General features: G+C 37.5%; 2 protein-coding genes and 1 pseudogene across 4 annotated transcripts; 2 read left to right on the forward strand and 1 right to left on the reverse strand.

Moving 5' to 3' along the window:
- The first annotated feature begins 8,626 nt into the window (after window positions 1-8,626).
- Window positions 8,627-9,539, forward strand: LOC116467910 (olfactory receptor 10J3-like; annotated as a pseudogene).
- A 5,506-nt stretch (window positions 9,540-15,045) lies between these two features.
- FCER1A (Fc epsilon receptor Ia) lies at window positions 15,046-39,214 on the reverse strand. 3 transcript variants are annotated; one of them, XM_032154043.2, is made up of 7 exons: window positions 38,892-39,214; window positions 32,567-32,604; window positions 20,824-20,937; window positions 20,366-20,386; window positions 19,066-19,320; window positions 17,006-17,263; window positions 15,046-15,500 (listed from the first exon to the last, which is right to left on the reverse strand). In XM_032154043.2, the coding sequence occupies exons 3-7, from the start codon at window positions 20,885-20,887 to the stop codon at window positions 15,316-15,318; spliced, it is 783 nt and encodes a 260-aa protein (XP_032009934.1). In that variant the 5' UTR covers window positions 20,888-20,937; window positions 32,567-32,604; window positions 38,892-39,214; the 3' UTR covers window positions 15,046-15,315. The 3 variants fall into 3 exon arrangements, with proteins under 3 accessions (XP_032009934.1, XP_058295825.1, XP_058295826.1); XM_058439842.1 differs by lacking the exons at window positions 32,567-32,604; window positions 38,892-39,214 and having other exon boundaries at window positions 19,066-19,221; window positions 20,824-20,907; XM_058439843.1 differs by lacking the exons at window positions 19,066-19,320; window positions 32,567-32,604; window positions 38,892-39,214 and having other exon boundaries at window positions 20,824-20,907.
- A 3,630-nt stretch (window positions 39,215-42,844) lies between these two features.
- On the forward strand, window positions 42,845-43,777 carry LOC116469236 (olfactory receptor 10J1-like). Its single transcript, XM_032154044.1, has one exon. It carries the CDS (start codon window positions 42,845-42,847, stop codon window positions 43,775-43,777), a length of 933 nt encoding a protein of 310 aa, XP_032009935.1.
- The last annotated feature ends 28,312 nt before the right edge of the window (window positions 43,778-72,089 follow it).

Raw genomic sequence — 72,089 nt, forward strand, 5'->3', positions numbered from 1 at the left:
CACAGTTCTGCTCACACTCAAATAAAGGGAATACATGGGTGTGACTCATTATGGGTCGCCTTAGAATGTGTCTGCCACAGTCATATTTATCTTAAATTTGTATCTTGTAACTTTAATATGATTATTTTATGGGTTGGTTTGTATTGAGTTTTTTTTTTTTTTTTTTTTAATTTGTGGAGTCTTAGATTGTTGGTTTTTTATCCTGGTATGTCTGGTGCATTTTTATTACATCTTGGTCACTCTCTATCAGAAATCCTCACACTTTCCTGAAAAGGGCCAAGTAATAAATAATTTAGGGTTTGTGGATCATACATAAATCCCTGTTCCAACTATTAAATTCTGCTATAGTAGCACAAAAGAAGCCATAGATTATACATAAGTGAATGAGTGGGGTTGTGGTTCAAAAAATTTCAGGTTTTCTTTGTGTGCTTACTGATATTTGAATTTTACATAGTTTTCACGTCACAAAGTATTTTTTAAATTTGTTTTAAATTATTTAAAATTGTAAAAACTAGCATACTCCTTGGAGGCTATGCAAAAACATGTAGTGGCCTGATGGGCTGTAGTTTTTCTACTCCAGTACTATATGAAAAAATTATAAAGACAAATTGGTACTCTAGATTATATTATCTTCCTCTAGAGAATATTTTATTTTGCTTCTTGACAGGTAATTAGACTAGGGCAAGATCATATTAATCTAACTGGAAATTAAATTAATTTGAAGTTTTAGTCTTTGTGAAGGGTTCATTTATTTCCACTTTACCCTTTCACAGAGAGTATAACCCTTAAGCATATGGAAATTTCCAGATACCCTGCTCAGTTTATTAGTTCTTTTGACCAAAGACTACAAACAACAAATAACAGTTCCTCAAGGAAACTGCAAAGAAGTGAGGGTCAAGCTAACATTCCTGCATATTCTTTCTTTCTAGAATCTTGGTTCCTCAATTATTCACTGACTTAGTAGCTATATCCATATAGTATGGTCACTATAGCATCATTCTAGAGGTGTAGGAAAACTAATTCTATCCTTCAATTTTGTGTATGAATAGTAGCAGGGTGAAAGGAATCCTGGTAAGGAGTCACTTATTCCAGTTCCCTCACTTGTTTTCAGTTACTTCATTTGTAAAATAGGGATAATAGTGTGGATGTATATGTCCACTTTATCATGTTATTGTGAGGTAACATAAAACAAGGTGATGGATGCAGAGTAGGAGGCAAAATCATCATCAGCAGCATCACCACTACCACGTTAATATATCATCACTCATAGATGAACACACCAAGGCCCAGATACATGTCAGTCTAAATACTCAACAAGTTAGTCACAACTATGGAACTAAAACCTGGGTAAACCAAATCACTAAGCTAATGCTTTTTTCACCATTACCAAGATGTCTTTTTAGGTTGCTACCATTAGCAGTACCACTACTGAACAAAAATTCAAATTAAGCTCAATATTACCAATATAGCCCAGCTTATGAGGCTGGATTTCCTTTGTTTAAGTGCTAGTGTCTTACAGGAAATTATGTAACATCTCTGTGTCTGTTTTCTCAAAAAAAAAAAAAAAAAACAGTACAATTGTGCTATCTTGTAGGTTCATTGTTAGGATTAACTAAATGAGTTAATATGTGTGCATTGCATAGTTTAGTACCTAGCATATAATAAAGAGCATGTAATAGGTATTTTTTTTAGAAGTAGCAGCTCTAGGTTCACTGAGAAAACAAAAGGTGGATGACAAAGAGTCTCTATATCTAAGGAGCTGACAATTAGCAATCTAAGACCAATGCAAAGAAATAATTAGTTAAAAATCTGTGACAATTTTTTCAAGTGTTTTTCGGCTGCATAAATGTCTTCTTTTGAGAAGTGTCTGTTCATATCCTTTGCCCACTTTTTGATGGGGTTGTTTGTTTTTTTCTTGTAAATTTGTCACTGGCCATCAGAGAAATGCAAATCAAAACCACAATGAGATATTATCTCACGCCAGTTAGAATGGCGATCATTAAAAAGTCAGGAAACAACAGGTGCTGGAGAGGATGTGGAGAAATAGGAACACTTTTACACTGTTGGTGGGACTGTAAACTAGTTCAACCATTGTGGAAGTCAGTGTGGCGATTCCTCAGGGATCTAGAACTAGAAATACCATTTGACCCAGCCATCCCATTACTGGGTACATACCCAAAGGATTATAAATCATGCGGCTATAAAGACACATGCACACATATGTTTATTGCAGCACTATTCACAAAGCAAAGACTTGGAACCAACCTAAATGTCCAACAACGATAGACTGGATTAAGAAAATGTGGCACATATACACCATGGAATACTATGCAGCCATAACAGATGATGCGTTCATGTCCATTGTAGGGACATGGATGAAACTGGAAGCCACCATTCTCAGCAAACTATCGCAATGACAAAAAACCAAACACCGCATGTTCTCACTCATAGGTGGGAACTGAACAATGAGAACAGATGGACACAGGAAGGGGAACATCACACACCAGGGACAGTTGTGGGGTGAGGGGAGGGGGGAGGGGTAGCATTAGGAGATATACCTAATGCTAAATGATGAGTTAATGGATGCAGCACACCAACATGGCGCATGTATACATGTGTAACAAACCTGCACATTGTGCACATGTACCCTAAAACTTAAAGTATAATACAAATAAAATTAAAAAAAAAATCTGTGACAATTGAGTGCCAACTTTTACATATCTTTCAACTACAGACACTTATTCCCATCTATTTGGGCTATGGATAATGAAATGGATTTAATATGCAGAAGGTTCCCTGGCAAGGCTGAGAGGCCTTGGGGCAAACTGAGCTGAGGGCTCCAAAATAAATACAGGGTGTGTGGCAAGAAGTGCAGAGACGAGAAAGATCAGTTTAAAAGTGAGAAGACAACTCACAGAATGGGAGAAAACATTTGTAAATGAAATATTTGTAAATCTTATCTCTGATCAGGATTTAGTATCCATAATATATTTAAACAACTCATAAAAGAATAAAAAGACAGCTGCATTTTAAAATGGGCAAATAATCTGAACAGACATTTCTCCAAAGCAGATATACAAATGGCCAATAAGAACATAAACAGATGCTCAACATCATTAGTCATTAGGGAAATAAATCAAAACCACAGTGAGATACCACTTCACACCCACTGGGTTGGCTATAATTAAAAAAAAAAAGAAACACCGGAAAATAAATGTTAGCAAGTATGTCGAGAAATTAGAACACCCATAACATTGCTGGTGGGAAGGCAAAATCCTCAGCCACTTTAGGGAACAGTCTGGCAGTTCCTTAAAAGATCAAAAAAAAAAAAGTATGAAAGCTCAGACAATAGAATTCATGAACAGTGTTGATGATTCTTTCCAGATACTTTAAACTGCTCCAAGTGTCAGAGTATCTGAAGGTCAGCCCTCTGCATGAGGACTCCATGCATAAACCCTGCTTGATAATTGTTGCTTCTATTCTCTCATGTATGAAGGGTTACTCCATAAGGCCTTAAGCTTCCCTCCCTTGGCACCAAAGAAATGGACAGAAAATCTGACATGGATTTCAGCAGGACTATTACCCACACTAATAAGGGAAATAAGCCTTTTCATCCCAGAGATTGTCCCTAATAGCCAAGCCAACTCTGTTCTCCAAAGTGTTATTCTCAGCATTAGAAAATGAGCTGCCTTAGTAATGAGGCCTCCAGATGCTCTGCTGTCTGGATTGTGTCTTCTGCCATTATCACTTGGGAGTAGTAAGTGTTGTTTTGGAGACAGAGACATCTAACACTGGGGACAGACAATTTGTACCTTATTAAAAAACACCTAATCCAAAGTTAATGCTTTGTGACCCAAAGATGAAATCCTTCCAGTGGATGGGCTTGTGAGAATCTAGGGAAACTTAGTGTGACTTCACTTCTGGTGTCGGACACAGGAAGACTGAGATAGGCATTATTTCCTTCCACTCTAAATAGTTCCTTTAGTTATCACATTCTTGGTGCTATCTAAAGATTATCCAGCAAAGCGGGAAAAACTATAACTCTGCTCAGTATGACATTAGTGACCCTCTGTTAAGGAAATTCATAGACTCTTCAGTAAAATAGCATAATTCCATAAAGTGATCGTTAGTTAAATAACCAATGTGTTTTAAATAATCTTAGAAAAGGCATTGACAAAAATCTGGGAAACATTGTATAACTATCAGTAATAAAAAAAATCCATAATCTATGATTGCAGGCAGTCAAATTTCCAGAGTGGTGAGTATAATTCAGGTATAAGCACAACTCTCTAGAAGACTCAAGAAATAGGCTAAGTGGTGAGTTTCACTTCCTTAACGGCTGGGATGGGGAATGTTTATGATAGTGTATACTGTTATTGCATAGCCAGTGATAGCCTATGGAAGAAGGGGGAACACGGGCTCTAATAAGAAAGAATGTGATTTCTAAGAAGTTGGAATCGTAGACTAATAGACTAGAGAAGAGGGCCATAAAGTACTTGGAAGGGTGTAATTGGAGCCCGTACCAAAGGCTGTCCAAGAATCTAAGCTCCATGAGAAAAAAGACCAATTGGGTCATCTTTATTTTCCTAGCACTAGCATAGTACTTATACTTTGTGACTTCCCAACACATTGAACTCTTGAAGAAGTTGTTTTGCTCAGTAAAAATCAAGCACGATTTTAGTTTAAGCAAATTGAAATGCAAAGGAGACTTTTTGTTTTAGATTTCAAAGGTTGCTTTATTAATATATAATTCTGTATATTTATGTGGTGCATGTGATTTTTTGATATATTAATACAATGTGTAATGATAAAATCCAAGTAATTAGAATATCCATCACCTCAAACATTTATTATTTCTTTGTGTTGGGAGCACTTCCATTCTTCTCTTTTAGAAATTTTGAAATATAAAATAAATTCTAGTTACCTCCCGTACTATTGAGCGCCAGAATGGATTCCTTGTAACTATGTTTGTACCTTTTAACCAACCTCTCTTCATCCACAACCTCACCATTTCCAGCCTCTAGTAACCACCATTCTCCTCTCTACCTCCATGTGATCAACTTTTTAAGCTCTCACATATAAGTGAGAACATATGATACTTTTATTTCTGTGCCTGGCTTATTTCGTTTTAAAAAATTCTACATAATAGTTGTACATATTTACAGGGTAACATGTGATGTTTGGGTACATGCATAGAATGAAAATGCACAGGAGATTTTTAAAAATTCAGGAAACAAGAGGATAAGTAAGTTTTCTTCTCCAGGGAAAAATTGTAAACAGTACACTCATCTAGGATTGGGCCAGGAACAGGCGTGTTTCTCATTTTTTTTAATTTATTTGAAAGCAAGGAAAGGCAATACAAACCACAAAGTCAAAGACATTACCTGAATTTTGAGGTTTCTATCTGTACCCTCTCTACTTTTTTATCTCTCGTTTTTCCTCCTCACCTATGTTTCCTAGACTTTAGATGAGTAATCCTATCCTTGCCTACATTTTAAATTTCCACATTCCACTCTGCATCCCTTTACTGATTATTCTCTTAGATGGAGATGGGATAGCATTTTTGGGGGAGTGTTAGCAGTTTAAATAACTATCTGGAAGAGAGGGAGACAAATATTCGAGGCCACAGACCTGAATAAGATCTTCTGGTTAATAAAATACAAATACACTATGAAAATAATGTGAATTAATTTTAACGTATGCAAGTGTAAAGGAAATTGTGATTTTTATAACTATGGGCTCCACGCTATCAATTCAATTATAACCCAGGCAAGGGATCTAGATGTCATTGCAGATTGTTTCTAGATATATTAGTTGGATAATCTACTATGACCAGAGGGAGAAGTAAAATACTGAGCATCTTCAGGAAAGGGATTAGAGGATTAGAGGCAAAACTGAAAATTATATTCAACTTAATCCACACCTGTGTTAGTATAATACATGCAGCAGTGCATGGATTTGGTCAATGCATTTCAAGAAAGATTTTGAAAGAGCATAAAAAATTCCATTTGAGCAACTGGAAGGGAAATTATAATACTTACAAAGTTAAGGTTAAGATAATCACATACTTGTTTACAAATCCAGAAATATTAGATTGAAGCCCCTCCACCCCTGCCCCTGATCCTCTTAGAAATTTAAACTTGCTAATTTGGGGAAAATGAAAAAGAAATAACTGTAACTTCTAATAACACTAGTATTTATTGAGGGTTTCCTATTTGTCAAATGCTAGGTCAAACTCTTCAAACAAATAAGCCATTTAATTTTCATGGCAACTCTATGAAATATTAACAAATTCAACTTACAAATGAGTTAAATATTATGGTTAAGATTACAGAGGACCTATTGAGGAATTTATGAAGGAGAGCTCCATGAACAGGTTTTTGAAGAAAGTGTAATGGCAACATCCAGCAGGAAGACTTAGACTAAGATCAACCAAAGGAGACAGGTTAGTTAGGAGGCCTTGTGGTGATCATAGAGGATGGTCATGGCAGTCAGTAGTTGGGCATTGGTAGAAAGCATGAAGTGGAGGAGACAGGAAGAGAGAATTTCAGGAGGCACTGTCTTTGTGTGGAAAAGGGAAGGGTGGTAATTAGGACAGTCCTTAGCTTTCTAAATGGAGATAATGGTTAAACATGGTGAGTATTATCAGGAGTAGATGCGGGTATAAGGAGCAAGGTTAATCTGCGCCAGTACAACCTCTCATGCTGGGTCTACTTGAGGTAAGACAAAAGGAAGGTGGATCAGCTTATTTGTAAACCCAACATAACTTGGATTATGCATAATTGAAGTAAAAAAATAGGATGATTCATTGTTCTCTGATTAAATGAATATTATCTTTGCTCTCATACTAGAAAAACCTATTCCCTACTTAAAGAGTCACCCACAGATTCATTTTGCCATCTTTTCTACCTTTGATTAGAATTCGAGGAGACAATCTAAATATTGCAATGCCATATCAAACCATTTTTTATGATCCTAGGTGATATTTATTGCAAGGTTTCTAGAAAAAGTCATCAGTAGAAGTGTTCCCTTTTCTACTCTTTGATGGTCACTGAGGATTTTAGATGCAGGGCTTACATAAGTGAAGACCAGGACCTTGGGGTGAAGATCACTCCACTGGGGAGGAGAAGCATTCTCAGGACTCTCACAGGGCATTTGGCCTTGGAAACTGCTGACAGTGTGAAAAGGATATCAATCAGTCTCACATCTTCTATTCTTCACTATTCCTCACTGGATCCTTGGGAAGTAATTCAGGAGTGTATTGAGTAGGAACTCTAGAGCTGGGCACATTTGATGTATCACCTGCTTCTTCCTTGATCTAGGCCCACTCCTTCAATGGCCAGGTAGTTGTTTCTTTCTTTCTTTAAACAGCTTTATTGAAGTACAATGGAGATATAATACACTACATATATTTAATGTGTACAATTTAATGAGTTTGGCTATATACATACAACTGTGAAACCATCATCATAATTAAGGTAACAAACATATCTATCACCTTTAAACACTTCCTTGTGTCCCTTTGCTTTTTGTTTTGTTTTGTGGTAAGGCACTTAATATGAGATATACCATCTTAAAAAATTTTAAGTGCATATTATAATATTGTTTACTATAAGAATTATGCTGTACAGCAGCTCTCTAGAACTAATTATCTTGCATAATTGAAACTTTACATGAATTGAACAACAACTCCCCACTTCCCCTTTCTTGTTCCCCAGTAATCACGATTCTATTTCCTGCTTCTATGACTTTGACTATTTTAAATACCTCATATAAGTGGAAACATGCAATATTTGTCCTCCTGTGACTGGCTTATACCATTTAGCAAAATGTCCTCCAGGCTCATCCCTGTTGTCGTAAAGGGCAGGATTTCCTTTTTGTTTTAAGGCTTAATAACATTACATTCTATGTAAATAGCACATTTTCTTTATTCATTCATCTACCAGTGGACCCCTGGGTTGTTTCCACAATTTGGCTATTGTGAATGGTGCTGTAATGAACATGGGAATGCAAATATCTCTTCTAGATTTTGATTTTAATTCAGGTATATGAAAATATGTTCAGTGTCACTAATCATCAGGGAAATGCAAATCATAACCACAATGTGATATCACCTCATACCAGTTAGGTGGCTAGTATTTATTTTTTTAATCTATAATCAAAAGATAACAAGTGTTGGAGAGGATGTTGAGAAATTGGAACCCTTGTGCACTGTGGGTGGGAATGTAAAATGATGTAGCCACTGTGGAAAACAGTATGGATACTCCTCTGACCTCCATATGATCCAGCAAGCACAACTCTGGATCGTATACCTCTGGGTATATAATAATAATTAAAAAAAAAAAGAACCAGGGAGTTGTTTCTACAGATCTCTTTCAGTTTGTTAGCACCTTCTGATCACTATCTCTGCTCTGAATCCCAGGGTCCCAGGGTAGCATTCTATGCTTCCAAAGAAGAGGGTGGGGACAGGTGATTATTCTGAGCAAGTAGACAACAGGCCTAGGGCATTGCTCAGAGGATGGACATGTTTTTACTGAAAGCCTTGGTCCAGCCTACACTGTTTCATGATTAACTCATCATATGTTTCTTTCCTTTGCCCAGCTCTTTCAAACCTAGACCCACCTTGATGCCAAAGCCAAATTCCACTTTTGTGACTGAGTTCCTCTTTGAAGGTTTCTCCAGCTTCAGGTGGCAGCACAAACTTGTCTTCTTTGTTGTCTTTCTAACTTTGTTCCTGCTGACTCTCTCTGGCAATGTAATTATCGTGACCATTATTTGCCTGGACCATCATCTCTACACCCCCATGTACTTCTTCCTAAACATGCTATCCATCTCTGAGACCTGCTACACTGTGGCCATCATTCCCCATATGCTTTCTGGTCTCTTGAATCCTCGCCAGCCCATTGCCACCCAAAGCTGTGCCACTAAGCTCTTCTTCTATCTCACCTTTGGCATCAACAACTGCTTCCTGCTCATGGTCATGGGATAAGACTGCTATGAGGCCATCTGCAACCCCCTAAGGTATTCAGTTTTCATGGGTAAGAGGGCCTGTCTCCAATTGGCCTCTGGGTCACTGGGGATTGGCCTTGGCATGGCCATTGTCCAAGTGACATCTGTTTTTGGCCTGTCATTCTGTGATGTGAGACCCCTGCTGAAGCTGGCCTGCACAGACACCACTGTCAATGAGATAATCAACTTTGTTGTCAATGTCTGTGTCCTTGTTCTATGGGCCTGGTCTTTATCTCCTATGTCCTCATCATCTCCACCATTCTTAAGATTTCCTCAGCTGAAGGTCAGAAGAAGGCTTTTGCCACTTGCGTCTCCCACCTCACAGAGGTCATCATCCACTATGGCTGTGCCTCCATCATCTACCTGAAGCCTAAGTCCCAGAGTTCCCTGGGACAGGACAGACTCATCTCAGTGACCTACACTACACTGTCATCACTCCCCTACTGAACCCTGTTGTGTACAGCCTGAGGAACAAGAAGGTGAAAGATGCTCTGCACAGAGCTGTGGGGCAAAAGCCCCTGCCTCCTTAATGAAGAGAGGTTGTGAAGGCTTTTCCTTTGAGTTTATAAATGTGTATGAATTTTTAATGCTCTTTCAATAATGCCCTTATGTATGGGATCAAGAAGACTAGACTAAATTGAACTGAGTGCTAAAACTAGAGGTTTCTGTGTGAGATTGTTGTGATCTTCTATGCCCTGCTCCAGAACAGTTAGAAAATAGCTTAGCATACACTTATGAATGTAGGAAAAAAAATGCATGCCTGGATTATGCACTCACATACACATGCACACAGCTACACATACCCTGAGAATATTTTGAGTTATACAACTCAATTAAAACAGAAAGTCTGGCCAGGTGCAGTGGCTCACGTCTGTAATCCCAGCACTTTGGGAGGCCAAGGTGGGCAGATCACGAGGTCAAGAGTTCAAGATAAGCTTGACCAATGTGGTGAAACTCCATCTCTACTAAAAATGCAAAAATTAGCTAGGCATGGTGGCATGCACCTTTAATCCTAGCTACTCAGGAGGCTGAGTCAGGAGAATCGCGTGAACCTGGGAGGCAGAGATTGCAGTGAGCCGAGATTGCACCACTGCACTCCAGCCTGGGCGGCAGAGCCAGACTGGGTCTCAAAAAAAAGAAAAAACCCCAAAAAACATAAAGTCCAGTAGGGTTCTAAAAAGCTAATGAGCAAAATGTTTGGAAACCACCTCAGAAAGATTTTCTAGTTGACTGTTAAGGGTGTCAGAATAATTTGTGCCACATTTTAAGCAAATAAGTTAGAAGATACACACACACATATGCATTTCTGTGGATGTTGCAGGCTTTCTTGTAAAAGAAAAAAAAAAGCTAGAGGCAGACCTTCCAAGTTGATGGAACTGCTCTAACTGACCTAGGAGTAAAGAGTGCAGATGTAGGAAAGAGCAAAGAAGCATCAGCTACAGAGAACACAGACGTGAACTGTCCATATTCCTGAGATGCCCGGATCAGAAAACTCAGATTGAAAAGAAGAACATGCTGAAAAGGTTAACACTTTTCATACATTCAACACAAGAGTAAAAAGGATGGAGGTTGAAAGGATCAGTAAAAGTATAGTTCCTTTTGCCAGGTTGACATAAAACTCTCTGAAATAGTGTTATAAACATAAGCACTTTAACTACAACTTCTGAAAAGAATTACTAATGGACAGAAATCTGATGCATGACTTAAAAATTTTCCAGTGAGCTCCTAAGCCTGCAGGGGTGAATTTTCAGAAGTTTCTTCTTCTATACTTCCAACTTTAAACCTGAGTTTAAACAGCATTTTATGCCTGAGCATCACGGAAGGTGAAAATATGTGTTCTGGTGCAAGGAAGGATATTCTCTCTCTCATCTTTCCACTGCACTCTGGCCTTCTATACTGAGGAACAAGCATACCCTGAGTTTCAAATACAGTCCTACAGTATCCAGAATCCATCCAATCCAATGGGGTGAACCTGTAGAGGCAAGATATCACTTCTGATAGTGTGGTAAAGTCTGCTGGATGCTGAAAATGGGACAATTCATTGGAAATAAATTATTTAAGTCAAGTTAACATGCCTTTCTTTGCCAAAAATTGTCATGTGAAGTCTGACTGGGGATAAAAGATATCTTTGTTTTAGTGTCCAGATTTCTAGAAATGATATAGTTCATTTCTGTGAGGTTGATCAAGAGACAATTAAATTTTGCTTAAAAGTTCTGCTTAATCTAATTAGAAGCCATTGGGTAAAGATCTGCTGGTCAATGTCACACTGTCTTCTATTTGAAGTTGTATTTGGTGAATGCTGCAGCACATCACCCGGATTGCACTCCTTCAGGACCCACACAAGCATTCCTCCAGCTGCTGAGAGTACCTTGGGCTAATGGCTCTCAGTTGAGTTCCTCTTCAAGAATTGTCCTTGTTAAACAGCTGGTTCTTCCAAGGTCATGCTCCCTACCCAGGGATATACTACCTCCAGTGGTTTGTCTATTTAGGGTATTGCTTCACCTTAAGATAAGTAGGAAAGGCTCTCCCAGCTCCAGAGGGAGGTTGACTACATCACATTTCAACTTTTTTGTTTTTGCCCAATATTGCTTTCTTCACTTCTTCACAAGTGTACATGCTGAGAGCTAATAAACTTGCTGTGTTCAAATCTCTGTCTCAGTGTCTGTTTTCTGGGGACCTCAACCTGCAACATTTTAGGATCTCATTTCTAAAATAGCCATTAATATAAGTGGAGAAGTCAAACTTTCAGCCCTGATATATTCTACTAAATGCAGATCAGTGGCTCTTATATTTTAATTTAAAATAATTTTATTCTATTTATTCAACTATATTTACTGTGATTCAATTTGGTTGGCAGCAGTGCAGTATTATCTTCTTGGAAACTGGTTAAAAAATTAAAATCTGAACTTTTCTCAGAATCCATAGGAAGTCATTCTTTTCTTTTCAAAAGATTATCTGTGAGCAGTTTCCATTTCATCACAGCCTGATGCTACTACCTTGCAGAGAGATTGCTGACCATTATCAATGATATTTGAAAATTGGAAATAACAGGAAACACTGAAAGTGGACTTATGTCATTTAATTTTCAAGGAGGGGAAGAGTGTCATTGTCATAAGTGAAATATAGAAGTGAATTGTTGTGGTGAGCACATTGATAGAGTAAAAGGTTTGTGGTGGGAATGTTGTAGCGACTGATGAAGTTCCAGATAAAGACATGGACTTGGTAAGTAGCTGTCCAGAGCTGGGCAGATCAGCCATGGCAGGAAGACAGCCCGACTCTCTGAGATTATCTAGAGTCCTAGGCTGGCAGGTGCCTCTGCCATCCTCAGCATAAAACTTCCATCTCCAGGTTGTCACCATTTCCCATTTAATGAGAAGAGGGAAAGATCAGAGTCTTTCTTCAAGTACTCAACTCATCAACATACTGACAAGGTGTGCCATTTGTCTGAGTCTCCACTCTGAAGGTGGTCACAGGAGTATGTCTTCCATTGGCCACCAGTGGGGAGTTACTGACTTGCTTTTCAGGAATTGGCCCCTAACTATTGGGAATTCATAATGACTTTTTGTCTGCCAATTTGAAACAGCAATTCATGGGAGAGCAAATTTTGCTCTATGAACTGGCCTTGACCAATTTGGTAAGAGACAAGAGGTGATAGAGGGGATGACAAGGGTGAATCTAGAGTGAATTATTTCTATTCCAATCATCTTTATAATACATGTACTCCATCTCTGGCATAGTAAAAAGTGTTTCATGTGTAAAGCCACCTTTATAAATGCCATATTTTAGGGGTCCACAAAATACTCAAGCCCTGACCCTGTGTTCCACATTCCCTCTGGACCAAGAAATGTATGACTATTGAGAAGAACATGGGTAGAAATAAATGAGTAGAAACCCAGACAGATCTGGCACAAATGTGGAATTTAGATACTGTACATGGAAGAGCACAGTGAAAGAAGAGACCAACGTTGGGAGGATGAAGGAAAATTTTACACTGGAGCTTCTTGGAGAATGCATTCTGAGCCTTAGTGCCTGGATAATTACTACATATGAACTTAAAGTAATAAATAACAAAATATCTGGGCTCCAAGGGACCTTAGAGACCACCTCCACCAGACTCCCAGTTTTAACAAAGAAAAAATAGAATCTCAGAGGCTGGCAAGTAACTTGGCCCAATCACAGCTAGTTAGCAGCTTGAATATCCAGATCTGTGTTCTATCCATAGTCCCCTCAATCTTGCAGTGAGGGTAAAGGGGAGATAAAAGTGAAATGTGATACTCAAGAACCTAGAAAATCTCTCAGAAAATTTATCTCAAGCTGATCAAGCCCGGACTTTCTATCCATATCAAATCTCTCAGTTTTGAACTCTGAATCACTGGCCTCAATCTCTTGTCTGAAATAAGGGGGTAAATTGCTGTTTAGCCTGATGCCTGAAATGCTGATGTGCTGTGAAGAGCACTGGGGAGAAAGGTGTGGTTAATGTGGTGGAAAGCCTGGTCCCAAGGCTGAAACATAAGATAGACCTTGGGGAGGTGGCAGAGGAAGCATCCTGAAGCAACACCAGGGAGTCTCCTAGGGAAACTTTGCCTGGCCTGTGGCTGCAAGAGAAATCTTTTCACCATTGGACAGACTTATTCACTACATGAAGCTAAGTGACAAGGGTGTTCACTGGGAATCTGGCCTTTTCTTGCCTCTTTTAAATGATTTTTTTTTTTAAGTAGAGGAGAGCGTGAAGAAAGGTAATACCAGATCCCTATCCAAAGTTAAAAAAAAAGAGGAAAAAAATGTTTCAGTAATTTCCCTGTTCTTTGTGGCCCAGAAACATTCCTTGGAAAAAATGGGACTTGTGGGTCTTATGGATATTTAAAAGTTTTCTCCCCAGCCACACTTCCTCATACTATTAATTGTTCTAAGGCACAGGTAAGCTACAGGCACCCTGATCTTTCACTGATTTCCATGAATCCACAGCCAGCACCAGCAATATGTTGCCCGCCTTCCTTAGTGCTTTCTCTAAGCCCTGAGTATAAATATTTTGGTGGGCAGGGTCATGGGGATAGGGGGTAGTGGTGGCAAAGACTGGGTCTCATGTAGGTGCTAAAAGTTCCTAGATTTGTATAAATGTTTGCAATTTACAAAGAACTTTCAAATACAGCCTCTTATTTGATTCTCAGAAGAACTCTAAGAGGTAGACAGGATGACTATTATCTTTTTTTTTTTCACAAATGAAATACTAAAGCCCATGGAGGTATAAGAAGATTTTCCCAGATCACAAATCTAGAAAGTAGAAGAGTCAGGATTTGAATTGATGTCTTTTTCTTTATGGTTTAGTCTCTTTCTAATGGATGGGTTTATTATAGGCAGAAACTTGGTCAGGTGCAGTGGCTCACACCTGTAATCCCACACTTTGTGAGGCTGAGGTGGGAGGATCACTTGAGGCCAAGAGTTTGAGACCAGCCTGGGCAAAATAGCAAGATCCCATCTCTACAAAAAATTAAAAAATAAATCATAGGTCAAAACTTAATCCCATTTACTCCATGAGAGAAGAATGAGCCTCCAATGAATATGATGAAGACATAAAATGAAAGGGAAAATAAACCAAAACTGTCTAGTTCTTTTGCCCAAGATCTAATTCAGTCCTGGACTGTTTTCAGAGCTGAGGGCTTTGGTTATTATTATTTGCCGGAATTTCTCCAAAATGCTTGGTTCAGGTGCTGTATAAAGATATAAGTTCAAGATATAAATTTGGGAGGGGCAAAACAATCACAGAGGAATCCTGGACTGTACTTCATCCTGAGAGTCCTATGTCTTGAGACTGTCCCTGATTCTGCCAAGATCTGAAAGTTCATATATAGTAAGCTGAAGAAGAAGCATAAAAATGATCCACCTCACTGGCATCCTCCTATGTCTTTTCATTCCTAGATCACACTTACAATAGTCAAGGGAGGACATTTCCAATCTAGAACTTCATGGTCCTTGCCTTTAGTAGAAAACAAACAAACAAACTGGCAAGCCTTGAATACTCAGAAGCATTCTGTTACATGGTTTTATATTTATTTTATTGAAATTGAACGTCTCTTTTACAAATGCTAATAAATGAATCTATTCATTCTCTCATTTATTCAACCAATGTTAATTGAGCACTTACTATTACATGCCACTTAACCAGTTTCACTCAGTTTAATGAAGTATTTCTATAAATCCTTGAGCACAGACGCTTCTATGTATATTACAAGCTGTGTTTGACAATTGAGTAGCAATTGCTGATGCCAGAAAAAAATTAATGTTGCAAATATTTCTTGAGTAATTATATCAGTTGCTTTTGGGGTTTGGCTTAGGATGTGGGTTCAGAAGTTTGAAGCCTTTCCTGGTTCTCTTAATCTTCAAGAGAAATGTGACCTGCTGTTGAGTCGAGATAAATAATCCTGTGTCCACAGCAAACAGAATCACCACCAACAATGGGATAAAAAATTGTAGCCAGTACTTCTCATGCCGAGCTGTAGTGGAACACAGATGCAATGAGAAACATAATTCATATTGGGAACTGAAGAATGAGGTTCAGAAGTTCATCTTCCTTAAGAGAAAGACCAAGCTTTGTCCTTCATTTTTAGCATGATGTGGCATCCAGAAGCATAGAGAAAACACTCAGATTAACACTAGGTTGTGTTGCTCTGTTGGTGCTCCCTGGAGCCACAGGGAGTCCTAAGCATTTCCTCATAACTCCAGTAGCCAGTGTGCCGTGCCCAGTGGAGAAGATCATAGGAAAGATAAACCCCTTCTTGGAAATGACAAGACCAGAATTCACATATAATTAAGGGGTGGAAAGGAGACAAAGTGAGGACAGGGGTCATCAATGCCTATTACTCAATTAATCAATTATTATTTCTTACGTGTCTGTTAGGCAAAATGAAGAAATTGCACTAGTTAAATTGCCTTCCAATTCTATTATTTTGTGGTTCTGTTAGTCTGTTTATAAACTGTACTGATTTTTGTGATTATTCTCAAATTATAGAGCCTCAGAATATTACATCCAGAAATCATTTAAAGATCACCTAGACAAGTGATTCTCAATATTGCCTACCCATTACCATTATGTGAAAGACCTGTGAAAAATACATATACCCAGGCTGCACTCCAAACCAATTAAATCAGAATCTCAAGAAATGAGACATGAGCATCAATATTTTTTAAGTTATCAAATGATTCTAATGGAGTCTAGACCAAATATTCTGTTTTACAGATGAAGATACTGGAAGCCTAGAGACAAGTACATAGCACTTTGGTCTCAAATTAGTTAACAGAGAACTGCTAGGACTTAATTATGTATTTTGACCTCATGCTTTTTTAGACATTATTATGTACAAAGTGTGTGAAGGAAAAGTCTAATTTTCTCCTTCAAAAGTGAATACTTCACAGGCTCCCTCTCTCATACAGAGTTTGGAGGAAGCAGTTTTTCTTACAGGCCATAGAGGCAGTCCACCTGCCTACCCTCTCTGTATCAAGTCCATTCCCTCCTCCCTCAATACACAGGCACACAGCTTACTGACTTGCTGGTGTCCTTTCCCAGCCCTCCTAAGCTGGAATGGGCTCCTCAAGCTCTTTACATCATTTTTTCATTCAACTTTGAAACTTTTTCTCAATTTGATAAATGTAAGTGTTCTCCCCAGGAGCAATAGATGACTTTGAGATCAAAATAGTAATCACAATCTGTTATGCTTGGGTAGTGCTTAACAGTTTACAAAGTCATTTCACAAATATTACCACATTAATCTTCATAAAAATTTCATAGTGTGAGCAGGTATTACTATCACCATTTAACAAGTCAAGACTTTGAAACAGAGATTGAGATATATACTATCACCCAGGTCTCCTCATTGCAAGGCTAGTAGGCTTTCCAGTGTATCACAGGTGCCCCCCTTCTACAAGCTGCAACTGCTCAGGCTCAGATGTCCTCTCTTCCTTCCCCTGCTATGGATGCTTTTCCTTTCCTTTACCAACTCACCTTTTATTACAGTAATGTTGAGGGGCTCAGACTCATAGTCCAGCTGCCACACTTTGCCCGTACAGTAGTAGGTTCCACTGTCTTCAACTGTGGCATTTGTAATGGAGATGTTGTGGTTCTCATACCAGTACTTGAGAGCGTCACCATCCTTGTAATAGATCACCTTGTACACATCCCAGTTCCTCCAACCATGACACCTGAGGAAGAGGGGCTGACCCTCCATCACCACCTCAGCAGAGGCCTGAAGGAGCAGCCAGTCTGAAGAACATTCATTACGTTATTTATTTAACAATAAATGAAGAGAGAGAGAATGAATAGATAAAAGAGAGCCATGCATAGAGCATGTGTCAGAAACTATGAATTATCATTAACCCACTTTTTGGCTCATAAAGTGGATTTTTAAAGGGCACAAAATAATGCTTAGAGCCTGTCTTCTGTATTGATAAATCCTTTCCCCTTCTGAAAACTCAATCTGGGGCCACAAAGCCTCTCAGACCTCCCTGCTGAGTCCATACGTGGAACACTTGAAAGCCAGAATTCCTTTCAGATCTTCTGTTGCTAGTTCTAGTTAGTTAGGGAAAATCAACAGTCTTTCTTGGGAATTTTAGCTTAGGAAAATGTCTATTTTATCCTCTCTTACCTTATAGAAACTTCCCAGTTCTAGTGTTAATTATAGTTGTCAAAAAAAACTTCTTCAAAACATGTATAATTTAAATTAATTACTTATGTAATTCTTTATTTAATGTCCTCTTCCCATATAGCTCTATGCTCCAAGAAGTCAGGGACCCTGTCTAGTTCTACATTCTATTCTGAATGCCCAACACAATATTTAGGAGTTTGTAGCAGTACTTAGGGGTTGGTAGGTACTCAACAAATATTTGTCACTGAGTCAGTTAAAGACAAGAATCACATTCTATCATTAATGCTTTTGTAAAAATTAAAAAGCATTAATTAAAGGAGAATTTTGAAAGGAAATATCTCTAGCATAATAAGCATAATTAATTTAGGACCAATCCTTGAGGACTTTTCTAGAACCTACTCAAGGAAATAAAGAAGCTATTCTACATTGCTTTAATTTGTGTTTGGAATTTACATATGGAGGTTGAAACATTTTTTTTCACTCAAGAGAAAAATATAGAGTACAAAAGAGACCTATTGGTCACTATTCAAAATCATTAGTTTGTTTATTCAACATTTGCTGATTAAGCCACATGTGCCTAAGCATGCTATGCTAATTGTTGGCAGTAGGAGTGATAAAAATGAAACAAGCATGAAATATGTGTTCTTAAGTAACAATAGAGGACATAAGGAAATGTACCCAGATATGTTTCATAACGAAGAGTACAACCTAATATTCAGGTCATGGCATATGGATTATGCAGAGCAAAACTTTAAGTCAAACCTTTTGATCCTATTCCAGATACACAGCTCTTTGAAATGTTCACATATATGTCATGTTGTTTGATCACATAATATATACCTGAATCTAGGCAGAAAAGATAGAGGAAAATAGGGTGGAGGAATAATATTGAGAGATGACTAGAATATTGAAAGAAGGCATGCGAGTAATCAAAAGGGAAGGGGGTAGAAGAAAAGAGATGCAGGGGTCTTTTTATTATTTATTTATTTATTTAGACAGAGTCTTGCTCTGTAGCCCAGGCTGGAGTGCAGTGGCGTGATCTCAGCTCACTGCAACCTGCACCTCCTGGGTTCACACCATTCTCCTGCCTCAACCTCCCGAGTACCTGGGACTATAGGTGCCCACCACCACGCCTGGCTAATTTTTTATATATATATATTTTTTTAAGTAGAGATGGAGTTTCACCATGTTAGCCGGATGGTGTTGGTCTCCTGACCTCGTGATCCACCTGCCTCGGCCTCCCAAAGTACTGGGATTACAGGCGTGAGCCACGGTGCCCAGCCGATGCAGGAGTCTTAAAAATGAGAGGCCTTGAATCCCACCCTGGTGTCCTAACCCTTGGAATAACCTGTTTTTTCCCATCTTCAGATGAGCCATCCCTCATATGAGAGATCTGTATTTCCATATCCCTGGAACTTACCACTGAAGACTTCCAGGTACACAGGTTCACTCTCTTTAACTTGTTGGTGCTGACATTTGTATTCTCCACTGTCCTCAAAACTGGCATTCACAATATTCAAACTTGAATTTGTCTCTTCTGAAAGGCTGCCATTGTGGAACCATTTCGTGGAACTGACTTCAAAGAAATTGTTCCCATTACATGTAAGAGTCACATTCTCTCCTTTAAATATTCTATTCCATGGAGGGTTCAAGGAGACCATAGGTTTCTGAGGGACTTCAAGAAGATAAAAATATGAAAAGAGATGTAGAGAGAAAAAAAGTCATTGAAAACTGTCTAGGCTTAAAAGTACAAATGAAGCAATATTCTGACAATCTGGTCAACCTGTCCTTATTCTGTTGGTGATAAGACCCTGTTTTGATTTCTAAGGGAAGGAGAAAATAGTATTAGTACCCCAGGGAGTGCCCAACACAGGCAGAAAGACAGGACACATATGCAGGAGATTTAAAAACAAAGAAACCAATTCACTATGTGATTTGAGCTGACTCACTCTACTTCTGTTCATTTCGATTCAGTATCTAAATGAGGACTGCAATCTCTTTTCAGGTAGAAACACTATCTGCCATGTTCAACCATTGCTACATTAAACATTTATTATATGAATGAATGAGTGAATTATGGATGGATAAAGTTATTGGACTGGATGAAATATAAGGTTTCTCCAAGCTCTGAATATTTATGACTATTTAATTGTAAGTATACACAGAGTGAAAAACATATGTCAGTTCCAGAAAGTAGTGAGAGGCACTAGAAAGTCAGTCTTGAATGGCTTCCTGGAACAAGGGGATGTAGTACAAATTTGAACAGAGACCAAAGAAGTAGATACATGGTGATAACAAAAGGGTGATATAGTCAGAAGAGAACTGGACTTAGATCCAAGGAACTTACGTTGAAATCCAGTTCCTTAGCCATGTAACCACCAGAAAATCACTGAGTTTCAGCATCCTCAATTATAAAATGGCAATAATAATAACGTAATTATTGAGTGAGATCATACCAAAGTGTCTAGGAGAGAGAATGAGACATGTATATGTGCAACAGACATGGTTATTGACTAAAACAGAAGAGAGAATGACTTGAGAGAATGCAATGAATCAGGGAAAAAAAGAAAGACGAGGCAAGGTGGAGAGGGAAAGTAGGCTGGCCAAGGAAGAGACTCATACTCATTAGAAAGCAGAAATGATGGGACGAAGAAAATAGTGAGAGGAAAGCAATGCCCAGACATGTTGAAACACCAAGGGAACAAGAACAGAGGACTCACCTGTTAACACGCTATCTGGAGCTGCAAAAGTCCAGAGAGGATACATTAGTGTCCAGCAGTCTTCTTTATCACCAGAGGACTAGAATCTGGGTGTGGGGATAAGATCTGCATCCGTGGAATTTTAAGGACCAACCATCTTTTTCAGGAATCAGAATCAGGGGAAGAAAGAGCTTCTTTCTCTCCTCTACCCTCATTTCCTTGGTAGGAAATTTGCACTCTGGAAGATGCCAGAGCAAATGCAAAGAACCAAGCTTTCAGTCTGGCTTCCTCCTTAGGTGTTGCTCAGCCCACTTGCCTCTGCTTTCTAGCTTGGCACCACTACAGAGTCCCTGGGAAATGCCCAATAGTTTGCACATATCCTAGAAAAAGTCATCACCCAAACAGTAAAGGTTCCTACCCCAGCTGCTCCCCAAATTCATTTGGGCCTCCCTGGGAGGGGTAATCGAATCTCTACTTACCAAAGAACAGTAAGGCTACACACAGTAGAGTAGGGGATTCCATGGCAGGAGCCATCTTCTTCATGGGCTCCTGGTGCTGACTGTGCTGGAGAGATCTAAGGCTTCAAATATAGGCTTAAAACCAAAAAGCAGAAGGAAATGTTTTCTGTATCATATCTGGTTAACCCATCAGCTGTGCCTGGTTTTGCTTCTTTCTTTAGAGATAATATTCAGGATGGTGCCAAACTGGGCAATTTAATATTTACCCACTTACTCCACTCCCTATCCCACCTCCACATATACACCTGGAATCTGGTGAGAGAGAAGCATAGGTCTAGCACAATCACAAGCCTTTCTTAATCTGTCAATCAGTATACAGCTATTTAGTTTACAACTTAGAAAAGTGGGATGCAAGGGAGGGCAGAATAAAACAGCAGCAACTAATTACTGAATACCAAACACATGCCAGGTGTTATCCTAAATAAATCTGATATTTCATTTATTTTTCACAATCATCCTATAAAGTACATATCATCACTATCTACATTTTATAAATAGGAAAACTGAATCTTAGTGAGGTTAAGTAACTTGTCTTGGGGTGCCAACTATTAAATAACTAATTTGGGGTTCAAACACATAAAATCTAACCCCTAAGTCAAACTCTTAGTCATATGATGTACTGTTTATACATATTCAGGAGCATGGCTAGCAACAGCTGAATTCTTTTGGGATTCACCAGAGCTACCAACACTTTTCTTGTTTAATTTCCTGCTGATCAGTTAGTCCACAAATCCACAAATTTTCATCTGATTCACTGATGATCCGCTGTCTGACCAGCCAAATTGGAAACATTTTCAGAGACTCCTTTTTCTCTACTGTGCCCTAATCTGGCTCAGAATCCAGGAAGGCAGACGTTAAACCATTACTTACGGGGATCTAGGCCATATAATTTATTTTATTTTACTTCCTAGCTTTTGTTTACTTTTAATATTATGATTTCCCAACACGATCACCCTTTCTCCTTTAAATACACAACAGGGCCTTTCCCCAGGATTCCTTTACTAATTCTTCTGTTTTTTGTCTCTAGGTCAAGGCCAACCTTCTTCCAGGATCTGATATTAATGATAATACTGGAAATGAAAACTCTATTAATGTCTATAGTGGCTTGTCATTTGCGAAGATTGCTTTTACATGAGTGTTCTATTTTATCTGTACCAAAACTCTGAAGAAGACAGGGACAATATACTTAAACCCACTTCACATCTGAAGCACTTGAGGAACTATTCTATCATACCTCGCTCTTCCCCACAGACTGCTGAATTAAGTCTATTGAATGAAACCAGTCATTCCACATGAAGATCTAACCAAAACCTTTAGCTTTCTATGGAATTAGAAAATATAGGGCTAAAAAGGTTAATAAATAGGAATTTAAGTTTCAGATAAGAAAGATTAGGTACTGAGCCCAGGACATGCTATGTTTTAGTAACAGACCTTAAAGGGAACAGCAAGTTATTTTGAAAAGTACAAGTTTGTTTGTGTTTAAAGCTCTGAATTCAAATGTTCCTAATCTTTCTGTGATTGAAGGTTACCTGTAAAATAGGGACAATAATGGTATCCAGGTCATGGTTATATTATGAGATTTAATAAGATGAAAAAGAAGTAAAATGCATTGCACAGCATCTGGCATGTAAAAGATGGTCAATAAATACATTTTTTGCCTTCTTTATTACCATTATTTATTAAAGACTTATAGGAGAAATATGAATTTTGACTGGATTAAAGTTATTGTCAACCTACATAGTATGTTTAATTTGATAAACAGCATCTTATGCTAGTTTAATATATCTACACCATCTCAATCCTCTCCATGGTCACGAAGAAGAGAGCATAGTAAGGAAAGAACGGAATGCAGAAAGTTGTTGGATAGGATTGGAGAAAAGAAAGAGGAGGAAATAGGGAAGATGTAGTTTTTAAGATGCTGTCAGAGGGCACTATTTGAAGCCCTAAGCCCTGGAAGAGAGGGGGAAAGATTCTACTTTACCACTTTGTTGAGACTTTGCCAGGGGAAATTTGGGTTCCCTTTTCCTAGGACAATGAACCTATAATCAAATTGTCCCTCAGAGACAGTCATTTTACCATGACTCAAATAGTCTATTTAAAGGCTTCCTCTGAAGTCGTTGTCTAAATAGCTCCTACTTAGATGGGAGATGGAGCAGGGCTCATCGAGAGGTACTATTCCTAGTTCGGAGAGTATAAGCTTTGGAGTTAGAGAGGCCACTTTCATTTCTAAAGCTTTCTGAAACTTTGGCTTTATCATTCTAAAGCTTTTGCTTAAGTGTCCGGTATTGAAATAAAGGAAGTGCTTTGGTAGCAGTAACAGCAAAAATGTAGCAGTCCAATAAAAGCAGCTCATTAAAGCCTAAAAAGCAAACCAAACTACCCATCTTTCCAGCCCAGCCCCCACCCCAAAAAAGCAAACCATAAACAGCACTGGAAAGAAAAAGCCATACCCTAATTTCCATAGCATATAACTACAGGTACCCAAAAGAACAGAACAAGAACGCAGAAGGAACACATTAACACTAAGATTAAACAAGAGCTCTATTCCTCCCTGGAAGAACAGGTTGATACACAGTTGAATTCCACAGGTTTTTTATCTTATATATAAAAAAATGTCCTTCAAGTTTCATATCCATTATCTGAGTGGAGTGTGTTGCCACTAATTTCTCATACCCAGCCTGTCCACATCAGGAACACGTGTTCACTGAAATCAATAGGGTGTGTCTAAATTTCAGTTCTTGCTTCTGATTCTGGGTACAGGCATGCTCAATACATAAAGAGTATCGCTATGCCCAAACTTGGACCTGTTATTTGATGTTGGGAGCCTTAATCTATATTTCATTTTGCAGCAGTGGAAAAATGAAACAAATGGCTGTACATGAGCTGCAGGGCCTGAGGACTGTGAGGTGCCCCTGCAACTGGATCCAGCGTGAGAGGCTTTTGGCAGGAAGTTTTGTGTTTTGGGACATGCCTGGCAGAGGGAGGATCAAGGCTCAGCCTATACAGTGTGTTAGCCTTTGTGTCCTTCTCCAAAATTGGGAAGCAGAAAAACCAAATCAATCTGCTGGCTTCTTTCTCACTCTCAAAGTTCTCTAAAACGAGGTGAGGTCTGTATAAAATTGAATATGAAATGATGAAATTGCAAAATGCCTGTCTGCTCATGATATTTATGTACCTAATAAATGTTGATCTCTCCCTGAGGATCAAATACAAGGCTAACTATGAAACATGTCTTATCTATTTTCCTCCCACTACCAACTCTATGTAGTTAAGAATAAGCAAATCAAAGCATGAAGAGGTTAAGTAACTTGTCCCAGGGCACACAGTTGCTATGTAAAGGAATTAGAACTTGAACCTGGCAATATGTCTTAAGAGCCCATGCTCATGACCAGATAGATGATTGATTGATAGATAGATAGACAGATAGATAGATAAAGATATCTTTATTCATTGAGTCTACACTTTGTGATTAAGTGCACATGGATTCATAGTCCTCATGCAGAAATTCCTTGGATTCCCAGGTTCCATAACCCACAAATAGGAAATCACTGATCTAAACCAACTTTCTGTTCTATAAGTTCCCTTTCTTGATTCAGGCCATGACATCTCAACTCACAGCCACACAATGTTGGTACTGTTGGCATGTTAGCTATGTATATTTCATAGACATGCCTAAAAAGAAGAAAGGAGAGAGGGATTCTTTCCTTTTTCCTCCATGTTATTAGGGCCAGGAGGATATCAGCTGCATTTACTTTCTTTTGCTACCCTAAACATGAGTTTCTGCTCAAGAAAGAACATCAATAGCAGATGCTGACTGCCTGTTAGATTTTCACAAGAAAGTCAGTGGCTTTAATATTTTTTACTTCTTGTCTTGACCTGAATGGGTCTAAAAGTAATAAATCCAAAGGAAATAAATGGAAACTCCCAGGACTACTAAAGAAGAGAGTGAAAAGGGAGGTTCTAGTTTCCTTTAAACAACCAGCTCTCATGTGAACTCATTACCATGGGGAAGGCACCAAGCCATTCATAAGAGATCTGCTTCCATGACCCAAACACTTCCAACTAGGCCCCACCTCCAACATTGGGGACCACATTTCAACATGAGATTTGGAGGGGACAAAACATCCAAGGCATATCACTGAGCATAATCTACACTCTTTTATAGTGCATGGGTGTGGGTATCTAGATATCAAGCTACCTGTCTTCAAGATATGTAATCAGCCACTCACACTTTGCCAATGAAGCATCTTTGTGGTGTCTTGTAGTTAAGGGTACAATCTAAACCATAAGGTGCACTCAAACAAATTGATCATGACCTCTGCCTTATAAATAGTATAGTCCAGCCAAGAAGCCCAAAGGGCTTCAAACTTACCTTCATGTCTTCCAACAGATACACATGTTAAGTGAGCTGACATTTTCTTCATAATGGGGAGAACAATATTATAAGCCTACTGAGGAAGATCCTTAAGGAAAGTTGTAGTATAAAAAAGTTTTCCTTCTTTAAAAAAAATTTATTTTGAGACTGGGTTTTACTATGCTGCCCAAGCTAGTCTCGGACTGCCAGGCTCAAGTGATCCTCCCACCTCAGCCTCCCAAGAAGCTGGGATTACGGGGATGTGCCACCATACCCATTAACAAAAAATACCAGAATATTACACTAAATTTTTAAAAATTAAAAGAATAAAAATAAAAATTTAGCCATAGATAATTTAAAGAAATTAAGTGCAAGATTAATTAAGAGTTCAGGCTAGGAACAAGCTCTCAAGTTTGAGTCTCGGCTGTGACCACTCAAACTCTCCTTGCCTCAGCCTTCTCACCAGTAAAATGGAGATAGTAATAGTACCTACCTTAAGGGTGGTTGCCAGCATAAAATGAGTTAATGTGGTGAGGTGGTTAGCACAGAGCATATATTAGTTTTCATGAATATTATAATTATTTTGCAAGAAGCCTTTGGTTAGACTTGAGAGCAGCAGAGAGAGAGCCTCCTTTCCCATCCTCCTGTTCTGTCCTTAGGATGAAGAACCTGGAAGGCCACTGGTGGGTCCGGAAGGCAAAACCTTGTTCTCAAAGGATGCAGCCAGGATCACCCAGCAGTAGTCATGTCAATGAGACAGACATCATCACACACATAACCACACCCACACCTCCAACACACGCATACCTGCAGAAGTGGAGTTAGGAAGTTTGAAGATCATTTTCAGATGTGGTACTAGACAGAGAAATCTCCATTGTGCAGAGTCAGCCCTCAAGTCAAATGTAGCGTAGGCCAGGTTTATTTTATGCTTCCTTACAGAATTAGACAGTTTCAAAATGGAAACAGAAATCTCTTAAAGGAATCCTTTTATGCTGTTAACAGATAAGGATGAGAGATCTTAGCCCAGACCAGGACATTTGCATTTTAATAGGCAACTTTTGAAGACCTAATTTTTCAGGACTCTGGCTAAACAGTTCTGTGACCTGTGTGTTTCTAGTGGGTGAAAGAGGGTATGAGTAAGGATGGGAAAAGTGGGAGGGGCAGGAGGCATTCTGAACCTTTCTCATCATACTCTGTGTTACCACCTACAAAAGGCCTTTACGAAATGTAAGTTTATGCATGAGAATGTATGTGTGTGTATTGAGGGTTGCTTGTTTCAATGATGAGTATACAGGAGACATTTGTAGCATTAGCAGGCAAACAAATGCCCCGCAATACTGAAGGCAGCCTTGCATACTAAATAATTGGCCTGATTCTGCACATCTTTTCAATGTGCAGCCAGATATTTTATAATTATCTGAGCCTTAAACACGACTGTGAAAAATAAACACAAAAGTGTCTTTTGCACTTGTCATATATATATACTGTATTTTACAGAAAAGAAACTACCATGTATATTGAGGAAAGATTATTCTTGGATTTTACTGGAAAAACATCCTTGAATTTTTCACTGTTTCAGAAAATCAGATCACCTGTAGCTACCCTGTTCATGATATTTGTGTCACCAATACCTTATTCTCATATCAGTCTGTTTTTGTAGCACTCATATTCATGAAGGACATATTTTCTTATTATAATGTTATTTCACTTTATTTCTTCTTTATATTAAAACTGGGAATTTTACTGATTTAAAAAATATATGTGTGTGTAGGTAGCAGAGGTAGATCTAGTTTGAGGCCCTGAAACTTAAACAGTTTAAGGGGGCCTCCTTAAAAAATCCAGTAGAAATTTTTGAATACAATATTAGATATTAGAATTACTATTTAGGACAAGAAAATTAATCACAAAAGGTTAAAAATATACCAGCTGACAAATGACATAAACATTGCAAAATTCATCAAAAAGTAAACAGATATTCCACTATCCTCTTCTTTTTCAAAATATTGTTGTTACATGCTATTTGATCTCCTCTTCCTCAGACAGAGATATTGTAATATCATTTTTATAGACAAACTAGAAATATAATTTATTCTTTTCTCTAGCATCATTGATCACCATTTATTTTCTATTATTGATTGTTGGGGGTGCATAGAGTATGCAATTTCACAGCAATATTCTCACTGTTTGTAGTATGGTTACAGGTTTATGCCTTACAAACACAGGAATAAATGCATGCTATCAAATGTGATCTGATAGGATTGAAAACCACTGCTAAATTCTGATGAAGGAAAAAGGGCCAGAGAAACATAGAATAGGGGCCCTGATGCGCAGTTTCCAGTGATATTCATCACAGTTTTTCCTTTGTCTCTTCCAAAACAGGAAACACTTGCAGATTATCATACAGGTTCAAGAAAACAAATGAATATTGAGTGTCTGTGATTAGAATATTAGACTGAATATTAGAAATAGATGCAGTGACATAAAATTTGGGACATTTTGGTGGCCATTCCCATAGAAAAGTGTTTATTATAATTAGGAATTTGTAAGTTTTTTAATTAGAAAATTTGTACATGTTTCATTGATGATAAATAAATGAATATAAATATGGATCATTCAGATGACCATTTCATAACCAAAAATTGCATCTTTATTTAAACATCTACATTTCCATTTTTTGTTTGCAATTTACAACTGCATCTAGTGACTGACAAATTAAGTCATGCTGCACCTATGAATGAGGGTTTTATGTTGTTCAAATAGAGACAGGTGGACAAAAGAAGGAACTGAAACAAGGCCCACCCTAGAATAGGCTGCCAAACACAGAACAACCCTCTTTATCATAGGTAATAGCACAGTCACATGGCAGAAAGATATATGAAGAAAATCTTCTCTGCATGACCCAAGGGATAACAGTTAATTAGAAGTCTATAGTAGATAATGTAAAATAAATAATTTTTTATATTCTCAATTCCTAAATAGAATTTATACCAATCAATCATATATTTCAATAATCTCATGATGCCAATTTATCTTTAAGAGAAAAAAGATAACTTCAGAATTATCAAGGGCTATCTCATTAAAGTTAGCATTTGAGCATAGTTTGCTGGTAGAATTTTGGCTAATTATATTTTCTAATTTTTTAGAATGAGCAAACTATGTCTTGAAGTTTATTAATAGTGTTTTTATAGCATACTTTTCCAAACAGGCAATCTCTGAGCTTGAATTATTATGGACAAATAAAGAAATGGCTTAAATATAGATACAGACCTGTTACTTGATCTTTCTGTCACTAAACCTAACACAAAAATTTAGTTTCAGCATAGGAACATTCTTCATCATATATTTTCATTTTTCTGTTCAACAAGTATTTATATTCCAAGCACTCTGTCATTTGCTGGTGATACAAGAGAGATAATAAGCAGACAAGATCTTTTCCCTTGGGGAGTAGGCTTTCTATTGGAGAAAACAGAAAATAAATAAGTAAACAGAACAGTGACAGCTTGTGACTAACGTTTGTAAAAAGTAAATAATGTTGCTCCATAGACGTACAAGGGCAAGGGCAATCTGTTTTAAATAGGGTTAAGAAAGGCCATTTGATGAAAATGACTTTTAAGTAGAGGCTTAAAGTATGAGATAGGATGAAACAAGAAAAAGGATGAAACAAGGCAAAGGCTGGAACAAGAATTTTCAAGCAGTGGGAAGTTGAAAGTCCCCATAAAAAGAAAGACTTTGGAGAATTGTAGAAATTAAGAGAAGGACATTAGGGCTGAAGCATAGCGAGTAGAAGGCCAATGGCATAAAACGAGATTGGAGATACACATAGGGGCCAGATCATGAGGGCCTGGCAGAGCATGAAACAGTGTTGGGATTTTATTTGAAAGCTAAGAAAGAGCCACCGTACTGTGTGAAGCAAAAGAATGCACACACACACACACACACACACACAGTGTGTATGAATATATATATATATTCCCCTGCTTAATACAGTTTGATGGCTCTTCATGTATGTCTTAGTCTATTTTCTGTGGTTATAACTGAATACCTGAGACTGAAATTTATAAAGAAAATAAATTTATTTCTTAAAGTTCTGGAGGCTGTGAAGTTCAAGGTCAAGGGGTCTATGTGGTGAGGACATTCTTTATTAGGGGGGACTCTCTGCAGAGTCCCGAGGTGGCACAGGGCATCACATGGCAAGGGGGGGCCTGAGCATGTAAGCTCTAGTCTCTCTTCCTCTTCTTTTAGAGCCACCAGTCTCACTCCCATGATAACCCATTATTCAATTAATCTATTAATTCATAATTAGGTTAATCCATTCATGAGGGCAGAATCTTTATGAACCAATTACCTCTTACAGGTCCTCCTTCTCAATACTGCCATATTGGAAATTAAGTTTCAACACGAAGTTTGGAGGGGATAAACACTCAAACCATGGACATGTATATGTATAGTATATGTGTATACACACACATTCTTTCAATGTCTACCAATCTATCTATATATAGATAGGTATGTTGTCATGTAATCTGTAGGTTTTTTGAGCAGACATCAGGAAATGGTTAAGAGTCAAAATATGATGATAGATGGTCTAGAGAAGTGGTAGTATAGATAAAGAAAAGTTGATGGGTTCGAGGTATATATTGGGGTGATATTAATGGGACTTACTGACAGATTGGAGGGCACAGAAAGTATAAAATATGATTCTTAAATTTCTGGCTGTAATAACTGGGTAGACAGTAATTACATGGTGAAGACTGAGGAGGTACTAGATTTAAGGGAAGTACTAGAATTGGGGGAGAAATCAACCAAGTGTTCCGGTTGGGAAGTGTTTTAGTTTGAAGCATCTTTATTGTATCTAAGAGTTTGTGCTAAATAGGCAGTTACAAAAAAAATGTTGGGAGACCAATAGAAATGTCTATATTAGAGCTATAAAGTAGAGAAAGTAGAGAATCACCGGCATAGTTTAAAGCCACTGAGTAAGATGAGGTCAGCTGAAAAGAGAGAAAAAGAAATTAAGCAACAGAGAAAAGTCTCAGAGCAGAACTCCACGAAATTTCAATATCTTGAAGATGAGTATCAGAAGACCCAGAACAGAGACTAGAGAAAACAACTGGTAAGGTAAGAAAACTCTCAGGGAATTATGTCACTAAAGCCAAGAAGAGAGTATAATTCTAGAGGAAATGGTTAATTACATTGAATCTTGTTGAGAGGTGAAGTAAAATGGAGAATACAATTATCCTCTGAATCTAGCAATATGGAAGTTTTGGGGACTTTAACAATGGCAATTTCAGTGGAATAATATGTGTAAAAACCAAACTGAAGCGGGCTAAAAAAGTGAATAGGAATTGAGGAAGTATAGGCAACATGTGCGGACAATGTTCTGAGAAGTTTTGCTGTGGGATGGTGGTATAGGAAGATGTGGGGTTAAGGGAGGATTCTTGTTTTATAAAAGATGCTGGATTGTATTTGTTAGCTAACAGAAGTAATTCAGTAAGCAGAGAGGGAATAAGGGAAGCACAAGTTAAATAATTGAAGAAGTTAAGCCCTTGCATAATCAAGAAGAGAGAAGTGGCTTTCACTCATTCCATTTAAATCTTTCTTGAACATAACACAGGTGTTTCTGCCATAACATGTAACACACATTTATTTTTTAAATTGTTTTGCATTCTGCAAAAATAACTAAAACTAACAAGTCTTTGAGAGAAAAAAAGACTGTTACAGATCATGCAAAACCTATAATCAGAGCACTAACATAAACATTAGTATTTCTACCAAATGAACTATGCAGTTAAAAAGATATGTTAAATTTGTAATAAATAAAATTAACAGTAAATCTAGGACTTGATCATTTTCAAAAGTTGGTGGAAGAAGATGACAAAGAGAAAATACACAAAAGCAGGGGAAAACCAGAGAATAAACATGCTCAAGATACACTTGTGGTAAAACTAAGCCAAGAGAAAACCTTGAAGTGAATAGTTACTGTGCAGAATATTCTATTCCTTGCCATGTTCCACTGTGCTAGTAAGATTTGTGTTAGCTGTTCTTTGGTGGTTCAAAATATTAACTTGCTAGAAAAAATCTTGTTTCAACCAACTTCAATGTTATATTGACATTATTCCTTGGCTTGCCAATAGCATATAGGCTAATTTGCATTTCAGAAAAATGCATTAATCAGAGAAACTACAATGTATTTCTTGATTTGTTAAGCAGTTGCCATGTGCATAGCAATATATGGAATACTGTATAGAATACAAAAATGCAGAAAAAGGGAGTTCCTCCAAACCACAATGACTTTATTGAAAACTTGATTTCCATAAGCAGGAAGAATAATGGAGAAACTAGGATGTGTTCTAATAAAAAATAAGAACAGGTAACTGTTAATATTTTTTGAACACTGACTGTATTCATGCATTGTGCTTTATCCTACTTAATACTCGCAGGAATCCTATGAAATAGGTACTATCAGCATCCTTGTTTTTAATGAGGTAGAGAGGTTTAGATTATACAACTAGTGAATGGCAAAGCCAGGATTTGAAGCTTAGAGGTCTGAATGGTAGGGATCTTAAACATGAGGAAGAAAGGCATGCAACAAGGTGCTCCAGCACTTTGGCCACAACATTTGGGATAACTTAATTATTCCCTCCAATAAGCTGAGAGTTTGTAGTCATTTTTTGACTTAAACTTTATGAGGCAAGATACTGATGGATAATCTGACACTGCTAGGGTTTGCAGGAAAAGGAAGGTTAGAAGTAATGGACCTGAGAGAGAGGGTGCCAGGAGTTAGCCTCCATTGTGTGGCACCTACTTAAGTACCCCTGAGTTAGGTGGGCATAAAGGAAAGTGACAAGAACTTAAGCCATATTGTCCCTCTCCCTCAAAGGGGACACTCTGGGTGAGGGGAACTCTAATAACAAGAGGCTCTGGAGTGGGCGGCCTGCAATGATAGCAGAGGAAAGTAGAATTGATTGAACCATAAGTGAATAGGTCATTCTTTTTGCTGTGCAGATGCATAGGACATAGGTTCTTCTGGAGAACCTACAAAGGTATTCCCATGAGAGCACCTATATTTGAATCACTGCAAATGAGAAAGAACAATTAATAATGCTAGAGAAATGGTGACAACTAGCAAAAAGTTTACACTATCACAATCTGACCTCCACTTATGAGGTAGTGTTCACACAGGAATAGCAGTTAAAACAAAACAAGGAGCAGGCAACTAATACAGCATGGAGAGTTGCTTTCTTCTTCTTACTCTCAAGGAAGGGGTTGATATCGGGAAGAGGGAGGGATGTGAGTAGTGTGGCCATCACCCTTTACCTCCCAACACATAAGCCACTGGAGCCATAAACTTACCCCATGCTCGGTGGTAGACAGGTGGAGGATGCTGGAGACTGAAAATAATTTTGAATAGAAGATAAAATTAAATTGATTAATTTTATAAAATCAAAATCAATTAGATTTGATTGTGTCTAATAACTCCAATGAGACTGTTTTAGTAGCAAAAAGTGATTAAAAGATTATGGAATTAGTCTAAGAAGTCATCAAGGGAGCCTCCTATCCATGAAGAATGGGTCCACAGCAGTAGTAGTAATTTCAAAAATTGATGATTTCATGTTTACACCTCACAAGTTGAGACTTCTTTCAACACAGTTGTGTGTATGAAATGGAAAGACTGTACTACAAGTGTGCTAAGGTCCTCTGCAGGCCCAACATCTAGATGTTTTCTGGCAATTAGAACTGTAGGAGTTCAGGAAGATAACAGTTCAGTTACTTGAACAATTTGGTCCTAAGGTGGCTTCTAAAGAGCAGTGACTGCTACTGGCTAGTTGATGAGTCCTTCATTCTCCTATCTGGCCTGCCAGGTTGACAGTTCAAGATCTGTAGTAACCTTGCCTTCTGTGCCTCTGACTCTGAGCTGGCAGAAAAGAAAGAGCAGCAGGAGGTGGTGATAGATTTGAAAGTGGAAGTCAAAGAAAGAAAGGAGTTGGAAGCAGAATAGTGGAAAGATGGCAGGACTGACAATAACCATGGGATATTTGTTAGAAGTGACTTAGGGAAGACATGTTATTTCCAGTTTCCTAATCAGTTTTTATCATAAGTCTTAAAGTATAGGAAAAATGTTAAAAAGGAAAGGACCATAGACATAATCAATTTAAATTTCTTCATTTTAGGGATTGAGAAGCCCGAACCCCTCAGAATGTTTTGTGGGAATTATATATCTAAGCAATTAATTAGTGGAAAATTCAGTACTAAATTATAAGGCTCCTGTTGTTGTTTCTGTTGCTGCTTTAGTTGAAAATACAGGACTGAGGAAAGGATGAGAGAACAGGTGCCTTCAAGGATTATTATAGTCCATCATGGGGAGAAAGTCAATTAAAAAGTGAACAAATTATTGAACAAACTATACCAGGTAGTAACACAGAGAGAATTAAATTATAATGATGAGATAGAGTGAGTGGATGGTTAAAATATTTAGGTTAATCACATACTGAAATGATAAGAGTGCAGTAGAGCTCTGTTGACAACCCAGGTTAACTGAATTACCAGAGTAAATGACATTCACCATCTCCTCTGCAGCGCAGACTGACAGATGCACACTACATGTGAAATGACCACATCTAGTAAACTCTAATAGAAACACCAGGAGATAGTGGTGTCACAAAACCAAGGCAGAAGAGCATTTCAAGAGGGAGAGTGATTAATAGTGTTAAATGTTTCAGTTATGAAGTAGGGAAAGAACCAAGAACAGTCCGATGAATTTGGTAATTAGAAAAATCTTGGTGTAGCCCCCATGATCCAGGGTCTTTGTCTCTACCATGCAAGCCCTAGATCTCAATGGTAAACTCACTGGAGCTGAACAGTCTCTGAGACATTACTCAAACTTGCAAAATAACTCAGAATGTGAATGTATTCATTTTTAACAGTAAATGTACCAGTCATTTCCATATGGTTTTCGCTTTCTGGTGAATGTAAGCAATTCATATATTAAAATGCATGCCAGGATATTACTTATTGTTCCCATATTACTCCATTCTTACCTTATCATAGCATGTATCACAATATATGAAAATTGCATCTTTCCTGGTCTAGCTCCTTATCACATCCTCATTGAAGTCAGTGACTACATTAGTTTAGTTCGTTGCTCTTTATCTGATACTTAGCACAGCAGAGAGCATGCTTAGATTTTTAATATGTATTTATTAGAGAGGCAAATGAGCAATTAACTCATTGATTATTATATCAAGATGTTAAAACCTAATAAATCATCCTTTCCTTCCTCAGAGGCAAGTCTTTATCTATCTATTTGCACACATACACATATGTAACACACATATATAATATATAATTATATATTTATATATAAATATACATACATATATAAATATGCCTATATACATATATATTATAGATTTATATATAATATATGAAATAATATATATAACTATGCATATATAGACATCTATAAATATGTTTATCTACATATACATATTTATATATATGTATTTCTAAAAGAGCACTAGAGAATGCTGGACAACTCTTTATCTCCAATTGTTCATCCTTTGTGGAAACCACCAATCTTGTCTTTGCATCTGTACTTAGGAAAACCAGCATCCAGGACATACTCTTTAGTTAATTTCTATGGTAATTAGTATCACAGAATATTTTCTTTTATCACCGATGGCCTGCCAGTCCTCTCGAGAATATGTAAAGTATGGGGAAGAGATGGACTTCTAATACTCTTTCTACAATTCTAACCACAGAATATTTGACTGTAAATTTAATTAACTAGAAATACAGCATAATAAAGTCAATGAGTAAAAACGAAGCTGAAATTCTTTGTGCCACCTTAGTCACATGGCTAAAGAAAAGAGAGTCTTCTTTGCCCTGCCTTTTACAGTGTGTTTGTGAACCAAAACTCTTGTCCTCTCAGAAGCCACAAGCAATTTGGTTTTACACGGCACATCCATGGCTATGTAGTTGGAAGCATGGGTTATTATGAAATGTGTTATTCAGAATTTGTGGCCAGCATGGAGGGAAATGAAAAAATGCCCTAGATTTTTCAATTGTGCATCATTCTTTTCTCTTTTGGGCACCATCGTTTACCCTTTATTTCTAGAGAATTAATCTTTTTTACTTAGGAAATCACTTATAAACTTGATTCATTTTGCAGGTACTGCCTCCTTTCCCTATAATATATTCCTGACATCTCATATATCTGCTAATTATAGGACATAGGCTTGCTGGATTATGACTATTTGTAGTCAGAATAGTTTCTTTCACTGGATGTAAGAGAATACACACTAGATCAGAATTAGAAGATAGAGGTTTAAATTCCAATTTTACTCATTTTTAGCTTGCACCCCAAGCTAACTGGTGAAAGAAACTTCTTCTATATAAAATAATTCCATTGACTAAATGTAAAAGAAATGGCAGGATTAAGAAAGCACTGTTTTGCAACTCATAATTTTAAAAAATGATTTAGGCCGGGCACGATGGCTCACGCCTGTAATCCCAGCACTTTGGGAGGCCAAGGCGGGCGGATCACGAGGTCAGGATTTCGAGACCATCCTGGTTAACATGGTGAAACCCCGTCTCTACTAAAAATACAAAAAATTAGCCAGGCGTGGTGGCGGGCGCCTGTAGTCCCAGCTACTCGGGAGGCTGAGGCAGGAGAATGGCATGAACCCGGGAGGCGGAGCTTGCAGTGAGCCGAGACTGCGCCACTGCACTCCAGCCTGGACGACAGAGAGAGACTCCGTCTCAAAAAGAAAAAAATGATTTAGACAAAAGTTATCAATAAATTAAATGATAAAGGTTGATGGGATCCATTTGAATGGAGGAGCAAGCTGTTGCCACCTGAAATATTGATCAATTAGCTTTTGTGCATGCATTTAAATTATATTTATTTATTCATGTATTTATTTATTTATTTATTTATTTTGGTGGCAGGATCTCACTCTATCGCCCAGGCTGGAGTGCAGTGGCATGATCTCAGGTCACTGCAACCTCTGCCTCCCGGGTTCAAGCAATTCTCCTGCCTCAGTCTCCTGAGTAGCTGGAATTACAGGGGCACACCACCACGTCCTGCTATTTTTTGTATTTTTGGTAGCGATTGTGTTTCACCATGTTGGTTTGGCCAGGCTGGTCTTGCACTCCCGATCTCAAGTGATCCGGCTACCTTGGCCTCCCAAAGTGCTGGGATTACAGACATGAGCCACCGTGCCTGGACTAAATTTTATTTTTTAATTGACAAATAATAATTGTTTGTATTTATGAGGTACAATGTAGTATTTTGAAATCAGCTTTGCTTAGAGTAAGACAACAAAACAGTATGTGTCTCCTGATTAGAGTTCCCAGATAAAATACAGAATGCTGCACTAAATTTGAATTTCAAAAAACAATAAATAATTTGTCTATTTTGTATATTCCATGCAATATTTGTAATATGTTTCTCCTAAAAATTATGCTATTTATTTAAAATTAAAATTTAGCTGGATGTCCTGTATTTTTGTTAAATCAGACAACTTTACTTGATTATCAAATTTATAATTTATATATATATTAAACTGATATATATGCCAAATTTTATGTGTGTTTTTACATATAGTTTAATATAGTCCATAGTTTAATATACTATGTTACAGGTTATAGTATATCCAGTTTAATATATCTAATATAACTTAATAAGTTGAACCTGAATCTAATTGAGCCTTTAAAACTAATTTCCAATTTATAAAAAGTACAGAAGTTATAACAAATTTAATGATACTATGAGTAAATGCCATCTAGAAAGTAAGATTTTGACCTGGCTTTTTAATGTGTAAATGCAACTTTTTAAAATATGGGGGCAATGGGATGTTGAAATACCCTTGCCCTCCAGGCAATATTTGGTAATGTTTAGAGACATTTTTTATTTTCTCCAATACAGTGGGAAAAGAGAGAAGGATGCTACTGGCATCTGTCCTCTGGGTGGGTAGAGGCCAGTGATCCTGCTAAACATCTTGCAACACAGAAGACCATCTCCCCTCCTAACTCACCCCACACCCACACACGTACACACACGACAAAAATTAGCAGGTTCAAAGTGTCAATAGCGCCACTGTTGAGAAACCCTAGTCTAGACTCAAAAAAGCTTTAACGAGTTACAATCAAATGCAATAAGCAGTGCTCACCTGAATCTCAATTCAAACAAACCATATTATTATAAAGAGCATTCCTGTAATAAAAGGCAAGGCAACTGTTTAAAAATTCTAATGTAGGAAAATGTTCATTGATATGGGAAAGTTTCAAAATGCATTGCTAAGAGAAAAAATAAACTGGATATAAGGAAGTTTGTATAGCATGATTTCACATTATTAAAAAGAAGAAAGGCTACAAAAGTAATAATCATCCTATTTTTACCATAAACATAAATACGTGTGTGTATACACAGGTGCACACATATGGATGCATAAAAGATTAGAAACCTATTCATCAAAATGTTAATGATGTTGATTTCTAAATTGGAAATCGCAAGTGATTTACGTTACATTATTTTTCCTTCTCTGTTTTTTCTATAATGAACAAGCATTATGTTTGTAATCAGAGAGAAAACAGGGCCAATTCAGAATTTAAAAATTCTTAGTTTGGGTTGAAGGCCCTTGTGGCCTTGTCCCCTTTTACAGAGTGGCTGAAATGTTACTCAAACATCTCCCATGGGTGCAGAGACTATATGAATGGAGAAGGATGTGCTGAGACAGAAATAAAACTTACTGGAAGTTCATGGCTGTTTCATTCCCCCTCCAGCAGGATCAGTGAATGAACCAAAGGGAGCACAAGGAAGGGCTCTGACAGGGTCTTCTCCCCTTTCCCAGTGTGATGTGGGTGATGGATATCCCTAAATGGAAAAGTAGGGCTGAGATGTATGTCAGTGAGACTCAAGGAAATTTGCTGTAGGCTGAAGTGGGACGACAGATGTCCCAGCCTCTATAACCTTTTGATTACCCTGATATTATTTATATAAATAAGTTTCAGGAAGCTAGCTGCTCTCCAATACTGAGAAACTGAAATTTAAGGTCCTGCCTTTGTACGCTTACCCAGTATTCACGTGGTTTACTTTATTAAAACTCAGTGCAGTATTAGTTTCTACACTCCAACAATCCCCAACAGTCAGTAGGCAAATGAAAACATCTCCTTTTTTATTGCTGCATAGTATTCCATGGTGTATATGTGCCACATTTTCTTAATCCTGGAATACTATGCAGCCATAAAAAATGATGAGTTCGTGTCCTTTGTAGGGACATGGATGAAACTGGAAAACATCATTCTCAGTAAACTATCGCAAGGACAAAAAACCAAACACCGCATGTTCTCACTCATAGGTGGGAATTGAACAATGAGAACTCATGGACACAGGAAGGGGAACGTCACATTCCGGGTACTGTTGTGGGGTGGGGGGTGGGGGGGGCGGGGACAGCATTAGGAGATATACCTAATGCTAAATGACGAGCTAATGGGTGCAGGAAATCAACATGGCACATGGATACATATGTAACAAACCTGCACATTGTGCACATGTACCCTAAAACCTAAAGTATAATAATAATAATAATAAAAAAAAAGAAAACATCTCCTTCATCAGCGACCCACATTTCTAATGAAACCCTTGAGACCAGCCTTCAGGTTCTACCTTCCTTACCTCTTAGTAGCATGGAGGAATTCTCAAAAGGATGATCTCAGGAGACTTGGGGCAGAGGGATTCTCTTCTCCTTGGGGAAAATAAATATACACCGCTCTTGAAATCTGCAGTTTAAGAGACTGTATTTTTTTCCCTGGGCCACTTCTCAGGCCAAATGAGCCAATGCCCCGAGCCTCAGAAACATAGCAAAAATTTGAGTCTCTCTTTAATATTAGAGAGAACTGGATTTTTCTCATTTTGTGTGTTTTCGCTTTCCCTTGTAAATACCTCCTGAACACAAGGTTTTTTCACCTGCTTTCTGTGAGTAGACTCAGTCCTTTCATGCCTTTTAAAGATCTCTATCTGGAAAGTGCTTCCTTCTCCTTCCTATTGCCAAGGTCAGAAGCAGCGAGTGCTTTTGGCAGAAGTAAATGAAAATGAAATACCATGTGCATTTTTCAAAATCTTACTATTTTCCCTGTATGGTTTTCAGTATTTGATTGGTTATATTGAATCTCATGTCCATTAAAATTATATTTCTTCATGCTTGTCTTGCTGTGATAATGGATTGAAGGACATGAAATTTAGCAGAGACATAATGATCTTCAAATATTTGAAATACAATCATATTGAAGAGAAAATAGAAAGTGGAATGATGTGGGAGGTGGTAAGTTGCAAGGAGATAAATATCAAGTTGATAGGAATTAATATTTTCTAAGAATTAAAGTCAATCAAAATAGAATTGATGATAGTATAGCTATATTAATCTATATAATGAAATAATATGCACCATTGGAAATAGAAAGAGTGAGATAGATCACAATACTATTATGGAAAGTAATCAGGATATAATATATGTGAAAACCTAGTTGTGAATTGGTATGTACTGCCTAATTCCATTTGCGTAAAATTGAAATGATGTGAAAATATGCATGATTGTACACGAAATATTTCTGGACAGAAATAAACAGCAATACTAACAACAAAAACCCATGAATCATCTTTACCTCTGGCCAAGAAAATGTAGAGGAGAAAATGAAGTTTTCCATTTATATCCTTCTGTACCCACGGTTTTTCCCCTATGAGTACTTTTGTAATTTAAAAAGCCTGGTTTTATTTTTCAAGAAGAGTTTGTATCTTTAAAAAAAAAAAAAAAAAAAAAGAGGAAATGCTTATTTACAAGGTAATGAATTTCCAATCATTGGAAGCATTGAAGCAGAATTTGAGGGACTGTTCATGAGAAATGCTGTGCTTTTAAAATTACCACCTAACGCTAAGGTCCTATGATTCAGTTATATTTAAAGGACTGAAAACTATGAAGCACCTGGGCTTTTCTAGCTTGCTTCCAATTGGAAAGACTTGAACAATGAAATGAATAATTTTAACCTCTGGCCCAGAATTCATTGTCAGGTCTAGGCAGAAAATGATTTCTCTAGAAGAACATTTAAAAAAATTTTTTAGGGGTAGAGAGATATTTTTAGCTAACAATCCAAAATACAAGGGAACAGAAAGTGTTGCAAAATGCTGTTTTTCTCAGTGACAAGGATTCCACAGAAGGAAGTTGGCATTTTGTTTCGGCTATCATGATCCTACTAATCTAGTGTTATCACTCATGAGGACCTTTGCTATCTTGGTGAGTCATTGTTTACCTAAGGGGACGATGAGAAAGGGGTTGCAATTGCAGGAATGCACAAGCTTAGTGCAATCTTTTCTCTTCTGTCACCTATTTATTTTTTTCATTCTCCTTGGTGTAGGTAGGACTGACTTTCTAGTTACATAGACATTTGAGGTTTATCTTGCTCAGTAATACACCATGAATAACAGTTACATAGGAATGGTTAAGAACTGGCCCGTTCCTACATCTTCAAGGAAAATTAACACATATTTTGCTTCATATTTTTCTAGTATTTTGAAACTATTTAATATTTTTTGGTTCTTCAAAATCTTTAGTAAGAAAACTCCAAAATTTGCTTTCACTCAAGTACTTGCATCCCACTGTAGTAATTAATAGTCAGCATTAATACTTTCTTACAATATGGTTTATGATTAATTTTTGCATTAATATTTAATGTTTATTGTATTAAATATTAGATTCATAATATATTAGTGCATATGTATTAAAAATATTTATAATAGTATTTGTAATAGAGAAGATATTAGATAGATAATGATAGATAGATGATAGATTCTCCATGCACTACTCGAAAAACATATTTTTAGCATTTTGTTATATTTACTTTTTTAATGGCATGTGTGTCATCGAATGTTTTTCCTTCCTTGTTCTTTCCTCTCTTTTCTGGTTCTTTTTATTTTTACAAACTTGTGGTCTATAATTTATTTCTCAATCAGTCAATCAATCTACTTATATAGTGCATTTTTTCATGTCAGCACTTTGTAGATTCTTAATGGCTGCATAATTCCCATCAGATGGATATTTTATAATTAATTCAATTATTTCTTTATTCATTTACGTTGTTTCTAAACTTCACCAATAAATAATATAAGAATGTCTTTAGATATACATCCTAATATGTATCTCTGATTATTTCCTTAAAATAAATAATTGGAAGTGAAAATATCAAGCCAAGAAGAATGGACATGGATTGTCACTAATGTAATAATATTTATTTATCTAGAGAAAGCATTCTAAGATTCTCCAGTTTTTCATTTTTTTCCTAATGTAATCTCATTCTCAGAGCAACGGGAAATGCATTAATTCTTTTTGATAAAAGCAACAAAAAGTATCTTCTTTCTCATTTATTTTGTGATTATGTTGCTTCTTAGGCACTTGTGGTATAGGGCAAATCACACTAGTCTTAGAATTAAAAGATTGAGTTAATTTGTGCAATCATCTAACCCTGGGTGTCTTACCAAGAAAGGGATAATAATTACCTAAAACACAGGATTGAGATGATGCTACATAATACATGTAAAAACTCTATCAACTAAAAAGTGCCATAGGAACTATTTATTATTGTTATACTCTTTTTGAAAATGAGAGATTTTTGATGCCCAATAACTCCTCAGATAGAGGACAGAGGGAAAATGTGTAAACTGGTTTCCCTAAAGTTTAAAATTCTGAAGAAATTGTAAAAGACAGTTTACTCTACTAGTGAGGCAGCGTACCTGTGAAAATTCTCCTCTAAGTACAAGCTAGAAAATGCATAGAAATAAACACAGTCCCCGGAACCAAGCTACTGGGAAACACTTACCAACACTACGGGGAATTGGATTGACAGGTTGTATTTAGTCCTGAGAAGACTTTCTGAGGAGGAGGAGAATCAAGTCGAGCATTGAAAAAAGAAAGGAACATCTCTTGTTTTAAAAAATCTGGGGGGACAGGTTTGAAGCTGTTTGATGACTTGTGAAAAGAGTTAGTGAAACATGCAGACAAGAGCAACAGGGAGAAAGTAAACACTTACGTTATATTGGAGCAGAGAGCATTGTCTTGTTTGGCAACCCAGAAAGATCTTTAAAGAGACAATCGAAATTGTGGTTTAAACAAAGTGGAAGAGGTTGAAAATTTTGTTTTAGGTAACCAAAATCTGAAACTGTAATCTAAAAGAAAATTCCTTTCAAATTTAACTATGCATTTCCTATTTCTTTAGCCTAGTTTTTCTCTAACACTTATGTGCTAGGTCACCAAGAAATCTTTTTCAAACTTATCCCAGGTGTATTTTCTTCCATTTTCTTCCATTTTTTCTTCCCTATTTAGTCATATACACACACACACACACACACACACACACACACACACACACACACACACACATTGCCATGCATCAAATTGTTTTCTTATTGTGTTTTTCTATCTATATCTATAGGTGAACAGTCGTCCCCAATAACTTGGCATCCATCTATGAACAGAATCCTTATTATCGTCTTAGAGGATTCACCTGCTCAAAGCATTGGGCACTGATGTCTTCTGACTAATTGACCTAAGTCTCTGTATTTTCAATCTGTTTATTTATCCAATGAAGAGAGAGAACCACACAGTGGTAAGGGAGTTTGTTTTCCAGGGTTTCTCCAGCTTTCATGAACACAAGCTCACCCTCTTTGTGGTATTTCTTACCTTGTATCTTTTAACCCTGGCTGGCAATGTCATAATTGTGACAATTATCAGCATTGATCGTCACCTTCACACCCCCATGTACTTCTTTCTTAGTATGCTTTCCACTTCAGAGACTGTCTACACATTAGTCATTGTACCACGGATGCTCTCCAGTCTCTTAAGTCTAAGCCAACCTATCTCTTTGGCTGGTTGTGCCACCCAGATGTTTTTTTTTCTTACCTTGGCCATCAGCAACTGCTTTCTGCTCACAGCAATGGGGTATGATCGCTATGTGGCCATCTGTAACCCTTTGAGGTACATGATCATCATGAACAAGAAAGTGTGTGCCCAGCTGGTATGTGGGGCCTGCAGTGTTGGGCTGCTTGTGGCCATAGTTCAGATTTCATCTGTGTTCAGGTTGCCTTTTTGTGATAAAGAGGTGGCCCATTATTTCTGTGATATCCGCCCAGTTATGAAGCTTTCCTGTGTTGATACCACTCTACATGACCTAATTAATTTTGTTGTTAGTTCTCTGGTTATTGTGGTGCCCCTGGGTTTGGTCTTCATCTCCTACATCCTCATCATCTCTACCATCCTCAAGGTCACCTCTCCTGAGGGCCAGAAAAAGGCTTTTGCAACTTGTGCCTCCCACCTCACTGTGGTTATCATCCACTATGGCTGTGCCTCCATTGCCTACCTCAAGCCCAAGTCAGAGAACACCAGGGATCAGGACCAGCTAATTTCAGTGACATACACCATCTTTACTCCACTACTTAATCCTGTTGTGTACACTTTGAGGAACAAGGAGGTCAAGAATGCCCTTCACCGTGCTATTGGCAAAAAACCTTTTGCCTAGAATCTTTGTCAGTTTGACATATAGTCAATCATAGTGTGGATATTTTTTTAAGCTCAAGAAAATTGAATCCTATCATTCATCCTCTAACCAAAGAGAGTTGCAAAATTTGGTGGTAATGCAACATTAAGGAACCAAGAGTCTCCAAGACTTGACTTTGTTTTTACCATCATTCTCCTATACCTTCTACCAACCTCACAGGTTACCACCAGGGGAGTGGTCAGTTGCTGCTCACAGGTGCAAAGCTGTAGGGAATCATAAGCAAGGAGTAGCTGATTGTTTTCAGTTCGTTGAAAGCAGAAAAGTGGGTTACATGACACCTATTTGAAGTACTAGGTTGACAGGTCAATCTAAATGTCATATAGATATTGAGCTCTAAAACTTTAAAGAGGACATGGTTGGTGTACAGGATGTCTTCAAAACACAGTCAAAACCACCTTCCCACTTATCATCACTTTCTACTTTAAGCATTGACAAGAGTAGCAGATCTTGACATTCCAGAAAAAAATATTATAAGCTTTAAACATTCTCATCTGCCTTGGAGACCCATGAAATTATTTTCCAATTTTGTTGAGGCTCACATTAGAACTATTTCCTCGGTGAGACTCTGTTACCAGTATGTTCAGTGTTAGTAAGCAACATGGTCCCATCCAGCCTCTGAATTTCACTGTGCTTATATATGCTTTCTGTGGGAGTAACACATGCTATACTGAATTCACAAGTATAGGGATATCTGATATCTGAGGATTTTTGTAATTGAGTTTATTTTTATCACCTTCCAACTAATGCTTGCTGACTTAGATCTGGAAATTAGCCCATGATTTTCATTCTTCTCTGTGTAGAACATAATCTGATCCATGCCTTGCCTTCACCCTTTTCATTTCTACACGGAAGTCCATGCCTTGCCTTTACCCTTTTCATGGAAATCCATGCTACAAGGCAATCCATGCCTTGCCTTTACCCTTTTCATTTCTACATGGATGAATTTATTTTCTGTGTATAGTTGGGTACCTAGTTTAAATTCTAAGTTTAAATACAGTTCTAAACAAGAGTCTGGGAGTTTACTGCCTTCTAAAAGAGAAAGTTATTTTGATTTATGAGAAAGGATTAAGATTTTAGAATTATTTGGCCTGGAGAAAGAAAGAAAGAACTTGCCATATGCCTTCTGGTCCATAAAGGGCTGGTGAGAAAACATCAATCTGTATCTGTCACCTACCAAAACTGTCCAAGTGTCCCCTTTGAAAATGCACTGAAAGTGCCTGTAAAATAAAGGATCTGGGAATCCCTAAAGGTGGAAGGCCCAAGAAAGGAAACCTTCATGTTTGTGAAACATTGCCTGAAACAGTAAAAGATTTGCTCCTTCAGAGCACTACCTGCAGGAGAGCAAGCTGAGTGGGTATAATGAGAAACCTCCAGGGCAGCTTATCTTTGCCTTTATCTAGGTGTTCTCTGTGGACACCTCTGAGTCCTTTCCGCAGTGAGTACCAAGGAAATACTCTCACAACCCTGCTCCTGTGAAAACCCCTTTTGAGACTCCCTCTTTGGGGTTCCTGCTCAGTATATTAGCTCACTTCTGAAAGCCTCTCCCAGTAGTCACATCAGTTTTATAGATTGCTGAATGTGAGTGCACAGAACCCCCTTAGGACCTCCCACAGTGGTACAGGGCTCTGTAAGATTGGTGACCAGTACTAAAAGTAGTGTGTTCCCCTGAGTTCCTGTAGTTTGGCACTGCAGAAAATTATGGTGCAATTCACCCAGAATAATTTTTGCAACAATAAACAATGTATATTGAAATCCTACTTATCCCTTGTCTTTTTAAAATATAGTTTACACTATCATAACAGAGCCAGAAAAAGAAAACAAAATCAATGCATTAATTTCAAAGAGTATGTGATTATCACAAAACACAAATCATGACCGAAGAGAATGAGACTTAAGCCCACACTTTGGGCTTAGTTACCACATAGCCATTATCTTCATAAGTCAGGGTATGCCGATTCAGGAGGCTGCCACTGTAACAGGAGTCACACATCTCCTTTGGAAGGAGCACATGATCCCACAAAAACACATCTCATATCTCCCCAACAAAGGATTGATTTTCATCAAAATGTCCCCCAAAGAAATCCTGCTCTTGTCCCAGGATGATCTTAGCCTCTTCCTCCACAGAGTACCCCTTCCACACACCCTTCCTCCCCACCAGCTTCCCATTTGCCCAGAGTGCAGCAATTCCAGAGGCAGACTCCCAGCTCACATTGACATGGGTTGAAGCATAAGGAGATCGAGGGTAGGGGGTGGGGCCACAGCATTTCCAATGTGCAGCAGATACATTCCCATTTTGTTGACAAGGAGAAGCAGCTCATTGTCCTGGGACCAAGTGCTGTAGAAGAGGCTATAAGGGCAGGTGAAGTCTGTGAAGGTTTTCAGGCAAAGCGTGAAGTTCTTCAGGGGCTTCTTCACCTTGGGGATCAGGGACACATAGACTGTAGCTGATTCTTGAGGGAAAATAAATGCCTTCCCTCACATTTCTGTGAAGAAAAGATAATGTAAAAAAATTTAGTGAACTCGGATTTGCTCTCACTGTGGACCCTAGGCTGTCTCCTAACAGAGTGAAGTTAGCATGCTAGAGTTTGCAAAGTGCCTGTGAGCGCATTATGTCAATGACCGTATAAGCAAAATACCAGTGTTTAAAAGCCGTGTTTTGGTCCACTTGTCCTGTTAGAAGGGTAAGTTAAAGATGTTCTGTATCAACTCCCAGCTCCACCTTCCTTGAAGATTTTATCCAGATAAAATAGCAAACACCAGTCACAGAAAATGAAACACAGCTAACTCATTGAGTATAATGGATAGTATTCCATTCTCCCACCACTGATCAGATTCTGAGATTCTCCTATGGCACAGTTGTGGCTGAAGTTAGATAGACTTTTAATGGCTCATCTTGATTCCTGGCTTGGCAATGATGAACCAACACTTGTGGTCAGTGCCAAGTCTGAGGAATAGAATAGTGTGAAAACCACATGGCCCAGACCATTATAGTATTCTGGCCTTCTTCTCCAATCCCTGTTTGCTCCTGTATGCCAATTAAGGCAGGACCAGTTTTCCACTGTTTGTTTACCTGCAGCTGCAACACTAGGATCATGGAATTACTTATCATTGACTTATTTCCTCTTAAGATCCGTAAGAGAAGAGTAGGGCTTAATCATTATAAAATCAACCTTTTTTTCTTGCTTAGGAAAGCAAATTGAAGAAATACTATGGTCTAGAAAATAAACTAGAGAAAAGCGACTAACTGAATTAAGGGAGACAGAACCTAGAAGCACCATGGAGTCTTGAATTGAGTTAGTTTTGCTTCATTGCACGAAATGGAAAAACAGCATGAATTTCCATTTCCTTAGATACACGCCTTTTTTAGAATGCTCACCCTGGATGAAAAATAGTTAACAGAGCACTTAAGGAGAGGAAGCTAGGAAGAGATGACACACTTTAATAAAGATAGAGAGAAAGAGAGGGAGAACTTAAGTCAGTACAACAGGAACTAGGAAGATGGAAAGGTAAACCATGCATTTGTACCCTGTGATCTAATTATCTACCTGCTTGTGATTTGTAATCTTGCCAGTATACAAACCTAGAGCAAAATAGCATGCTTAGCCAGAGAGTGAGATTTTGAAAAACTCATTACTGATAGTAATGCTATAAAGAAATGATGTCTCAAACTTGAGGAGATGAGGTTGTCCTTAGTGGCAGTAATAAAAAGGAAAAAAATGGTACTGAATCATTAAGGCTTTTATGGCTAATAAAAAATAATTTTATAACATGTACACATCACAAAGTACATATTGCCTTTAATTGATCTCACCCAATCTTCATGACAACTCTTTGCTAAATGGATGTTGTTTTCATTCCCACTGTATAGATGAAGACTGTGAGGATCAAAGTTCAGCAATTTCACAAAGATTATTCAATTCAGTTTGGTAGAAACTGGTTATCTGATTTAAACTGCAACCTACTTTTTAGATTTCATATTTTCTCTCATGTTATCCAGACTGAGCACTTGAGAAAGATCAGAAAGATAATGCCCCAACCGCTGTAACAAGTTCTCTTTTCCAGCCAATACCGCATACCTCTTCTTCTTTCTCAGTTGAGAGGTAATAACATTTCCATACAAGCAAAGCCAGTTCTCCCTTCTCCAGCCCTAAGAGTTCCTTATGTGAGGCATATCCTTATTCATCAGCATCCGTTGTGGTTCTAAAAATAAGTCAGAAAATAATTTTCTTCCCTTTGGGTGTGGTCTGACTCAATTCTTTTTTTTTTTTTTTTTACTTTAAGTTCTGGAATACATGTGCAGAGCATGCAGGTTTGTTACATAGGTATACATGTGCCATGGTGCTTGGCTGCACCTATCAACCCATCATTTAGGTTTTAAGCCCTGCATGCATTAGATATTTGTCCTAATGCTCTCCGTCCCCTTGCACCCCACCCTCCAATAGGCCCCAGTGTGTGATGTTCCCCTCTCTGTGTCCATGTGTTCTCATTGTCCAACTCCCACTTATGAGTGAGAATATGCAGTGTTTGGCCTTCTGTTCCTGTGTTAGTTTGCTGAGAATGATGGCTTCCAGCTTCATCCATGTCCCTGCAAAAGACACTAACTCACTCTTTTTTATGCTTGCATAGTATTCCATGGTGTATATGTGCCACATTTTCTTTATCCAGTCTATCATTGATGGGCATCTGGGATGGTCCCAAGCCTTTGCTATTGTGAACAGTGCCACAATAAACCTACGTGTGCTTGTGTCTTTATAGGAGAATGATTTATAATCCTTTGGGTATATACCCAGTAATGGGATTGCTGGGTCAAATGGTATTTCTGGTTCTAGATCCTTGAGGAATCACTACACTGTCTTCCACAGTGGTTAAACTAATTTACACTCCCACCAACAGTATAAAAGTGTTCCTATTTCTCCACAGCCTCCCCAGCATCTCTTGTTTCCTGACTTTTTAATAATTGCCATTCTAACTGGCAAGAGATGGTATCTCATTGTGGTTTTGATTTGCATTTCTCTGATGATAAGTGGCGATGAGCTTTTTTTCATATGTTTGTTGACCACATTAATGCCTTCTTTTGAGAAGTGTCTGTTCTTATCCTTTGCCCACTTTTTGATGGGATTGTTGGTTTTTTTCTTGTAAATTTGTTTAAGTTCTTTGTAGATTCTGGATATTAGACCTTTGTCAGATGGGTAGCTTGTAAAAATTTTCCTCCCTTCTGTAGGTTGTCTGTTCACTCTGATGATAGTTCCTTTTGCTACGCAGAAGCTCTTTAGTTTGATTAGGTACCATTTGTCAATTCTGGCTTTTGTTGCAATTGCTCTTGGTGTTTTAGTCATGAAGTCTCTGCCCATGCCTATGTCCTGAATGGTATTGCCTAGGTTTTCTTCTAAGATTTTTATGGTTTTGGGTTTTACATTTAAGTCTTTAATCCATCTTGAGTTAATTTTTGTATAAGTGTAAGGAAGGGGTGCAGTTTCAATTTTCTGCATATGGCTAGCCAATTTTCCCAGCACCATTTATTAAATATAGAATCCCTTCCTTACTGCTTTTTTTTTAAGATTTGTTGAAGATCAGATGGTTGTAAATGTGTGGTGTTATTTCTGAGGTCTCTGTTCTGTTCCATTGGTCCATGTGTCTGTTTTGGTACCAGCACTATGCTGTTTTGGTTACTGTAGCCTTGTAGTATGGTTTGGAGACAGGTAGCGTGATGCCTCCAGCTTTGTTCTTTTTGCTTAGGATTGTCTTGGCTATACGAGCTCTTTTTTGGTTCCATATGAAATTTAAAGTAGTTTTTTCTAATTCTGTGAAGAAAGTCCACTGGTAGATTGATGGGAATAGCATATAATATACAAATTACTTTGGGCAGTATGGCCATTTTCATGATATTGATTCTTCCTATCCATGAGCAAGGAATGCTTTTCCATTTGTTAGTGGCCTCTCTTATTTCCTTTAGCAGTGGTTTGTACTTCTCCTTGAAGAGGTCCTTTGTGTCCCTTGTAAGTTGTATTCCTAGATATTTTATTCTTTTTGTAGCAATTATGAATGGGAGTTCACTCATGATTTGGCTCTCTGTTTGTCTGTTATTGGTGTATAGGAATGCTTGTGATTTTTGCACATTGATTCTGTATCCTGAGACTTTGCTGAAGTAGCTTATCAGCTTATGGAGCTTTTGGACTGAGATGATGGAACTTTCTAAATATACAATCATGTCATCTGCAAACACAGACAATTTGACTTTCTGTCTTCCTATTTGAATATGCTTGCTTTCTTTCTCTTGCCTGACTTCCCTGGCTAGAATTTCCAATAGTATGTTGAATAGGAGTGGTGAGAGAGGGCATCCTTGACTTGTGCCAATTTTCAAAGGGAATGCTTCCAGCTTTTGCCCATTCAATATGATATTGGTTATGGGTTTGTCATAAATTGCTCTTATTATTTTAAGATATGCTCCATTAATACCTAGCTTATTGAGAGTTTTTAGCATAAAGGACTTTGGATTTTATCGAAGGCCTTTTCTGCATCTATTGAGATAATCATGTGGTTTTGTCATTGGTTCTATTTATGTGATGGATTACGTTTATTGATATTCATATGTTAAACCAGGCTTGCATCCCAGGGATGAAGCCAAATTGTTCGTGGTGGATAAACTGTTTGATGTGCTGTTGGATTTGGTTTGCCAGTATTTTATTGAAGATTTTCACATCAATGTTCTTCAGGGATATTGGCCTGAAATTTCCTTTTTTTGTTGTTGTGTCTCTGCCAGGTTTTGGTATCAGGATGACACTGGCCTCATAAAATGAGTTAGGGAAGAATCCCTCTTTTTCTGTGGTTTGGAATAGTTTCAGAAGAAATTGTACCAGCTCCTATTTGTACCTTTGGTAGGATTTGGCTGTGAATCCATCTGGTTCTGGGCATTTTTTGGTTGGTAGACTATTAATTACTACCTCAATTTCAGAACTTGTTATTGGTCTATTCAGGGATTCAACTTCTTCCTGGTTTAGTCTTGGGAGGGTGTATGTGTCCAGGAATTTATGCATTTCTTCTAGGTTTTCCAGTTTATTTGCTTAGAGGTGTTTATAGTATTCTCTGATGGTATTTTGTCTGTGGAATCAGTGGTGATATCCCCTTTATCATTTTTATTTTGTCTATTTGATTCTTCTCTCTTCTTTTTTAGTCTAGCTAGTAGTCTATCTATTTTGTTCATTTTTTCAAAGAACCAGCTACTGGATTCATTGATTTTTTGAAGGGCTTTTCGTGTCTCTATCTCCTTCACTTCTGCTCTGATCTTAGTTATTTCTTGCCTTATGCTAGCTTTTGAATTTGTTATCTCTTGCTTCTCTAGTTCTTTTCACTGTGATGTTAGGGCGTCGATTTTAGATCTTTCCAGCTTTTTGTTGTGGGCATTTAGTGCTATAAATTTCCCACTGCTTTAGCTGTGTCCCAGAGATTCTAACACATTGTCTCTTTGTTCTCATTGATTTCAAAGAACTTCTTTATTTGTGTCTTAATTTCGTTATGTACCCAATAGTCACTCAGGAGCAGGTAGTTCATTTTCCATGTAGTTGCGCCATTGTGAGAGCATTTTTTAATCCTGAGTTCTAATTTGATTGCACTGTGGTCTGAGAGACTGTTTGTTATGATTTCTGTTCTTTTGTATTTGCTGAGGCGTGTGTTACTTCCAATTCTGTGGTCAAATTTAGAATAAGTGCAATGTGATGCTGAGAAGAATGTATATTCTGTTGATTTGGGGTGGAGAGTTCTGCAGATGTCTATTAGGTCCGCTTGGTCCAGAGCTGAGTTCAAGTCCTGAATATCCTTGTTAATTTTCTGTCTCCTTGATCTAATGTTGACAGTGGGGTGTTAAAGTCTCCCACTATTATTGTGTGAGAGTCTAAATCTCTTTGTAGGTCTCTAAGAACTTGCTTTGTGAATCTGGGTGCTCCTATATTGGGTGCATATATATTTAGGATAGTCAGCTCTTCTTGTTGCAATGATCCCTTTACCATTATGCAATGCCCTTCATTGTCTCTTTTGACCTTTGTTGGTTTAAAGTCTGTTTTATCAGAAACTAGCATTGCAACCTCTGCTTTTTTTTTTCCTTTCCATTTGCTTGGTAAATATTCCTCCATCCCTTTATTTTGAGCCTATGTTTGTCTTTGAATGTGAGATCAGTCTCCTGACCAATGGGTCTTGACTTTTTATCCAATTTGCCAATTTGTGCCTTTTAATTGGTGTATTTAGCCCATTTACATTTAAGGTTAATATTGTTATGTGTGAATTTGATCCTGTCATCATCATGCTAGCTGGTTATCTTGAACATCAGTTGATGTAGTTTCTTCACAGTATCATTGGTCCTTATATTTTGGTGTTTTTGCAGTGGCTGGTACAGTTTTTCCTTTCTATATTTAGTGCTTCCTTCAGGACCTCTTGTAATGCAGGCCTGGTGGTGACAAAATCCCTCAGCATTTGCTTGTCTTGAAAGGATTTTATTTCTCCTTCATTTACGAAGCTTTTGGCTGGATACAAAATTCTGGGTTGGAAATTCTTTTCTTTAAGAATGTTGAATATTGGTCCCCACTCTCTTCTGGCTTGCAGGGTTTCTGTAGAGAGATCTGCTGTTAGTCTGATGGGCTTCCCTTTATAGGTCACCTTACCTTTCTCTCTGGCTGCCCTTAATATTTTTTCCTTTGTTTCAACCTTGGAGAATCTGACAATTATGTGTCTTGGGGTTGCTCTTCTTGAGGAGTATCTTAGTAGTGTTCTCTGTATTTCCTGAATTTGAATGTTGGCCCATCTTGCTAGATTGGGGAAGTTCTCCTGGATAATATCCTGAAGTGTGTTTTCTGACTCAGTTCCATTATCCCCATTACTTTCAGGTATACCAATCAATTATAGGTTTGGTCTTTTCACATAGTTCCATATTTTTTGGAGGCTTGTTCATTCCTTTTCATTCTTTTTTTCTCTAATCTTGGCTTCACACCTTATTTCAGTAAGTTGATCTTCAGTCTCTGATATCCTTTCTTCTACTTGATCAGTTCAGCTACTGATACTTGTGTATGCTTTACAAAGATCTCGTGCTGTGTTTTTCAGCTCAATCAGGTCATTTATTTTCCTCTCTAAACTGGTTATTCTAGTTAACAGTTCCTGTAATCTTTTATCAAAGTTCTTGGCTTTCTTGCATTGGGTTAGAACATGCTCCTTTAGCTCAGAGGAGTTTGTTATTACCCACCTTCTGAAGCCTACTTCTGTCAATTCGTCAATCTCATTCTCCGTCCAGTTTTGTGCCTTTCCTGGAGAGGAATTGCGATCATTTGGAGGAGTAGAGGCATTCTGGTTTTTGGAATTTTCAGTGTTTTTGCCTTGTTTTTTCCTCATCTTCATGGATTTATCTACCTTTGATCTTTGAGGGTGATGATTTTTGGATGGGGTTTTTGTGTGGGGGTCCTTGATGTTGATGTTGATGTTGATGCTGTTGCTTTGTTTGTTAGTTTTTCTTCTAATCATCAGGCCCCTCTTCTGTAGGTCTGTCTGCTGCAATTTGCTGGAGGTCCACTCCAGACCCTGTTTGCTGGGGTGTCACCAGTAGATGCTGCAGAACAGCAAAGATTGCTGCCTGCTCCTTCTCTGAAAGCTTCATCCCAGAGGGGCACTGGCCTGATGCTGGACTGATTCACTTCTAATGAATAGAATACAGCAGGAGTGAAGTATGTGATTTGTAAGATTATACTATGAAAAGGCTGAGACTTCTGTGCTGGACACTTTCTCTCCCTATGTCAAATCACTTACCATTGCAGAAGCCAGCTGCCATGTTGCAGGCTGCTCTATGGAAAGACCCAGGTGGCCAGGAACTAAGGGAGACTTATGGCCAATAGTAAGTGATAAAATTAGGCCTTCAATCCACCATGGTGTAAAGAGCTGAATCCTGACAGCAACCACATAAGTGAGCTTGGAAGCAGATTCTTCTCCAGTCGAGCATTCAGATGAGACTACAGCTCTAGTTTGTTTACTTCAACTTCATGAAAGATCTTCACTCAGAATCATTAGCTCTGCTACTCTATATTTCTTGACCTACAGAAAACCAGAGTTAATAAATATTTGTTGTTTCAAGCTGTTAAATTTTGTGGCAGATTGTTTTGGAACAATAGGTTACTCATATGCCAAACTTCATTCATACCTTTCTGAAACTGTAGCAGCAGCAGCAACAAAACCAGCAATAGGTCTTATACTCTAGTTCTCTTGGGACATGGAGGAAACTTCCCAATTAGCTCATTAGCTCAGTTCCTACCTCATTGTCACACCTCTCGAGAGAGTGGTGAGGAGCAGGATACCCAGAAGATGCCTCTCCATCACATTCTCCATGGGTTTTCAGGAGTACTGAGGGGGATAGCAGCAGTTTTCACAGTGGAGAGACACTCACTGTTTGGCTTCTTATATTGTGTTGTTTCAGGCAAGGCCTTTGTCCTAGCAACAAAACACAAAGTTACAGATGGTAAATATTAACTGAACCAGGATATGGTTAAAAAACTAATTTGTTTACTTTTTGATCTATTGTTTTCATTATTGGATCTTTCCTTTCTCTTTTAATTGTTCTATTTCCTACTCCACTGCCCTTCCCCTTCAAAGAAAGGCCCTATGTTCTCCTGAAGGACATTTCATTACATTACGTGTGTAAGGAAATCATGGCAGTCTATGTTAGGACTATAAGATAAGCATACTTGTGGACCCACTGGAGGAATCAATTTCCAACATGTGTTTAGCGGCTTGGGTATCATCAGTAGACTAAGGACATTAACTGATTTAGATGGTTGTGGAGCTCAACGTAGTTGTGAGATGGAGACATCTTGGCTCATGACAGAATAGAGATATAGCTCTTGAGCTCTTGATGATGAAGTTGCCCAGTTCTCAATACAGGAGTTCCTGGTTGTTGGGAGTTAAGGTGGTGCTCTTCTTCTAGAATTGGGCCATAAGCTAGGAAATCAGGGACTCAAATAAGGTATATGTGACGTTTGGGGATAAAAGTATATGCATTAAAATGAAGATTGAAATTTAACTACTTTGTATTATCTCAGAAATGTACAAAAATTTCTTTTAGGATTTTGATTTTTGTTTCTGGCATTTAGAGCCTACAAAATTTTATTTAATAATATTCATGCTGAGTTTTCAAGTGCCTAATTTACAAGGGTTTAGTTAAGTGTTAACATCTTGATGTACTATAAAATATTTTTTAGATTAAGATATTTTTGACAATCAATATGGAAAAATTTTAGAAATAGAATACATACATAAACTTAAAATAAGATCGAATATTTATAGATATAGACATATGTACTAAGGTATAAACATGCAAAGGAATAATCTATATACACTCAATATAGTAGTTACCTCTGAGAAAAGAGGAAGTAAGGAAGGGGAAAGGATGGAGGTGAACTTCTGACTACATCTATAAATATTACTACTTGTAAAAAAGATCTAGGAAACAATTATGACAAATATGACAAGGTGAATACATAGTATCTAATATATAGTTTTATAACTTTACTTTTTGAAAATTTAAAATTTTTATAATTGTTATTTTTAATTTTAATTTTAATCATCACGAGGATTTTCTAAGTGATCATTTTTGTGTTCCTCATTAACTTTTTTCTTTAAAATATAATTTTTTTTGCCCATGACACAGTCCCCAGGAGGTTCTGAGAACATGTGCCCCTGTTCATTAACTTATATTTCAACATGAATATTCTTTATGATCTATAGCCTTAACCAGTGACCTATTATGGACATATATGAAACAAATGTATGAATAAGAATAAAAACCATGTAAAGTGGTATAATAGTCAAAACCACCTTGCTGTGGTAAACTCTCCAGGTGGGTTAGTCATGAGCTGGCGCTTCTGATCTCCACTAACAGACTTGCTCAACTGGTATGCACTTGGATGTCTTTAGTAGGTTCCATATTAAAGGACCAAGGTCAAGAAAAGGAGCCCCTTATCTATCTCTTCCATTTCGAAGCCCACAGTGACCTTAATGTAGGGAATTATGTCAATTTTCTGAGAAGATAGTAGTCCTTCATATTCACTTTTTCCCAAGATCTGGAAATACAGTAAGTATTAGAGAGGCTGTACCCTCATGAAGACATAGAGCCTGTTTCCTTGTCTAACATGTTAGGCTTTCTCAGAGGAAAACAGGAAATGAGAAGTTACAGGAAGTGGTGCAGTCATAACACCTGAAACAAGTGCTCAAGGAGGAAAAAGCATTTCTATTCATTCATATATAAACTTGAATCCTATCAGCTGGAACAAAGACTTTGTCCTTCAAAGAAGAGTGTAGGAAGCCAGGTGGTAGGTGTCTCTCCCTTTCTAGAACTTTTGCAGTCCCCAAGAGTCCTCCCAGCTCTCCATGTTTACTTGGGAGGAATGGCACAGTCAAGTAGTTGCTGAGGTCAGTTAGGTGGAATCCCCCCACCTAGAAAAACAGTGGTAGAGGTAGACTAAAAGGTTCTTTATGGGGAGAGAGAGTTGGGGTGGGAAGAGTGAGGGGTGGTAGAAAATGGGAGAAATGATTTTTCAAATACCAGAAATTCCTAGGGCCAGAGAAAGGACAGCTGGTTTACCTGCACAAAGGGAACACCATCACCCCTACTTTATGAGTATAAGAAAAGGTCCGAGGCCTATTTGCCAGAAGGAGAGATGATGCTGCAGAGCTAAGAGTCTTGGCTAGGCACCTTCTAACTGTGTGAACTTCAGGAAGTGATAGACTTCCATGAGCCTCAGTTTCTTCATTTGTAAAATGGGGTTTTTATAAGAAAAAAAAGAAATCTACCTCATAAAGTTTTATAAATGTTGAATGAGATTAATTACGACATTAGATATTTAAAACTTATAAAATATTATTAGTTTTAAATGCTTTAATATTTCTGTACTATCTGCTCAGAAATGAGCTACTCTTTTCCCACATGGTATGTTTCCCAAAACAGCTACCATTTCTGGCTTTCCTTCAAATGGGAACTCTGACCAGTGCACAAACTCTTCCAGGGAAACAATTAGTAACATAAAAAATAATTAGAATGTTCTGAAAATACCACTTATGATGATCTGCTTTCGGGAGATAAGGAAAGAAGAGCTGATTTCATCTTTATGTGGAAAATATTCATCAGAATCTTGCTATAAATGGTCTTAGGAAAATGGGATCTCCATATGCAGAAGAATGAAACTGGGCCCTTATCTTACATCGTATGCAAAAATCAACACAAAATGGACTAGAGCCCTAAATGTAAGACCTGACACCATAAAACTCCTAAAAGACATATGAAAAAATGCTCATCATCACTGGCCATCAGAGAAATGCAAATCAAAACCACAATGAGATACCATCTCACACCAGTTAGAATGGCAATCATTAAAAAGTCAGGAAACAACAGGTGCTGCAGAGGATGTGGAGAAATAGGAACACTTTTACACTGTTGGTGGGACTGTAAACTAGTTCAACCATTGTGGAAGTCAGTGTGGCGATTCCTCAGGGATCTAGAACTAGAAATACCATGTGACCCAGCCATCCCATTACTGGGTATATACCCAAAGGATTATAAATCATGCTGCTATAAAGACACATGCACATGTATGTTTATTGTGGCACTATTCACAATAGCAAAGACCTGGAACCAACCCAAATGTCCAACAATGATAGACTGGATTAAGAAAATATGGCACATATACACCATGGAATACTATGCAGCCATAAAAAATGATGAGTTCATGTCCTTTGTAGGGACATGGATGAAGCTGGAAACCATCATTCTCAGCAAACTATTGCAAGGACAAAAAACCAAACACTGCATGTTCTCACTCATAGGTGGGAATTGAACAATGAGAACACATGGACACAGGAAGGGGAACATCACACACTGGGGCCTGTTGTGGGGTGGGGGTAGGCGGGAGGGATAGCATTAGGAGATATACCCAATGTTAAATGACGAGTTAATGGGTGCAGCACACCAACATGGCACATGTATACCTACGTAACAAACCTGCACGTTGTGCACATGTACCCTAAAAGTTAAAGTATTAAAAAAAAAAAGACTCCTAGAAGAAAACATAGGGAGAGAGATCCTTGATACTGACTTTGGCAATGATATTTTTGAATATCACACTAAAAGCACAGGCAACAAAAGCAAAAATAAACAGGTGGGACTACAACGAACTAAAAAAGCTTCTGCACAGCAAAGGAAACAATCAAAAAAATCAAAAGGCAGCCTATGGATTGGGGGAAAATATTTGTGAACCATATATCTGATAAGGGCTAATATTCAAAACATATAAGGAACTCACACTACTCACTAGCCAAAAAAAAAAATCAAATTTTAAAATGGGCAAAGAACCTGAATAGATACTTCTCCAAAGAAGACATAAAAATGGCCTGCAAGCATATGAAGAGGTGCTTGATATTATTAATCATTGAGGAAATGGGAATCAAAACCACAATGAGATGTCACTTCATATCTGTTATGATGGTTACTACCAAAAAATGAAAGATATGGAGGTGAGGATTTGGAGAAAGGAAGACTCTTGTACACTATTTGTGTAACTATAATTTGGACATACGTTATGCAAAAAAGTATGGTGGTTCCTCAAAAAAATAAAAATTGAACTACCATATAATGCAGCAGTCCCTTTCTGGGTATTAGGGGAAATGAAATCAATACCTCAAAGAGATATCTGCACTTTCATGTTTATTACAACATAATTCACAATAACCAAGATATGAAAATAGTCTAAGCGTCTGTCGACGGATGAATAAAGATATTGTGACACACACACACACACACACACACACACACAAAATAGAATATTACTCAGCCTTAAAAAAAACACTGCCATTTTTGACAACATGAATCAAGCTAGAGGACATTATGCTAAGTGAAATTAGCCAGATGCAGAAAGAAAAATATTGTGCAGTCTCACATATGGAATATTTTTAAGTCAAATACAAAGAAACAGAGAATAGAGCAGTGGTTAGTTACTAGGGAAAGGGAGAGGGAGAAAATGAGGAGATGTAAGTCAAAAAGTACAAATGTTCAGTTATGTAAGATAAATAAGTCTAGAGATTTAATGTACAGCAGGAGGACTATAGTTAATAATATTAAATTTTATATTTAAAATTTGCTGAGAGTAGATTTTAGGTGTTGTTACACACACATACACACACACGCATTCATGCGCGCATGCATGCGGGAAAGAGGTACTATGGAAGGTGATGGGTATGTTTAGTTGTGTACATGTAGTAATCATTTCACCATCTATATGTATATCAAAATATCTTCTTGTATACCCTAAATCTGTACAATAAAAAATGAGGGGGGTGAGGGGAGGAAAAATTGTTCAAAGCGGAAAGGATAATAGCATGCCCATTCTATATTACTTGCATTTTATTTCTCACCCTGCCACTGACTCACTATGGGACCTTGAGTCAGTCATTTCATGTCCCTGTGTTAATTTTCTCATTTGTAAAGCGGGACAATGAATATAACTTTCTGTTCTCTCAAAAACGACTCTAGCTGTGATTATCTCATTTTGGGAAAAGGAGAAAAAAACTCACTAAATATGCTTCATTTGAAAGGGAACACGTTGGTTTAGCAAATTATAGATGAATGTGTACTTCCAGTCACAATTGGCTGGAAGAAAGTTGTATTCCTTCTATTCCTACTAAACAAAATTAAGTGGATGAGCGCAAAATGATTACACACCCACCTCTGCCTTAAAAGGGGTTAAGTCCATGAGATCGAGCCTCAGCATCTGAGATGACAGCTTCAAGTACATTGAACAAACAGGGATTTGACCCCTTATAACAGATAACCAGGGATTGGGGAGGATATGACACAAAAAAGTAATATTTACGCCTATTAATTCAAGTTTTCTATTTCTTACCCAAAGAGGAATGATAGAGACTCAGGAAAACCAAATCATAGACCAACAGAAATAATCAATGCATTTATCATTAGCCACATCCAACTCCACAGGAAGAATTTTTTGAGTATAAGGGTAAAATGCCCAGGGACTAGGTATGAAAGGAAAAAAAGAACAGATAGGGCTTCACAACCTTTGCTCATTACACTAGATAAACTAACCTTTTTTATGTCCCTGGAATAGAGTTGACAGAACCAAAAAAGTAAGTTAGGAAAAAGAATTCACCATATAAGATCTTTCATTGCAATATCATATGTAAATAGCCCGTATTTGCAAGCCCTATATGTAATAAGCCCTATGTGGAAATAGTCAGATGTTAACATATGATCAATATGAATTTCATAGTATTTCTCCTGGTTCTAGAGAAATCTTACATATCAACCTCACCTATGGTTAAAGCCCCTTGTTCTACAGCACTCGGACCAAGACAATAAGGCCTTTCTATATCCATATAAAACTGAAGCCTATAGTCTGTCTATTGGCTATGGAGAGGGCATTGTTCAGCCATCCTAAGACTCTTTTGTTTCAATCCATGTGCACCAGCTGGAGGCACTGTAGAACTCCTAGGTAGCAGAGAAGCCCCAGGAGAGAAGGGGATACTCAACCGAACAGAAAACAAAGATCACCCTGAAGTGGAAGCAGCATTCGTTTAGGGGCAAGTTTGGTATAGTCCTTTAATGGAGAGATTTGGGATTAGCCCTGTAGAATTATGTGCTCTTGTCAAAGGAGATATGCACCACCTATTGTGATGACATCATCCTAAACTAGTAGGCTTTCTTTTATTCTTACGACCTTTTCTTTTGACATAATTTTGGATTTACAGAAAAGTGGCAGGAATAATAAAAAGAAACTTCCCAGATACTTAATTTTTATTGTGATAAAATATACATAACATAAAATGCATCATTTTAACAATTTCTAAGTGTACATCAGTGATGTTAAGTACATTCATAGTGTGTAACCATCACTATTTCCATAACATTTTCATAATCTCAAACAGAAAATGTGTACCTACTAAATAATAACTCTCCATTTCTTCTTGACTGCCAGTCCTGGACAAGCACTAACCTACTTTCTGTCTCTATGGATTTGCCTACTCTGAACATTTCGTTTAAATGAATCATAAGATATTTGTCTTTTTGTGTCTGGCTTACTTCATGTAGCATAATGTTTTTAGAGTTCATCCATGTTGCAGCATGTACCAGAATTTCATTTCTTTTTAAGGTAGAATAATATTCCATTGTGTGTATGTAGAATATTTTATTCATTTGTTCATCTTTTGATGGACATTTGGGTTGTTTCTACCTTTTGGCTTCTGTGAGTATGCTATGAACATTGGTGTACAAGTGTCTGTTTGATTCTCTGTTCTCAATTCTTTTGTGTATATACCCAGGAGTAGCATTGCTGAATTATATGGTAATTCTATTTTTAACTGTTTGAAGAACCACCAGACTGTTTTTCACAGTTGCTGTATCATTTTACATTCCCATCAGTTACACACAAGGGTTCTAATTTCTCCACTTCCTCCCCAACGCTTACTATTTTCTATTGTTTCTGTTGCTATTAATATAATAATGATCCTAATGCCAAAGAAGTGGTATCTCATTGTGATTTTGATTTGTATTTCCCTGATGGCTGGTGATGCTGCACATCATGTCATGTGCTTGTACTGGCTATTTGTATATTTTCATTGGAGAAATACATATTTGAGTTATTTGCTCACATTTTAACTGCTGGAATTTTTTTTGCTTTTTAAAAAAGTTAGTTGTAGGAGTTCTTTATGTATTCTGGATATTAATCTCTTATCAGATATTGAGATATATGATATGCAAATATTCTGTAGGTTGTCTTTCCACTCTCTTGTTAGTGTCCTTTGATGTACAAAAGTATTTAATCTTGATGAATTCCAATTTATCTATTTTCTTTTCTGTTGCCTGTACTTTCAGTGCATGTCTATGAAATCATTGCCTAATCCAATGTTACGAAGATTTACTTCATCTTTTACTGAGAATTGTATAGTTTTAGCTCTTACACTTGTGTCTTCCATCTATTCTAATTTTGTATATGATGTTGAACTTCATTATTTTTCATGTATCTCCGGTATTTCCTGTACCATTTATTGAAAGCACTGTCCTTTCTCCATTGTTTTGCGACCTTTGTTGAAAATCAGTTAATTAAGAAGATTGTTCACTAAACAAGGCCTTTAAAAGCAAGGCCAGCATGCGGAGGGGGGTCGTACTAATGTTAAGTTTTATTCTAACTGAGCCAATTTTTAATTTACTTTTTAAAAATTAATGAGTGTCAAAGTTGTATACAGAATAGCTTTCTGTAAGTACAACAGGGCACCTGGGTGCCCTGGGTTAGATCAGTTGAGAAGATGACATTTTTATTGTAATTAAATGTATGCATCTGGCTGAGCCTTACATGAACTTACAGACTTAAGGTTCTGGTTAGGCTCAGAGGCGGATGTAATGAGAAGCTAATCAAACTTCTCTCTCATTGGCACAGACCGCTTATACAAAATCATCTTTTCTCATTCTAACTAAGTATTCATGTATTCAAAATCTGAATCCACCCTTTGTAGGTACCTGTACAGAGAACGGAAGTCAAATTCTGGTCTGCCTATTTTACTTCATGAGAAAAAAATCCCGGTTTTAGGATTTTATCTTAGGCTCTTGTCTCAGAATTTTATGATGTGATATATTAAAAAAAACATAATACTACAAAAACAATGCCACTTAAAGAAATTTCTTTCTTCAACCACTTGTCCCTCCTCTTTGGAGCAAATTGTCTTTTCCATAACAAAATGCCTATTTAGGCCACTGTGTTATAATGTTGAGCTCCCCCTTCCTCTCCCTCCTGCACACTCCAGGTCCTTGTTTATAGAGTAATATATATGCAAAGAGATTTTAAGTTTCTCTGCATAAAAATTAACCTGGATTTTGGTGGCCCTCTGGAAGTAGAGAAAATAAGAGACGAAGAGGTGCGGGAAGAGGTTGAGTAACATGACATAGATGACAACCTATGGAGAAGTGTGGTACAATGAGAGATTGTAATGAGTGGTGACAGTTAAAGAATTTTAAGAATTATCAGATATTAATATAGAAACAGCTTGCAGTGTGGTGCTGTAATGTAACCTTTCTTTATCCTTTCCTCCTACAAATTCTGCTATTAAAAACAAGTATCTGGCCGGGCGCGGTGGCTCAGGCCTGTAATCCCAGCACTTTGGGAGGCCGAGGCGGGCAGATCACGAGGTCAGAAGATGGAGACCATCCTGGCTAACACAGTGAAACCCTGTCTCTACTAAAAATACAAAAAATTAGCTGGGCATGGTGGTGCCTGTAGTCCCAGCTACTCGGGAGGCTGAGGCAGGAGAATGGCGTGAACCCGGGAGGTGGAGCTTGCAGTGAGCTAAGATCGTGCCACTGCACTCCAGCCTGGGAGACAGAGCGAGACTCCATCTCAAAACAAAACAAAACAAAACAAAACAAAAACAAGTATCTGCTGGACTGCTGCTTTGTGGCAAATGAGGAAAATAGGCAGAGTTCCTCTTCTGTGTTGGAGTGGCATTAAAAAAAGACAGTAGCCGCAGGAAGTAAGGTGAAGGGAGGTGAAGTGAAATCAAGAAATCAGAACTAGAAGCAAGCACACAAATAAAACTTCTAGTGAATTTTTGAAAATTATAAGAGGATTTTTTACTTCCCATCAGACATAGATTAGTAGATTTGAACCAATTTTAAGGAATAATATGTGTATGTCAAAGGACAGGTTGATTTCAACTGACATCTGTGATGACTATGTATGTGAAAGAATAAGCATACATTTAACAACCAGCATATAGTTTAGTAAATGTTGAGATTACCTTCCCTGGAGTACTAGAGGGGATATCAATGAGCATTGGGGAGAGGAAATGGTCTTCCTCTTTGGAAAGATGTAAAGTAGCCACAGCATGGAAAAACAGAATGATCAGTAGAAGGAGTACCATGCTAAAAGCTGCGAGACTTTGGTTCAAGTTGACAGCTCTTCCATTAATACAAAGTGACTCTGAGAAGTTTATGTTTTAAATTCTTTACACGCAAAATGTTCAAACCACTATCTCTCAAATGCTGGCCAGCCTTTTAGGACTGAGCCCTTCCATTTATCTTTCTTACAGGACATCCATTTTTGTTTTATTTTGCTTTCAGTGGGTGGTCTATTATTTCTGTCATCAGTAAGTGTTTTTGATCATAGCCATGGCTTACTGACTGTATATAATAAACTCTTTTTTTGGCATTCCAAAGTATTGCCTTTTTTTCCCCTAAAAAATTCTCTTTGATTACCCTGAATATGATTTTTCCCTTATCCAGACAGAATGCTAATTCTTCAGGGTCTTCCTGATTCTTCATCTCAGTTAAGTCCTAAGCAGAGAAACCTGTTGCAACCAACTTCCATTGACAGAGAAGCATACCAGACTTTGAAGATAACTATGTGTCTCAAATATACAAAACTCCTACTAAAAGTTTTTGTTTCAAATGAGTTTATTAACTTCAGGAGTGGGAGGGGAAAATATTTAGTAAGGATCAGAGATTATCCAAAATGAGGTTGGTGTAGACTAGCAACCAAGTCATGAAAGGCTTCTTATCAGTAAGATCAAAATTCATAGAAATTGCTGATTAAACACACATTTTCTCATTCAGCTTTGCAGTTAAGATGAATTGGCTTCCATTGTATCAGGTAGCTGTTTTATTTTACTGGGAGTTCCTTTTCATTTTTTATATTGATAAGAATTAGTTGTTAAGTGCTAGTATAAAATATAGATAGTATGCTCATCAAATTGTTATCTTGGGTTTATTACGTTTAGAAAAGCGTTCTGTTTATTACAGGCATTCCTTATTTTATTGTGATTCACTTTGCAGATATCGTGCTTTTTACAAATTGAAGGTTTGTGGCAATTCAAAAAGCAAGTTTTTGGCACCATTTTCCCAACAATGTGTGCTTACTTCATGTCTCTGTTTCATGTTTTGGTAATTTTCATAGCATTTCAGATGTTTTCATTATTATTATATCTGTTATGGTGGTCTGTGATCAATGATCTTTGATGTTACTATTGTAATTGTTTTGGGGCACCATGAACTGTATCCAGGTAAGACAGCAAACTTAATCAATGAATGTTGTGTGTATTTCCCCCATCTCCCTCCTTCTCCCCCAGCCTACTTATTCCCTGAGACACAACAATATTGAAATTAGCCAATTAACCCCACAATGGCCTCTAAGAGTTCAAGTTAAAGCAAGAATAGCACTTCTTTAACTTTAACTTAGAAGCTGGAAATAATTAAGCTTAGTGAGGAAAGCATGTCAACAGCTGAGACAGGTCAAATGCGAGGTTTCCTGTGCTAAACGGTTAGCAATGCTGTGAATGCAAAGAAAAAGTTCTTGAAGGAAATTAAAAGTGCTACTCCAGTGCACACACAAATGAAAATAAAGCAAAGCAGCCTTATTGCTGATATAAAGAAATTTTTAGTGGTCAACACAGAACATCAAACCAGCCACAGCATTCTCTTAAGCCAAAACCTAATCCCGGACAAGACCCTAACTTTAATTCTGTGAAGGCCAAGAGAGGTGAAAAAGCTACAGTAGAAAGTCTGAAGCCAGCTGAGGTTGGTTCATGAGCTTTCTGGTTTTATTTTTGTTTGTTTTTCAATCTGTGTCTATAACACAAAAGTGCAAGATGAAGCAGCAAGTACTGATATAGAAGCTGCCGCAAGTGATCCAGAAAATCTAGCTAATTGAATAATTGAAGGTGGCTACACTAACCAACAGATGTGCAATGTAGACAAACAACCTTACATGGGAAAAAAATTTAATACAGAACTTTCATAGCTAGAGATGAGATGTTAATGCCTGACTTCAAGGCTTTCAAGAACAGGCAGGCTGTCTTGTTAGAAGCTCATGCAACTGGTGATTTTAAGTTGAAGCTAATGCTCATTTACCATTCTGAAAATTCTAGAGCCTTTAGGAATTATGCCAAATCTACTCCACCAGTGCTCTATAAATTTACAAAGCCTGACCAATAGCACATCTGTTTACACCATGGTTCACTAAATATTTTAAGCCCACTGTTGAGACCTACTGCTCAGGAAAAAAAAATAAGATGCCTTTCAAAATATTACTGCTCCTTGACAATGAACCTGTTTACCCAAGAGCACTGACGGAGTCATTTCAAAGAGATTATGTTGTTTTCATGCCTGCTAACACAACATTCATTCTGCAGCCAATGAATCAAGGAATACTTTTTTACTTTCAAATCCTATTATTTAAGAAAAACATTTTGTAAGGTTATAGCTGCCATAGCTACTGATTCCTCTGATAGATCTGGGCAAAGTAAATCGAAAATTTTCTGAAAAGGATTCACCATTCTAAATGGCATTAAAAATATTTGTGATTAGGAGGAGGAAGTCAAAATACCAGTATTAATAGCAGTTTGAAAGAAGTTTATTGCAATCATCATAGATGACTTTGAAAGGTTCAAGACTTCAGTGGAAGAAGTCACTGAAGATGTGGTAGAAAAAGCAAGAGAACAAGAATTAGAAGTGAAGCCTAAAAATGTGGCTGAATTGCTGCAGTGTCATGACTAAACTTTAATGAAAGAAGAGTTGCTTTTTATGGATGATCAAAGAAAGTAGTTTCTTGAGATGAAAACTACTCCTGGTGAATATGCTGTGAACATTGTTGAAATGACAACACATGATTTAGAATAGTACATAAACTTGGGTTATAAAGCAGTGGCAGGATTTGAGAGGATGGACTCCACTTTAGAAAGAAATTCTACTGTGGGTAAAATGCTATCAAACAGCATCATATGCTACAGAGAAATCTTTCATGAAAGGAAGTCAATCAATGAGACAAACTTTATTGTTGTCTTATTTTAAGAAATTGCCACAGCCAGCTCAGCCTTCAGGGACCACCACTCTGATCAGTCAGCAGCCATCAACACCTAAGCAAGGCACTCTACTAACAAAAAGATAACAATCCACTGAAGGCTTAGATTATTGCTAGCCTTTTTTAGTAATAACGCATATTTTAATTAAGCTATACACATTTCCTAGACATAATGCACACCTAATAGAATACAGTATAATGTAAACATAACTTTTATATGCACCGAGAAACCAAAACAAAATGTGGCTTACTTTATTGTGATATTTGCCTTATTACAGTGGTCTGGAACCAAGCCTGCAATCTCTCTGAGGTATGCCTGTATTTCCTCCTAGAAAAGTTAACATCTGTTTAATTTATGCTACCTTGTGGAAGATAAAAATACAAATTCTTTCAGGACACTTAATATATAGAAAATAATTCTGTGGTCTTCACCAGGCAAAACCTCTGGACTCTAAATCAGAGCCAGAACTTACAATAATTACTATAGTGATTTGAATGGTGCTTATCTAAAAGATAGGGCCACCTCAGAATGTGCCTTATTTGGAATAAGGGTCTTTGCAGACATAATTAAGTGAAGGACCTGGAATAAGATTTATCCTGAATTAAGGTAGGCTCTAAATCTAATGACTAGTGTCCTTCTAAGAGACAGAAATGAAGACATAGACAAACATGAGAAGAAGGCCATGTGAAGAGCAAGAGTTTGTCAAGTTTTTCCAAGGTAAAGTTCCTCTTTTTCCCCTCTTTACATACTCTAGTGTTTGGAAGGAAGTAATTATGCTTAGCCCACACTTCAGGAGTAGAGTTATGTTCCATCTTCTTTGGTGATAGATCTCTTCAGCTATTTGGTCAATTTTGTAATTGGGTTGTTTGTTTTCTTATTGTTGAGTTTTAAGAAATTTTATGTAATTTGCATAAAATTCTTTATCAGATATGAGCTTTGCAAATATTTTTTCCCAATATGTGGCTGCCTGCTTTTCATTCTCTTAATCACAACTTTCACATTATCAGAGGTTTTTAAAATTTTAATGAATTTAAATTTATCAGTATTTCTTCTCAAGAATCATGTGTTTGCTGCTGAATCTACAAACTCATCACCAAACCCAAGGTCATGTAGATTTTCTCTTGTTTCCTTTTAGAAGTTTTATAGTTTGGCATTTTATATTTAGATTTATGATCCACTTTGAATTTTTTTTTAAAAGATGCAAGGTCTTAGATTAGGCCCATTGTTTTGTATATGGACATCCAGCTGTTGCGGCATCATCATTAGTTGAAAAGAGTATCCTTTATGCTTTGAATTGCCTTTACTCCCTTGTCAAAGTTCAGTTTCCTACAAAATATCTTGCTGAAATCTTGATTGAAATTGAGATGAATCTATAGAGCAATGTGGGAAAAGTTAATATTTTTGCTGATATTGAAAGATAACTTCTGTTTGTCATTGGTGTATTGCTATTAAAGTAATTATTTACAAATTGGGGTTAATATCTACGATACTCTCATCTGTTTTCTGCTTATTGCATTTGTTTTTGTTTCTTTTTTTCCTATTTTTCTGCTTTGTCTAGTTTTAATTGAGCATTTTATCTCCTCTTTTAGCATATCAATTGTTTCTTTTAAAAATCTTTTAGTGGTTGTCAATAGAATTTGCAATATAAATTTTTACTAACCTAAGCCCATCCTGCAAGTAACAAAATAACACTTCACATGTGGTATGGTAATTTATAGCTGAGTATTTCCAATTCCTCTTTCCTATCTCTTATGACATTGTTGTCATTCATTTCAGTAATACGCTATAATCAGTTAATACATTGTTACTATTATTCCTTTAAGCAGTCATCTTTTAGATAATTTAGAATTAAGAAAAATAGAATATTTTATTTTGTGTTCATTTGTTCAGTCTTTGATGTTCTTCCTCTTTTTAAAAAAACTTTTAGGTTTGGGGGTACATGTGAAGGTTTGTTACATAGGTAAACGCAGGTCATGGGGAGTTTGTTCTACATATTATTTCATCACCCAGGTATTAATGCCAGTACCCAATCTTTCCTGCTTCTCTCCTCCTCCCACCCTCCACCCTCAAGTAGGCTTCAGTGTCTGTTCTTTCCTTTTTTGGTTCATAAATCCTTATCATTAAGCTCCCACTTATAAGTGAGAACATGCGGTATTTGGTTTTCTGTTTCTGTGTTAGTTTGCTAAGGATAATAGTCCCCAGCTCCATCCATGTTCCCTCAAAAACAAAAACAAACAAACAAAAAACCATGATCTCATTCTTTTTATGGCTGCAGAGTACTCCATGGTGTATATGTACCACATTTTCTTTATCCAGTCTATCATTGCCTAGATTGTCTTCCAGGGTTTTTATAGTTTTGGGTTTTACATTTACATCTTTAATCCAGCTTGAGTTGATTTTTGTATATCAAGGTTTCCAGCTTCAATTTTCTGTCTATGTCTAGCCAGTTATCCCATCACCATTTATTGAATAGGGAGTCTTTTCCTCATTGCTTGTTTTTGTCAGTTTTGTCAAAGATCAGATGGTGGTAGATGTGTGACCTTATTTCTAGGCTCTTTATTCTTTTCCATTTGTCTATGTGCCTGTTTTTGTACCAGTATCATGCTGTTTTGGTTACTTTAGCCTTGTAGTACAGTTTGAAGTCAGGTAATGTGATGCCTCCAGCTCTGTTAAGGATTTCCTTGCCTATTTGTGCTCTTTTTTGGTTCTATATGAATTTGTAAAAGTTTTTTTCTACTTCTGTGAATAATGTCATTGAGTTTGATAGGAATAGCATTGAATCTGGAAATTACTTTGGTCAGTATAGCCATTTTAATGATATTGATACTTCCAAGCCATGAGCATGGGATATTTTTCCATTTGTTTGCATCTTCTCTGATTTCCTTGAGGAGTGTTTTATAATTCTCATTGTAGAGATCTTTCTTGCCCCTGGTTAGCTGTATTCCTGGGCATTTTATTCTTTTTGTGGCAATTGTGAATGGCATTGCCTTTCTGATATGGCTCTTAGGTTTTGTGTTTTCTTTTGTTTGTTTGTTTGAGAGCCTATACACTATTGCTGGTGTATGGGAATGCTAGTGACTTTTGTACATTGATTCTGTATCCTGCAACTTTCCTGAAGTTGTTTATCAGCTGGAGGAGCTTTTGGCCCAAGACTATGTGGTTTTCTTGATATAGAATCATGGCATCTGCAAACTCAGAGAGTTTGACTTCCTCTCTTCCTTTTTGGATGACCTTTATTTCTTTCTCTTGCCTGATTGTTCTGGCTAGGACTTCCAATACTATGTTGAACAGAAGTGATGAGAGAGGGCATCTTTTTCTTGTGCCAGCTTTCAAGCAGAATGCTTCCTGTTTTTGCCATTCAATATAACATTGGCTGTGGGTTTGTCATAGATGGCTCTAATTATTTTGAGGTATGTTCCTTCAATATCTGGTTTATTGAGAGTTTTTTATAACATGAAGGGATATTGAATTTTATTGAAGGCCTTTTCTGCATCTATTGAGATAATCACGTGTTTTTTTCTTTAGTTCTGTTTATGTGATGAATTGCATTTATTCATTTACATATGTTCAAGCAACCTTGCATCCAGGGTTGATGCCTACTTGATCATGGTGGATTGGATTTTTGATCTACTGTTGGATTTGGTTTGCAAGTATTTTGTTGAGAATTTTTTTTTTTTTTTTTTGAGATGGAGTCTCGCTCTGTCGCCCAGGCTGGAGTGCAGTGGCGCAATCTTGGCTCACTGCAAGCTCTGCCTCCCGGGTTCCTGCCATTCTCCTGCCTCAGCCTCTCCGAGTAGCTGGGACTACAGGTGCCCGCCACCACACCCGGCTAATTTTTTGTATTTTTAGTAGAGACGGGGTTTCACCGTGGTCTCGATCTCCTGACCTCGTGATCCGCCCGCCTCGGCCTCCCAAAGTGCTGGGATTACAAGCGTGAGCCACCGTGCCGGGCCAAGAATTTTTGCATTGATGTTCATCAAGGATATTTGTCTGAAGTTTTCTTTTTTGTTTTGTCTCTGCCAGGCTTTGGTATAAAGATAATGCTGGTCACATAGACTGAGTTGGGAAGGAGTTCCTCGTCCTTGATTTTTTGGAATAGTTTCTGTAGGAATGGTCCCAGCTCTTCTTTGTACATCTGGTGGAATTCAGCTGTGAATCCATCAGGTCCCAGGCTTTTTTCGGTTGTCAGGCTATTTATTACTGACTCGATTTTGGAACTTGGTATTGGTCTATTCAGGGAATGAATTTCTTCCTGGCTCAGTCTCAGGAGGGTGTATGTGTCCTGGAATTTATCCATCACTTCTAGGTTTTCCAGCATGTGTGCATAGAGGTGGTCATAGTAGTTTCTGATGGTTGTTTTTATTTCTGTGGGGTCAGTGGAACATTCCCTTCATCATTTCTAATTGTGTTTATTTGAATCTTCTGTCTTTTCTTCCTTATTAGCCTAGCTAGTGGTCTATTTTATTAATTTTTTCAAAAAACCAACTCCTGGATTTGTTGATCTTTTGAATGTTTTTTTTGTGTCTCAATTCCTTCAGTTCAGCTCTGATTTTGTTATTTCTCACCTTCTGCTAGCTTTGAGGTTTCTTCTCTTTCAGTTGTGAAGTCAGAGTGTCAATTTGAAATCTAACTTTTTGATGTGGGTATTTAATGCTATGAATTTCCTTCTTAACACTGCCTTAGCTGTGTCCCAGAGATTCTGGTATGTTGTATCTTTGTTCTCATTATTTTCAAATAACTTCTTAATTTCTGCCTTAATTTTATTATTTATCCAAACTTCGTTTAGGAGTAGTTGTTTAATGTTTCTGTAATTGTCTTGTCTTCTATTTTTATTGTGCTGTAGTCTGAGAGTGTGTTGGGTATGATTTCAGTTATTTTACATTTATTGAGGATTGTGTTCCATCTAAGTATGTGGTTGATTTTAGACTATGTGTTATGTGGTGATGAGAAGAATATATATTTCCTGTTTTGGTGGAGAGTTCTGTAAAGGTCGATCAGATTCATCTGGTCCACTGAGGAGTTTAGGTCTTGAATATCTTTGTCAATTTTCTGCCTCAGTGATCTGTCTAATACTGTCAGTGGAGTGTTGCGGTCTCCCACTATTATTAGGAGATATCTATGTCTCCTTGTAGGTCTCTAAGAACTTGCTTTATGAATCTGGGTGCTCCTGTGTTGGGTGCACATATATTTAGGATAGGTCATCTTGTTGAATTGAACCATTATGTAATGCCCTTCTTTGTCTTTTTTTATGTTTTTTGGTTTAAAATTTGTTTTGTCTGAAATTATGATTGCAATCTCTGCTTTTTTTTCTGTTTTCCATTTTGCTTGGTAAGTTTTCCTCCATCCCTTTATTTTGAGCCTATAAGTATCCTTATGTGTGAGATGGGTCTCCTGAAGA

This window comes from Hylobates moloch, unplaced genomic scaffold (assembly GCF_009828535.3).
Source record: "Hylobates moloch isolate HMO894 unplaced genomic scaffold, HMol_V3 SCAFFOLD_5, whole genome shotgun sequence".
Lineage (NCBI taxonomy): Eukaryota > Metazoa > Chordata > Mammalia > Primates > Hylobatidae > Hylobates > Hylobates moloch.

Bases quoted from the DNA above. Each gene is read 5' to 3' on its own strand.
- FCER1A (XM_032154043.2), bottom strand. From the start codon at position 20,887: ATGAAGAAGATGGCTCCTGCCATGGAATCCCCTACTCTACTGTGTGTA. The intron at 19,321-20,365 runs GTGAGTCCTCTG...ATCTTCTTGAAG, and splicing joins TCCAGATAGCGTGTTAACAG to TCCCTCAGAAACCTATGGTC. The intron at 17,264-19,065 runs GTAAGTTCCAGG...AATGTTCTTCAG, and splicing joins GTACCTGGAAGTCTTCAGTG to ACTGGCTGCTCCTTCAGGCC.
- LOC116469236 (XM_032154044.1), top strand. From the start codon at position 42,845: ATGAAGAGAGAGAACCACACAGTGGTAAGGGAGTTTGTTTTCCAGGGT.